The sequence below is a fragment of the Notamacropus eugenii genome, chromosome 1, assembly GCF_028372415.1.
Source record: "Notamacropus eugenii isolate mMacEug1 chromosome 1, mMacEug1.pri_v2, whole genome shotgun sequence".
NCBI lineage: Eukaryota > Metazoa > Chordata > Mammalia > Diprotodontia > Macropodidae > Notamacropus > Notamacropus eugenii.
Window position 1 is genome coordinate 444,467,979 of NC_092872.1, and position 72,089 is coordinate 444,540,067.

The 72,089-nt window shown below is 38.3% G+C and overlaps 3 protein-coding genes and 1 long non-coding RNA gene across 4 annotated transcripts; 3 read left to right on the top strand and 1 right to left on the bottom strand.

Annotated features, from left to right (window-relative positions):
* Nucleotides 1–6,781: 6,781 nt before the first annotated feature.
* Nucleotides 6,782–13,858, bottom strand: LOC140519133 (uncharacterized). The gene is made up of 3 exons (XR_011972103.1): nt 13,714–13,858; nt 9,643–9,678; nt 6,782–6,924 (listed from the first exon to the last, which is right to left on the bottom strand). It is a non-coding gene; the product is annotated as an uncharacterized lncRNA (long non-coding RNA).
* Nucleotides 7,474–8,418, top strand: LOC140519132 (olfactory receptor 1G1-like). The gene has a single exon (XM_072631869.1). The coding sequence runs from the start codon at nt 7,474–7,476 to the stop codon at nt 8,416–8,418; it is 945 nt and encodes a 314-aa protein (XP_072487970.1).
* Nucleotides 13,859–39,155: 25,297 nt separating the features above from the next.
* OR5C1 (olfactory receptor family 5 subfamily C member 1) lies at nt 39,156–40,141 on the top strand. The gene has a single exon (XM_072631868.1). The coding sequence runs from the start codon at nt 39,179–39,181 to the stop codon at nt 40,139–40,141; it is 963 nt and encodes a 320-aa protein (XP_072487969.1). The 5' UTR covers nt 39,156–39,178.
* An 11,416-nt stretch (nt 40,142–51,557) lies between these two features.
* On the top strand, nt 51,558–52,569 carry OR1K1 (olfactory receptor family 1 subfamily K member 1). Its single transcript, XM_072631862.1, has one exon. It carries the CDS (start codon nt 51,577–51,579, stop codon nt 52,567–52,569), a length of 993 nt encoding a protein of 330 aa, XP_072487963.1. The 5' UTR covers nt 51,558–51,576.
* Nucleotides 52,570–72,089: the final 19,520 nt, after the last annotated feature.

Consider the following 72,089-nt stretch of genomic DNA (forward strand, 5'->3'; position numbering starts at 1 on the left):
GACCAAGTGGAATTTATAACAGAAATGCAGGGCTGGTTCAATTTTAGGAAAACTATTAACATAATTGACCATGCCAACAATAAAACTAACAGAAATCATGATTATCTCAATAAATGCAGAAAAAGCTTTTGGCAAAATACAACACCCACTGCTATTAAAAATGCTAGAGACTATAGGAATAAATGGAGCCATCCTTAAAATGATAAGTAGCATCTATCTGAAACCATCAGCAAGCATTATATCTAATGGGTATAAGCTAGAAGTGTTTCCAATAAGATCACAGGCGAAATAAGGGTGTCCATTATCACCATTTTTATTCAATATTGTACTAGAAAAAGCAATTGAAGGAATTAGAATAGGCAAAGGAGAAACATAACTATCACTTTTTGCAGATGATACGATGGTATACTTAGAGAATCCTAGAGAATCAAGTAAAAAACTACTTGAAATAATAAACAAATTTAGCAAAGTTGCAGGATATTAAATAAACCCACATAAATCATCAGCATTTCTATACATTACTAACAAAGTCCAACAGCAAAAGATAAAAAGAGAAATTCCATTTAAAGTTACTATAGACATTATAAAATATTTGGGAGTCTACCTGCCAAAACAAACCTAGGAACTATATGAAAATAATCATAAAACATTCTTACACAAATAAAGTTAGATTTAAAAAATGGAAAAACAGCAGTTGCTCATGAGTAGGCTGAGCTAAGATAACAAAAATGACAGTTCTATGTAAATTAGTTTTCTTATTCAGTGCCATGCCAATCAAACTACCAAAAAATTATTTTATAGAGCTAGAAAAAATAATAACAAAATTCATCTGAAAGAAAAAAGATCCAGAATATCAAGGGAATTAATGAAAAGATATGCAAGGGAAGGTGGCCTAGCTATACCAGATCTTAAATTATATTATAAAGCAGCAATCATCAAAACTACTTGGTACTTGCTAAGAAATAGAGTGGTGGATCAGTGGAGTAGGTTATAAGACACAATAGCCAATTACTATAGTAATCTACTCTTTGATAAACTCAGAGATTTCAGTTTCTGGGATAAGAATTCACTATTTAACAAAAACTGCTAGGGAAACTAGAAAATAGTATGACAGAAATTAGGTATAAACCAATGTCTTACACCATATACCAAGATAAGGTCAAAATGAGTACACAATTTAGATATAAAGGCTGATGCTATAAGCACACTAGGAGAGTAAGGAATAGTTTACCTGTCAGATTTATGGAGAAGGGAAAAATTTGTGACCAAACAAGATATACAGAACATTATGAAATGCAAAATGGATGATTTTGATTACATTAAATTAAAAAAGATTTGCACAAATAAAACCAATGTAACCAAGATTAGGAGGGAAGTAGAAAGCTGGGAAACAATTTTCACAACTAGTATCTCTTATAAAGTCCTTGTTTCTAAACTATATGGAGATAAATTCTCAAATTTATGAAAATACAGGTCATTGTCCAATAGATAAATGGTCAGAAAATATGAACAGGCAGTTTTCAGACGAATAAACTATCTATAGTCATATGAAAAAATATTCTAAATCACTATTGATGAGAGAAATGCAAATTAAAACAACTCTGAGGTACCACCTCACACCTATCAGATTGACTAATGTGACAAAACAGGAAAATGATAAATGTTGGAGAAGAATGTAGGAAAACTGGAACACTAATGCTCTTTTTGTAGTGGCCAAGAACTAGAAATTGAGGGGATGCCCATCAATTGGGGAATGGCTGAACAAGTTGTGGCATATGAATGAATACTATTGTGCTATGAGAAAAGATGAAGAGGTGGACTTCAGAGAATCCTGGGAAGACTTATATGAATTGATGCTGAGTGAAATAAGAAGAACCAGGAGAAAATTGTACACAGTAACAGCAACATTTTGCAATGACTAACTTGAATAAACTTAACTATTCTTAGCAATACAAGAATCTAAGACAATTCCAAAAGACTCATGATGGAAAATGCTATCTACATACAGAGAAAGAACTATGGAATCTGAATGCAGATTGAAGCATGCTATGTGCTCTCTTTTTGTTTGTGTGTTTGTTTTGTTTCTTCTTTCTTGTGGTTCCTCCCATGGGTTCTAATCCTTTATTGTACCATAACTAATGTAAAAATATGTTTAATCTGAATGTATATGTAGAGTCTATATCAGATTGTATGCCATCTTGATGAGGGGGGAGGGGAAATGAAGGGAAGAAAATTTAAAACTCAAAATCTTATGGAAGTGAATATTGAAAACTAAAGATAAATAAATTATTTTTAAAGTGTTATTATTATTCTTAGATAAGGAAATAGACTGAACAAGGTTAAGTGATTATCCCTAAGGTGTCATAGGTAATAATAGACAGAGGGAGGAGATGAATGCATGATCTCTGATCCAAAGCTAGAGTTTTTTTCCACTGTACTGCACTAATAATATCAGGGACCTTCTAATTCTAAATCCTATGATCTATTTTCTATATGCAGAAACTGAGGCCCAGAGTGGGAAAAATGGCTTACCCAAGATCACAACTAATAATGAGGGAAGTGGGAATCTGTCACCCCAGATCTTCTGTCTCCAAGTTCACTGCTCTTGTCTTCACACTCTGCACATGCAGAAACATTGGAAAAGGAGAGTTTCCAAAGAAATTGTGTCAAATTCTCTAGTAAAGACTCAAGGGACCAAAAGAGAAAAAAAAATGGAGAATTAATGTGGTTGGCATAAACAGAGAAGGCTTTTCCTAGGGAGAATTTTACAAGGTCTTGGCTTCAAGAGCTAAATCAGGAGATCTCTAAGTAAACAAAGTATCCCAAACTCCTAACAGACAATATTCAACTCCAGGTAATGTTCTACCATGTTCTTAGAAAGTCAACAATCCCATTAGTTTATGTCAGCGACAGAATTTTTTCCACATATGGTTGTAATATGTACAAAGAGAGCTAGAAAAGTTTAAACATAGTCCAAAGAATTGAAAACAGAATGTTTAGTAGACCACACTCCTTATGAAGCAATCTTCCTTTGTACAGACTTAGTCATAATTAAATGAAGAAGTGCAGTGGTGCAGTGAAATCAGGACCTGGGTTCAAATCCCACCTCTGACACTTATTACATATGTGACCTCAAGCAAGTCACCTAACCTCCCTGGATTTCAGTATCCTCATCTATAAAATCCAGACAACTTCAAGGGACACTTCCAGATCTATATGTTGATCCTAGAGGCCTATTAGAATTTCCATCTCTGAAGGTCTTCAAGTGAAAGCTAAATGATGAATTACAAGGAATGGTTTAGAAGAAGGGTTCTTGGTAGGTATGGGTTAGACAAGATGACCTCTCAGACCCCTTCTAGATCTGAGAATCTATAATTCTATGGAACTAAGAACTGGAATAAGGAAAATAATGGCTAAAGATGATACAGTGAATAGGAACTAGGAAATGAACCCATTTTTTCTAATTGTCTAAGGCCTTGATATGCATGTGGCATTGGACAAGAAGGATTAGGGTCAGGGGGGAGAAAGTGAAAAGGAAGAACGTATTTAATGATATTGTGGTCCTGAGAACTATGTGGAATAGTCAGTGTCAGAAGCATGGATGGAAAAGATATTTCCCACAGAAAGTTTGATGAGCTTGACTGCTTCTTACTGATCAAGGTCATTGATTGGACAGCTGAAGTTCTGTTCCAAATATTCTTAAAGAATCATTAAAAAGTTAAACAACTCTCTCATCAGGCAGTATTAGAAGCCTAAAGATATTTTCCCCAAAGTTATTGTGTGGAAAGGAAGGTGGAAGCAATTTCTACATATAGATGAGTTTCTACATTACAGTCAGGCTTTCCAGAGATGTCAGAAGTGAGGAAGTGTAAAGGGGTAAAATTTGATGGAAAAATCTATATTTTCAGCATCAAGCACAGTATTTTAAATGTAGTAGGAACTCAGTAAATACTGGTCATAAAGTTTTAGAGACTGAAACAAGCTCAGAAATCAATTATTCCAACCTTCTATCCCATACCTCTATCCCATAAGGATCCCAGGAATCCTTAGTATCCCACAAGTGGACAATTATGTAACACTTCGTGGTTTCCAATGTGTTTTACATAATTTCTCTATATATTTGATCCTCTGAAAATGTAAACTATCCCCAGCACTTCAACAAATGAATGTTTCTTGATTTACTGGTTGGTTGAAGTTGGCAGTGTAAGCAAGTAAGTAAGAATAGTATTATCCTCATTTAACAAAAAAGAAAATAACTTTTAAGTTAAGGTACTTGTTTCAAATTCACACTAGTAGGCAGCCACTAGGGGCCAGTGAATAAAGCACTGTGCCTGGGGTCAAGAATATCTATCTGAGTTCAAATTTAGCTTCAGAAGTCACCCAACCCTGTTTGTCTCAGTTTCCTCATCTATAAAATGACCTGGAGAAGAAAATGGCAAATTGATTCAGTATCTCTGCCAAGAAAATCCCAAATAGAGTCACAAACAGTTAGACACAACTGAAATGACTAAATAAAAAATACACAGGTAGGGCCAGGATTTGAATTTGAATCTTTTGACTCTACATTCACTATTCTTTCCAATATCATAGCAAATTCAATGAACACCTAATGAATGGTCATTCAATCTCTGCTTAAATCTTTCTGTGGACAGGCTGTTCACTACCACAGAAAGCACACGACACTATTGTCCAGATAACTCTAATTGCTATAGAGTGATTCCTTATTTTCAGCCAAAAATCTAATCATCTGTAATTTTACCCACCCTTAAATCTGCTCTTTCTGCTGCGTAAGAAAATTATAATCCCTCTTATGTCTGATAATACTTCAGATATTTGAAGGCATATGTCATTTCTAAATCTTCTTTTTCTCTTTCTGATGATCCTTGTTAACCTTTTAACTGCTTGATGGATGTCCTTGGGAGGGATCTCTTCCCCTGTGAAGAATGCATATGTTGTCATAGAATCCCAGAATTGGAGGAGAACTCAGAAGATCCTCCATAGCTCCACTAACAAATGGTCATATGTTCTCTACCTGAAGACTCCTCAGTCATGGAGAATTCACTGTCTCCTAAAGCAGCCTTTTTCACTTTTAGACAACATTTCACTAAATGTTGAGGGAAGAAATCTTTCTTATATAGAACCAAAAATCTATCTCTCTGGAAATATCTTCCATTACTCTTATTCTCTTCAGTTTGTTTCTAGAAATCAACAGAGTTTGGCTGCAACTCCTTTCCCTCCTCCTAGGACTGGTCTTTCCAAAGGGTGTGAAGTCCCACATACCTCAAGAACTTTGGGCCCCTGTGCTGAGAGGCATAGATTGAAGGTCAGATAATTACTTTGTTTGGCCTCTAATGAGGAAGCTGGGGAATGTGTCTCAGTGGCCTCCTAATTAACTGAATCAACAAAATATGGAAAGCCCAAAGTTGCTCCTGGATCCAGGTGCTTACTCCCCAATTTCCCTAGCACTGCCCTCTCTGTCTTCTCTGCTATATGGAAGGCTGACCTCTCATCTTCTATCACCTCCCTGCTGTGAATTTTCCATTCTCCACAGGAAACATGAAGAGACAGCACTTTGTGTCCTCAGTGAGGTTGTACTGAGATAACTTAGAAAAGTGAGGTAAGGACTGATGGAGGTGGGATGGGTGAGACTCACTCAGATATTCACAAAGTGTCCATCTCTCCTTTCTCCCTTAATGTCAATTACATCCCAGCTGTTATGATTATTGCTGAGTAGACTTTAACTCTACAATCCACATGCTACTTCAAGGGCCAGTTCTGAACAGTTAAATATTAATATTAATAATAGCCCAAATACCTCCCCAGTCTGGTGATGCCCAAGGAATAGGAACAAGGATCCAATTCACCCACTAAACCTAGTCTCACCTGTTATCTTATCTCAGGCTCATGCTTCACCAATATCTAATAACAGAATGATCTCACTCCAACCAAGGAGAATCCTTGACTGTGGGTCTTTCCCTCACCACCTCTGGTCTGTCAGAGAGGTTGAGAGGGTATTTATGAATGAGTGAATGAAATAAAAAAAATTTATTAAATGAGTACTATGTGCTTATCCTCTTTCCCCACCAGATCACCCAATCACAAAAGAAGATTAGATGTATGACTCAGTCTTCTAATGTCATGTTCAATCTCTCTAAAGTTTATCTCCAAAGCCCCATTTAGCTTTGAAGTAACCTTTACTTCTAAATGTCTATACCAGAATGGTGCAGACTCTCACAGGTGCTGCCAAGCTGAAATGGACTTGTGAGGCCAGGGTAGGGTATACTGAATATTTTCTCTCTAAGAGCCACCTTAGTTAAGATCAGAGATGATTGTCACCTGGTTAACTTAAAGATGCTTTCTTTCCTGCCATAACAGTTCTCAAAAGCCATCTACTAAGTCACAAAGGAGGTGTGATCTTCACCAATGGAGGGACGACTCACACCAGGGAAATCACAAATAGTTTCCAGAGTTAAAGTAAGTGTGAATCTTTCAGGTTATAAACTACATAGTCTTGAAGTATGTCACAAGTAGGGTAAAGAAAGCTGAGACTCAAGAGGACAGTATGGAGAGGCCATATGGCAGCCTAAATAGAGATCCTCAGAGTAGCAAGTTTCAGTCCCTGACAAACATTGATGGTGCAAACTTAGGCAAGTTAAATAACATCTCAGTGCTCCAAGAAACTACTGAAGATCTGGACTTTCAGAATAGTATATGATCTATGATGGTAAAGGAATTTTCCTCACTAGCAAGTAACTTATAGCAGTGAGGTCACAGGTCCAGATTTTGTTTGAAAAAGAAATATTTTATAAAGGAAAAAATAGTGGACTTAAAATCAATGGGTTAACATTCGAGTTTTGGCTTTAACACAAACAACTTATGTGATTGGGAGTATGTCTATGTTATTCAGGGCCTCAGTTTCTCCATCTGTAAAAAAAAGAGAGAGAGAAAAAATTAATATTGGCGTGGTGTTATGAGAAAAACATAAAGTACTGTGGACATTTTGTTTGGTATGGACCTATGAGTCCATTGGTATAAGGAGTTCCCAGTCAGGAGAATCCCACTGCTAATATAGAGCAACAACTATTCAGAAACTTGTAATCTTAGAAAGATGCCTAGAAAATAGAGAGGTTAATATATTTTCCCAAGATCATACAGTTAGTATGTATCACAATTAGAATTTGAATCTGTCTTTCTGAGTCTGAGATAAGCTGTCTATCCACTTCATCATATTCCTCTATATGATGGAAAAATTGTTTTTTGTATTCTTGTTATCATTATCATCATCATCAGATTTCACATTACCCTAGGAACCTTACACTTGTCCAAAAATTTAATCCCACCAAGTACACAAATGGGCACTATGACCCATTTTTACAGTGACCACTCCAAAGACCAGATGGTAGACAGAAGTTGTACCACTATCTGCTGGTTTCTCTGTTTTAGCCAGAATCCCCTCCAATCAGTCTTTTTCAGATGATGAGAAGGGGAAACACAACCATCGTCTCTGAATTCCTTCTTCTGGGACTCTCTGAACAGCCAGATCATCAATTGATCCTCTTTGGACTGTTCCTGGTCATGTACCTAGTCACCATGTTTGGGAATCTGCTCATCATACTGGCCATTGCCTCCAATTCCCACCTTCACTCCCCTATGTATTTCTTCCTGGCCAATCTCTCCTTCGTTGATACCTGTTTTACCTCCACCACAGTCCCCAAGATGCTAATGAACATCTGGACCCAGCATCAGACCATCTCCTATGATGGGTGCCTCACCCAGATGTATTTTTTCATGACCTTTGCTCTTCTGGATGACTTCCTCCTTGCTGCCATGGCTTATGACCGCTATGTGGCCATTTGCCTCCCTCTCCACTACACCACAGTCATGAGCCCTGCTCGCTGTGCCCTGCTGGTGACTGTGTCCTGGCTCTGCTCCCATCTCATTGCCCTCTCACTCACTCTCCTCATGGCTCAATTCTCCTTCTGTGGATCCCATGTGATCCCCCACTTCTTCTGTGACCTTCTACCCCTTCTCAAACTTTCCTGTTCAGATACTAACATCTTTCAAGTGGTGATGTTCATTGATGCTGCCCTGGCTGGTTTGGTCCCATTCACTTGCATTTTGTTTTCCTATATCCATATTATCTCCACAATCTTCAGGGTCCCTTCTGCTGATGGGAAGCACAAAGTCTTCTCCACGTGCGGCTCCCATCTCTCAGTGGTCATTCTCTTCTATGGGACTGTCATTCTGGTGTATTTACAGCCTTCATCTTCTTACTCAGCAGAGACAGGGACCATTGCATCTGTCATGTATACAGTGGTAACACCAATGCTAAATCCCTTCATCTACAGCCTGAGGAACAGAGACATAAAGGGGGCTCTGAGGAGGCTGCTCAGCAAAGGAATGATTTCCTCTTGGTGAACTACCACAGTCTTTAGCAGAAACCCAGGTACCAATAGAAGAGCACTCTAATGATTCATGTTAATAAAAGTGTCTTGGTTTGACAGTCATGTGGCCCATTTTTTGTGGAATGTCTTTCAGAAATTTCCTATATGTACCTTCCTTAATGACACAAACATCAGATAACTGAAGTATCACAAGATAGCAACCTCAGAGTATCTCAGAAGGGTATCTCAGAAGAATCTATTTTCTTCTCTGGTATCTCAGATCTACTTTCTTGTCTGGGACAAACCACTTTTCTTCCCCAAAAAGCCATGATCCAATCTGAGGGTAAGTGAGGAATCTCTGCATGTTAAGGAGACAGAATCCATAATTGTGCTGATAAGCTGATTGACAGCAGTCTGACACCTTGGAAGAGGTTAGGGACCATACCAGAAGATGGAAAAGAGATTTCCATTGAATTCAGTCTATAAATGAATACTCTTTCAGAAACAAGAAGTCATTCAATACAGACAAGAAAGTATTGTAACCCATGGGTTAAACGTGACAGGAAAGCCAGCAAGAGACAGGTTGGTAGCAAATAGAGTGTGACATGAAAATATAATAGTCTCTTCCTTGAGAGAAGCTTATTTACAGTAAAAGGTGAATTGGACACAAAGGCCAGACCACCCAAGATAAGGCAGCAGTGTGACGAGGAGGGTAAGGTAGAGAGACAGAAACAGAGACAAAGGAAAAAAGATGGAGTGAGAGGTACTCAAAACACAGTTTTCTCACTTGAGAGTTTGGCTAAAACCCAACCCTGTATCTGAACGAATTGGAGAAGATGGAGGCTGCATAAAGTAGGGCAGTGATTGGTGCCAAATTTCAAGGTCAGAACATTTCTGTGGAAGATCTCTCTCCTTCCACAATCTCTTTTCCTTCCATTGAGAGCTGGGGCCTAGGCTAAGAGTACTCTAAGTCTGGGAACATGGCTAGTGGTCTAAATTCATGTATGTAGCCAGCCTGGTGCAAAGGACTAAAGATCTAGAGCATAATTCTTAACCTCTTTTTTGTCATGGCACTCTATGGCTATCTCATAAAGCCTTTGGACCCCTTCTTAGAATAACATCATCAAATTATAAAATAAAATACAGAAGATTAAAGGAAATTGATTATATTGAAATATGGTGATCAAAAAACATTTTTTTAAGTTCAGGAGGTTCTGGTTAAGAGTCTCCAGGCTGAGGAAAACTTCTAGGTACTTACAGGATGTTCCTTTGTAGAAACTGGAAGTTGTTTATCCTGGAAGAAAAAAATGACACGTGGAATACATGAATACTCTCTCCAGATATCTGCAGGACTTTCAGGTGAAAGAAAGATCAGAACTAGTTATAGGAGGGAGATGCAAAGGTGCTCTTTAGCTCAATATAAGGTAAAATCTGCTTCAGGTAGGTGTTGGACAAGATCATTTCATGTTTCATAGCAAATTTCCACTAGTCTATAAAACCTTGATAGTAGAAGGGCCTTATTTCTTATACTCTACAAATTTTAAAAGAAAAATCCTCCTTATCTATGAGTGCCCTCAGGAAACAAAATGGTACACTGGAAAGAGGTCTGGCCTTGGAGTCCTGGGTTCAAATCCAACTTCTGATTCTGTATATCAGTGCAACCTTAGGCAAGTCATTTCAGGTCCCTTGTCTTCAATTTGCTCAGCTATAAAATAAAAGTTGGAATAGATAGCCTCTAAGGTCTTGTCAGGCTCTAGATCTTTGACTTTACTATTCTTCTCCTCCTATTTCCAGTTTTTTCCACCTCCATGAATCCTGGTTCCTACCCTCTGAACCCCAGAGTGCTAGGAAGTCCATTCACTGATGTGTAGTAGATAATGAGTCCTGCTCAGAGATGTTGTAGAAGGAATTACTGCTTCAAGGAGAAGCTGGACAAGATGTTCAGAGGTCCCTTTCCTTATGCTGATTTCTTTCGGGTGTTTCGGTAGAGTTTTATGATTGGGATCCTGACTGTGTACTGAATATGGCCAGAAATTAACTATTAACTGCTTTCACAGGCAGGACCTTGGCTCCCTGTGTCCCTCTATGCCTCACTGGGACCATAACTCAGGCTCTTTCCACAACAGGACATTGCTATGTCATATAAAGGACCAGGACTATTTCCTAGGTCTGTGCTTTGGGGACGATCTCTTGTTATGTACACTTCTGGGAAGTGACTCAAAAGGCTGGAGGGTGGGAGGTACTGTGGAAAGGAAGAAGAAAGATATATTGCTAGCAAGACAGTCCATAAGTCGGCAAGTCAAAGAAATGAGCTTGTGTAAACAGTAGGACAGGCAATTAGGTGGTGCAGTAAATAGAGTGCTGGACGAAGGCCAGGAAAATTCCTTTTTGTGAGTTCAAATCTGGCCTCAGACACTAGCTCTGTGACACAGGGAAAGCCACTCAACCCTCTTTACCTGAATTCCTCAATCTGTAAGATGAGATAGAGAAAGGAAGGGCCAACCACTCCAATATCTTTGCGAAGAAAACCCCAAATAGGGTCATGAAAAATTGAACTTGACTAAAAAAAAGATGGAAACAACAGAAACAGTGGAAACTCCATCAACTATAACCATATCTGGTACATCCCTTTTGATATTGTCCAGAGCTGCTCTTGCTCTGGAGGAATATTTTACTGCTTAGACTACAACCTACTTAAAACAAATATTAAATGCTTTCTATGTGCAGGACCCTGTGGATATCACTGAGGATCTACTGGAGACAAAAGATGAAATATTAATGATTCACATTTATAAAGCACTTTGTAATTTACAAAACACTTCCTTCACATAAACACTTTGAGGTAAGCATGACAGGTTATCATTGCTCCATCATTAATTGTTTGTTTAGTGTTTACTAGGTGAATTCTCTTGCCCAGGGTCACACGCCTAGTGTTAAATCTGATACTCAAAGTCAGGTCTTCTAACTCCAAGAACAGTCCTCATTCCAATACAACATGTTGTATTATGACACAGTTCTTGACCTCAGAGAACTTAAAGTCTAAAAGGATAAACAAGATATTTATACAAATAGACAATACAAGAGAGAATAATCTATATAAAAGAGAAACTGAGATTAAAAACTAGGGGGAAATCTGAGGTGAGAGATATCACTTTTAATAGGAGACAGGTAAGAGGGTGAGTGGGGGAGGTTTTAACTGAGGAGGTAACATCAGAGTTGGACCTTGAGAGAAGGAATGGATTTCAATAAGAAGAAATTGGAAGAAGCAGCACACATCGGACAAAATTAGTGCTTCGCAGTTCTAAAATAATATAATGTTATGACCCCAAATGGACTAAAGTACAAAAACAGGAAAGGGCAAAATAAGAATAGCCCATTTGATTCTAATGTAGAGCATCTAAAAGGGAGTAGTATAATTTAGGATGATAATAATAATAATAGTATTTAAGAAGTACTTCAAAGTTTGAAAAGAATTTTGCATGTGCTACATTACTTGAATCTCACAATGACACTGTGAGAAGAGTGCCAATTATCCTCATTTTACAGAGGAGGAAACTGAGACTGGCAGAAGCTACATACTTTCCCAAAGTCACATACAGCTATTAAATGTCTGGGGCAAAATCTGAACTTAGGTCTTTCTGACTCCAAGTTTTCTCCTCTATTTTCTATGTCTGAAAGTAGATTAAAAGAGAAGGTTGTGACAAGTTCTAGAGGGTCTTGAATGACAAGAAATTTATTAATTGTCATTAGGCAATGGGGAAACAATAAAAGTCTTTTGAGCGGAGAAGTAGCAGAATCAGGACACTATATTAGCGAAATAATTCGAGCAGCTAATAATTGTGTATAATTCCATATACATAATAATTCCTTCACATAGTTTGTGTAGAAGGACACATAGGAGAGGGAAAAGACTGGAGTCAGGAAGATGCCTACATCTCACCAGTTATAGGAGACACATTAAGGTGAAAACAGTTTTTTGGGCAAACAAAAGATTGGGCAATAGCAAACAAAACAAAGACAGTAAACATTTTAATTTTAAGTTATAATGTAATATTTCTCCTCTGGCCCTCTTTTCTACCATTCATATATGTCTCCTTTTTATTCTCCTTCTTACACCAAGTTACAAGACTATCTCCTATCTCCACACTTCTGATAAGGGTTTAAGTCTGATTCCTTTCTAATGCCTATGTAAGTTTAAGGAACAGGGAATAAACTAGTGATTCCATTGCTATAGGGTATTTGCACATGAGTAAATTCCTTCTACCAATGCCAGTTAGCACTTTCTTTACAACTTGTACTCTTAGAAAGTTTCCTAGAGTACTCAGAGGGTAAGTTAATTTACACAGGATCATACAGTCAGTCATATCAGAGGTGGGACTGGAGCACAGGTCTCACTATCTCTGATGTTAATTTTCCATCAGTTGCACCACACGGTGGCAGCAACTGAAATAGCAATGGCAAACATTGCAATGGTGGTGATGGTGGCAATGGTGGTGGTGGTGGTTATAATCATAGTCAGCATAAACCTAATTAAGTCATGCAGATATATTCACAGAAAGAGGGGTTTATGATAACAATTCAGAATCAGGTCATCCATAACAGTAATTACAGATTGGTTATTATGTAAAGAAATGGTAGAAACTGTGTAACTAGGGGCTACAAAAATTTATCACCCACTAAAAACCTAGCAAGACATATCCTGCAGGATAAAACTATTCATCAGAAGCTCACTGTCTTCAATAAATGGCAAAAGTTCATACCACCAAGGTCCTGGAAGAGTCAAAGAAAGTTTCAAGGAAAAATGCAGCAACTTTCAACAGAGCCGGTCCGAGTTGCAAAACATTTGCAAACTATTGGAGATATGAACTTATCTATACAAAATATCTAAAGGTGTCTGAGTTCCATTATTCCCTTCCCACCAAATAAGGAAGATGATACTTTTATAATGGTTTGTTAAAGAGTTGATGATCCTAAATTCATTCAGATATATTTAAAGTCTTTTTCTTGCACAGTAATAGTAAGCAGATACAACTTTAAAAAGAAAACAATATATCAGGAAGACAGACTCACAAGAACTGGGAATATTTGGAATGTTACAAAATGCTAAGTAGGCTGCTAATACTGCATTTAAATAATAAATCTACCTCCACAGAAATCCAAACCATATCAACTGAATTCTAATTTTGCCATGCATTTTTGCTAAAAGTATAAATAAATCCCAATACCTGCTGAAGCTAGGTTTTAAAAAAAAATTACACTTTTCTTTCATTGTGAGCACTGGAACTTCTTGCATGAGGCAGAATCTCTTGTGACTATAAATTTGACTTACTTGTTGCCTATGATCTCACTTTGGTTCTGTCAAAAGTATCTGTCAGTGGTTCTTAACATTTGTGTATCAGGAACCCCTTTGGCAGTCTGGTGAAGCCTCTGGATACATTATTAGAATAACGCTTTTAATTCATAAAATAAAATACCTGGAGTTGCAAAGGAAATGGATTATATTGAAAACAGTTATCAAAATATTTTTCTTAAAAACAATCCCATGGATTTCCTGTTGAGAATCTCTAACCTATGTTTACAAATCATCAGCAATCCACTGTACAAACAGAAACATGCCAACAACCTCCATCTGGGAATGCTGAATAATTGGTCCATATTTAAACCAGGTCAAGATGGATGTAGATTGCTGGGAAAGTCAGGTAACAGTCCTGCCAAGGTAGTGATTGCATCTTTCAGATCAAATTCCTTTACTCTTTTGTTTCTTTCCTTTAAATGAAAGGATTTTTTTTATTTAAAGACCACAACCCCAACTATTATACCTCTTGAATAATGTAAAATTATGACACATAGATCAACTGTGCAAGAATTATCTCTGACCTTTACTCATGATCAGACAGAATTGAGAGTCGTCTCAACATATCTATACAACGTCAGTCTATAACTTTTAGACCCAGACATAAGACAATAATTTCCCTGCTTTAGGGTAAAATCTTCTGACAACTAAAGGAGACACCTAAATGTCTTATAAAAAGTGCAATGTCACTATGCAATCTTAAATACAGAGTGATGAGTATACAGGTGTGCAATAATTTTCTTGTAAGTATCCTATGGGTGGACCTGGCCAATCCCAGTGTAACTTGCTTTATGAGCTGAGTATATTAGATAGGTTATGTAATGTACCTTTTCTGCCTTAGTCCACTGCTTTATTTGCTTACATTCCTAAGGATCTATGTCCTCTAACAATTCTTGAGGATGTTACTGTTTTTCAAAAATCAGACCCCAGAAGCTGATAAAAATGCTTGGAGAATACTGATTATGTCTTGTATACCCAGTTCCCTATGGCACATGACTGTACCCAAGTTTCTACTTCCATGACTTATCTTATGCATGATGTCATCATGATATCATGCATATATCAAGGTTGGTGGGGAAGGAGACAGAAGGAGGAAGAGGATGACTGAAAAAGAAAAGATTGTTGAGTCCAGATTTTCCTTTGTGGCACAGCAATGCTATATGAGCTGCCCTATTTGACAAGCTTTAATATGGGAAAGCCTATAGAAGTGAAAAGGGCAACTCAACCACTCTTGGGGACCTTTTATAACTATACATATTAAATTTGTCAAATGCCTGAATGTTACTTCTCTGGATACATATTGATTGTTATTGGTGTATATTGAGGTCAGATAGAAAGCTATTACTAATTTAAAACAAATCCTGTCACAGTTAGTGGCAAACCTAGATTTGGTATATCTTTGCCTATCAATACTGACAGATGCACCCATTTTACAGGACAAATTTAAAGAAATCTGCACAGCAGTGCATATGGACCAGCATTTTCACCACCTATTTTACCCGACATCTACAGGCAGTAGAATGATAAAATGAAAATTTTAAAATAATATCGCTAAAATATATGCTGAAACAAAACTTCAGATAGTTTTCCCATAATCCTCATAAGCAGAAGGTCTACCACCAACAGGAAAACTGGACCTACTCCATATGAAATTCTGATGGACAACTAAATCTCAGAACTACCACTGGGAAATAATACTGTCCTGATTTATTGTGAGATACTAATTAAGTGTGCTTAAGATTTTTCTATACATACACAAGTTGCTTTGCCCAAAGAACCAAAAGAACTCTGTGATCCTGTCCAATACAGTGATTGGTTCTTTGGAAAAGTTCATTAATGGAAGACTTCCTCGAATGACACTCTAGAGGACCATATAAGATTCTCCATAGCATCACAACATTAGTAAATAAACAAGGTCTTTCCATGTAGATCTGTGCTTTGCAGCTGGTGCACTGGACTTGGAGTTTGGAAGCTCTAAGTGCATATCCTGCCTTAGACACTTGCTAGTTGTGGGACCCTGAGCAAGTCACTTAAACTCCCTCAACCTCAGTTTCCTCACCTGTAAATGGGAATAATAATAGTACTTATCTTACAGAGTTGTAAAACTCAAATGAGCTAATATTTGTAAAGCACTTTGCAAATCTAAAGCACTAAAATGTTAGTTATTACTGTTTATTATTATTAGTAATTATTAGGACATTGGTTCCATCCTCTGGAATGACTGACTTTACTACTGCCTATCTTTCTCAGAAAGCCTAAGTCAAATGCTGGTTTAAATTCTATGACGGAAAGATTCCCAATCAGTGAAGAGGATTTATCAAACCAGAACATAAAAGATGCAAACAACCCCATTAAGCTGTCTGAGAAAGAAACAAAAACCCCTTGAGTCCCAAACTGGGGGTTCTTAGCGATGCTTTGACCACTGGTCACAGGGCTGACTTGCCTGGCTCACCCTTTCTTGGCCCCTTCCTCTAGATAATACCAGGGATGGCAAAACAAGCTTTAGGATGTTGGGCTGACAACACCTTTGACACCTTCATTCACCAAATTGCCAAATACCTAAATTTGACTAACTTCTAGGGCTGAGGACATGAGTCTGCTCATAGGGAAGGAGATATCCTCAATATCACATAGAGTAGATGACTTATTATCTAGTTAGCAAAGAGAGGTATGCACCTTAATAGGATAGCAGAGCTATGTCTATATCCTTAACTTCCCTGGCAACTTTATACATAACAACAGCTGTATACAAATGAAGTTTAAAAAGCTAAAGGATGATCCCAAGCAAAGAGAGGATCTTTTAGCTAATTAGGTAACTGAATGGACTTCAGGAAAATTAGAGGGAATGCTTTGGGTGGTATGTCTGCATCCCTTACCTCTGTCATATCCTTATCCTCAGAGTTATGCTTGGTCATTGCTTAGCTCTGCAACAACAGCTACCTATTGGGCATTTCAAGCTAATTGTCTTGAAGGCATTTCACACTTGTCAGGTCCAAAACAGAATTCATTATCTTTCCTCCCAAATCCACTTCCTTCCAAACATCTCTATTGCAGTTGTGGATAAAAACATAACCAGCTTTACAACCTCAGTATCCTCCTTGACTCTCCACTCTCACTTAGCTCATTTATTGTTTCTATCTGGACATCTCTAGCATTTGTCCCTTTCTCTCCATTATGCAGCTACAACCTTAGTCTTGGTCCTCATCACCATTCACCTGGCTTACTGCATCCTCTCTAATCCATCTTCCATACGATCACCAGTGATTTTCCTAAACCAACTGGCCAGGTCACTCTTTTACTCAATAAATTTCAGTGGCTCCCTAGGATTAAATATAGACTCCTCTGGTTGGCATTCAAAGCCCTTCACAACCTGACTCCTTCTACTTCTAAAATCTTATATTTTATTTCAGTCAACAAATTCTGTGGCACTGCCACACTAGTTTATTTGCTGCTCTTCATGCAAATATTATATCTCTTGAAGCATTTATTTTTACTAGCTGTGCCTCATGCCTAGAATGCCCTCCTTCCTCACCTCCACCACTTAGAATCACTTGTTTCTGCAAGACTCAAACCAAGTGCCACATTCCAAAATAGACCTTTCATGGTACCCCCTTCTAGTGCCTTCACCTCTAAAGTTACCTTGTGTCTACTTTGTATGTATTTTGTTTATACCCAGATCTGTACAGGTTATCTTCCCCAATAAAATGTAAGACTGCAACAGCCAGGGACTCATTTCACTTTTTATTGTATCCTCATGCTTAACCCAATGTCTAATACATAATAAGGCTTAATAAATGTTTGGAAAATTGATTGCTTTATACATTAAGACCTAGCTGATTCTTTTATGAAACCTCCTCTAAGCCGCATCACTACAACTAATGATTGGGACAGATTTTCATGTGGAAGAAATTAACTTTGTTCTCTTAAACCCAAGTAAGAAAAACTAGGAACTATGGATAGAATTTGCAAAAAGGCAGATTTCATCTCAATATAATGTGAAACCACAACAATTAATTCTCTATATTTGGAATGCACTGCATCATGAATCTGTCATGGGATCTCCATCATCAGAGACTAGTTGACCACTTGCCAGAAACATTTTATAGAGTATTTGTATTTAGGAACAGCTTAGACAAAATCACCTCTGGAGTCCCTTTTAAACTTCAAGATTCTGAGATCTTGTAATTCAATATCTTCTGAGCTCTGTTCCAGCTCTGAGACTATCTGACAATATGTACTTCTAATCAGGCCAAGATTGTCACCTAGAAAATCAGCTAAGCAATGTACAAGTAAACAAATAATAGTTTTTTAAAAGCAATAGAGATTGCAAGTCATGTAATCAACAACATATAGGACCAAACTTTTTCTCTGATCCTCCTGAACATTCAAAATTCCACAAAATAAAAATTGTGAGCAAGAAGTAAAAATAATTGCAGCTGTCTCCACAAGCCAAAACATCAGAAAGTCTAACAAGGTAAAAATTTGATGAATTAATACCAGGAAAGCCTAATCTTTAATCTCTGGTGTATTCATTTAATACCCTTTCCCATATCAGTCCCCATACCCAGGCAGGGTAGCACAACCTAACCTATGGGCTTGTGCTCCAGGACTCATTCAGCAATTTTCCTGCCTCTGCTGTAATTTCTGCCAGCACATTCTGCCCCAATTTTCATCCCACCATTCTGTAGCCACAAGCAGCAGAACTTAACTCTGCCCACTCATACCTTCTAAAGAGAGAAATTAGAGAAATCAGAAGTATAACTAGGGGGTACAACTCAGCCATAAAACTAAAGAGGGAACTGGGGCAAGGTTGCAACATGTGTTGGGATCAAGGGTTCCCAAATCTTAAGGAAAGGGGACTAGAATCCAATGGGGACAGTGATGTCTCCCCAGAAATCATCTAGGGCAAGAACTGAGGCTGGTGAAAAATAAATTTCCCAGTGTGAGAGGAGGCTGAGACAACTTTGAGTTCTAGCCTTCAAAAGATAACCATCAAAGGGAAATGAGTCAGAAAATGAGTGATAGGATAAACTAACTGGGAATAATCTAATAGAATAATCTAACTGAAATTATCTAAGATCTCAAAAGCAAGATAATGTAATTTAAAACCTTCAGTACAAGCAGATAAATGAACAAGGAAGTTATTAAAAACAGAAGGTAAGATGGCCTCTAAATGAGTCTACATCTAAATGAGTCCAAACATCTCTGAATAAATATTGAAAGACAACAAAAAATTAATTAATACTTCATGAGTAGGAGGACCCTATAGATCCTTAAGACAGCATGGAAACAGAATAAGATATTCCCTGATGTTTCAAAAGAGAAATAAGAATAGAGAGGGTGGAATTTAGAGCTTTCATAGCTGAAATAGTTAGCAGAATAGAAAACCTTGAATCCATTCTGGGAAGTCTCTCTACAAAAGTAAAAGAGAGATAACTATTTGGAAGAAAAATATATAGAAGTAAAAGTAAATCTGGAAGAAGACAAGCAAAAAAAGCACATAAAATGAAAATTATGGAAAAAATTATGGAAGAAATCATTGGAAAGGTAAATAGCAGCTTGGCACAAGAGGTACGAAACCTTGCTCAAGCAACAAATTACCTGAAAATTAAAACGGATCAAAGCCAATGACTCCATAATTCAACAAGAAATATTAAAACAAAGTCAAAAGATTGAAAAATAACCTCACCACCAAATATCTCATAATAATCTTAAAAGAATAGGGGAAAAGGAAATTTGAATATTCCCAAAATGAGATTGAATCTACCCAAAATAATTAGAGCTTACATCATTAGCAGAAATGGTCTGACTTGACTCACCCCATAATCTAATTCCAGGAGAGAAACCTTTATTTTAACATTTATTTAAAGCAACATCAAAGTAATTTCTAACAGTGGTTTTGTTGAGAAATTTGGATGAATACACTTTTGAATGAATGTTATAAAATGATATCTTCCAGCTCCATAAATCAAAATGAACCATCACCATGTCATTTTCCTTTCTGTATTTGTTGGCTTTCTTAAGCCAAAATGTTTAGGAGAGAGATCTCAAAACCTGCAATTAAGTGGCAAAGAAACCAACTGCATTTTTAAAGGGACTTACTGGCAAGTGGTTTTGGTTATCTAGAGTACAAAGGAAGAAAATGTACATGTCACTTTTGTTTATGCCTTTTCCTCTCTTGAGCCTGAAATTACAAGGAAGTGAAATTGTGTTGGCTCTCAAGATGCAGACGGGGAGTATGCTTTCCACTGTCTGGTGAACCACAGTGATCACTAATCTATGATTCCAAAAGGAAAAAAAAACAGCCTTGCATCAATTGTAAGGTGCTACATGATAGTGATTGTTTTTTCTTGGCAGTGACCTTTTAAAATTGAAACACATAGTGTAATGGTTATCTTTAACTAGGAATCACAAAAAAGTACAGTAGAGTGCATAAATAATCATTACTTATCATGTATATTGTACTTTAAAATGACATTAGTTTTAAACTAAACAGAAGGTTTTCATCTTGAAAGAATGCTTTTTATCTCAATATGTTCATGGGAGCCTTTCAAACGATCTGAATATTTATTACTTGTAGAAAAATGCATTTCTTTTTCCTGACCCTGTTTTTATATAGTAATAAAAGCTATTTTTGATTCTTTTTTTTAAAAGTCTGAAAAATAAAATAAAATGTAAGGTATCTCAATAAAAGAATATATATCTCTGACAAGCAAAATGTATGGAGGTCAAATACAGGATGCATAGAGACAACATAAGGATAGGTATTCCAGAAAAATATGATAAGCCAAAAACAAAATGAAACAAACCTGAATCTAAGTATCAATTTTTTTAAAAGGTGGATGTTCAATAAAAGAGCCACTTGAAGCGTTCATGTTTAAAGTGCCTAGATTATTTTCTTTGAAAAACCCCAACAACAGAAACACAAGAAAGGCAAACAAACACAATAACCAAGGAAGGCAGAAGTAAGGGAATAAATGAACCAAAAACAAAAGGGGAAAAAAACCTGGAAAAAGAAAGACACCCATGGAATTAAAAGCATCATTATTGGCATTGTCATCATCTTCATCAACAACAACAACATAACAATAAGGGGGTCATTAAGAAATTTCTTTCTAAAAGTACACAAGGAAACAAGGGCGAAAGTAGAAATAAAAAAGGAAAGAAATAATGGTAGACAAATTGGTCTAAAATACCATGGGTGAAACTCTGACAAAAAGTGAATCAATATTTTGTAGGACTAAACTACAGAATGGAAGAGCATATAAGAGGACAGAGAGGAAGAAAAGAGAGAAATGCGTGATGTATCCTAATCAAATCAATAGTAAATAATGAAGGGGAAAAGACTCCTATAGTCTCTTGGGAAGAAAAACTAAAGAAAAATGAGTGAAGTGGCAAATATAGAGGATTTAAAAAGGGAGAGACAAAGATAAAATCTCAATCAAGTGATGGGAGGGGATCTCACTGAACAATAATCGCATGGAGAGATGTGTGTATACATGCATGCATACATAAATATATGTGTGTATGGTACATATATATCAGTGAGAGAGATGGTGACTTTGTAATGAATATAATCAGCAAAGATTTAGTAAACAGCAACTTCTGAGAAAATGTTATGCCTCCATAGGCAGCATCTTGCCTCAGAAGAAGGGAGATCAGAGCTCCTAGAGACAACCAACATGTTGAAGTGTAGGAAGGTATGGGTCTAGAGAACAGATTTCATGGCAAATTGGAAAGAGAATTATCTCAATCTTCTGCAGGAATGAATGCTTCTAAGAGGGAGGTACAATAGAAATCCAAGGAGGAAGATCAAGAAGGCAATAACATGGAAATTTTCAGTAAAAGGAACTCTAGTACTTTTAGAAGTTTTAATGCCATGAGACAAAGAGACCAAAGAGGGAATAAATAAATACAAGGACCATGAATCAAGGAATAAAAGTTTGGAATTGATATAAAGGACAAAGAGTTAATAAAGACTATGAGGGAAATATACCCTTTTTGGGGAAAAGTACAGAAAATTATAAAAAGCCAAAAAGAAGCTTAAGGGGAGGGAAGGAAAAGGGATTTTATTTGACTGCTTAACTCAGAGAATCAAAAAGGGAAAGAATTGAATAAGAGGAAGAAAGAAAAAGGAATGAATAAGTAAAAAGTTCATAAATAGGGAAAGAAATTTCAAAAAAGGGGGAAGTGGGGCTTAAGGATGCAGGGAGTTGTGCCTGTGGAAATATGTTTACCTTAAAGTAGATTAAGCAAAATTAACTCAAGAGACAAAGTACTATCTTTGCAGAGAAAGAGGACCCAAGCCCTGTCAGAAAAAAGAAATCAGAGTCAAATGGAGGAAATTATAAGCCTAACTCTGATAACTAAATATAATGGATTAAACAATCCAATAAAAAAGAGACCATCTTGTTACATAAGAAAACAAAACCCTACAATCTGTTGCTTAAAAGAAACACACCAAAAGAGGAAAGACATTCCTGAAATAAATATAATAGGTAGAAACAAAGTTGATTTTGCATTAGATGAATCCAGAAAAAAAGAAGTTGCAATCATGCTATTAGCCAAAGCAAAAATAAACATTTCAAAGGTAAAAATGGATAAATAAGGAAATTATATTATGCTAAAAGGAATCACAGAAATCAAATCAATGCCTTGTTGAAATTAATAAAGGAAAAATCAACTGAATTATAAGAGGACATAGAAAGTAGTATAATAAAAGGAAGAGATTTTAATTTCCTCTCTTTCAATTCAAGACAGATTTGGCAGAAAGATAAAAAAAAATAAAGAATTTTTTAAATTGTTGGAGAAACTATAATTAAAAGACTGTAGTTTCTTGTAAATGGTAGTACTAAAGAATATATATATTTATCAGTACCATATGACACTTGCAAAAATTGATGGTGTATTAGAACACAAATATATGCAAATAAATAAAAAAAGGCAGAAGTGGTAAATATATCCTTCACAGACTATAACACAATAAAAATAGTCATCCATTCAAGGAGCATAAAGACACAGACCCAAATGAAAATTGAACAATGAAATTCTAAATAATAAATGGGCCAAAGAACAAATCATAGATAAAATTATTAATTATGTGGGGGGAAATGATAATTATTAAAAAACATACCAAAATTTCTGGGCTAAGTTAAACCAATCATCAGTAGAATAAAGCATTTGGTATTGGTCTAAAAAACAAAGAAGTCATTCAATGAAGCAGTCTTGATAAGGAAGAATCAGAAATAATAGAATTCAATAACTCTGTGTTGCTTAAACCCCAAAACAAAAAATACTTTGGAGAAAATTCCCTATTTAATGAGAAATACCTAGAAGATGGAAATTAATCCTGCAGAAATTAGGTTTAGATCAGTCAATAACAATATATTAAGTGCTCAGCACTGTGTTGATCTCTCAGGATACAAAAAGAGACAAAAGACAGTCCCTGCTCACAAGGGGTTTAATAGAGGAGACAAGCAAGCAAATATGTACAGACAAGCTATATACAGAACAAGTAGGAATTGATTAAGAAAGGGAAGACATTAGAATCAAGAGGGGTAGTGAAAGGCTTCTTGTAATAAGTGGGACTTTATCTGAGATTTAAAGGAAGCCAAGGAAGCCAGTAGGCAGAGACAAGGAGCAAAAGCATTCCAGGTGTGGGGGACAGCTAGAGAAAAAACCCAGAGCCAAGAGAGAGTGTCTCTTGTTCATGGGACTGCAAAGACAACTATGTCACTAAATCAAAAAACACATGGTGGAGAGTAAGGTGTGAGAACAGAAAAGTAGGAGGGGGCAATAGCATCTCACACTATATTCTACAATTAATTCAAAATGGATATGTGACCTTAATTTTAACACATATTCCACAGTAAATTCAAAATGAATATGTGTCTTTAATATTAAAGATTATGCCATAAAAATAGAATAAAAGTAGATTATATCCCTTTCACAACTGTGGAGAAAATACACACACACACATACACACATATCCTTAACCAGACAATGAATAGAGGAACCTATAAAAGATAAAACAGATAATTTCAATTACATGAAAGTGAAAAGCTTCTACACAAACAAATTAATGTTTATCTTATTTTTGGGAAATGATCTGTAATATTAAAATCAGTTAAATGGGTATTTTTTTGTAAAGTTTAGGTAATTTTTCTTCAAATAACTAAATTTTAAAATTTTATTTATTTTTTTAGTTTTCACCATTCATTTCCATAAGATTTTGAGTTCCAAATTTTCTCCCCATCTCTCTCTCCCCCACCCCAAGGCACCATGCATTCTGATTATCCCTTCCCCCAATCTACCCTCCCTTCTATCATACCCCTCCCTTCCCTTATCCCTATCTCTTCTATTTTCTTGTAGGGCAAGATAGATTTAAATACCCCATTACCTGTATTTCTTATTTCTTAGTTGCATGTAAAAACAATTTTCAATATTCGTTTTTAAAACTATGAGTTCCAACTTCTTTCTTTTCCTCCCTTCCCACCCACCCCACTTAGAAGGCAAGTAATCCAATATAGGCTATACATGTGTTGCAAAAGACTTACATAATAGTTATGTTGTGAAAGACTATATTCCCTGTATCCTACCCTGCCCCCCATTTATTCTATTCTCTCTTTTGACCTTGTCCCTCCCCAAAAGTGTTTACTTCTAATTACTCCCTCCTCTCATTTTCCCTCCTTTCTATCATCCCTCCACACCCCACTTATCCCCTTCTCCCCTACTTTCCTGGAGTGTAAGATAGATTTTCATACCAAATTGAGTGTGTATGTTATTCCCTTCTTAAGCCAAATGTGATGAGAGTAAGCTTCACTTTTTCCCTCTCACCTCCTCCCTTTTCTCTTCCATTGAAAAATCTTTTTCTTGCCACTTTTATGAGAGACAATTTGCCCCTTTTATGAGAGACAATTTGCCCCTTTCTATTTCTACCTTTCTCCCTTCAATATATTCCTCTCTCACCCCTTAATTTTATTTTTTAGATATCATCCCTTCCTATTCAACTCACCCTGTGCCCTCTGTCTATATGTATATAATCCCTCCAACTATCCATATGCTGAAAAAAGTCTCAAGAGTTACAAAGATTATCTTTCCATGTAGGAATATAAACAGTTCAACTTTAGTAAGTCCCTTATGATTTCTCTTTCCTGTTTACCTTTTCATTCTTCTCTTGATTCTTATGTTTGAAAGTCAAATTGTCTATTCAGCTCTGGTCTTTTCATCAAGAATGCTTGAAAGTCCTTTATTTGATTGAATGACCATTTTTTCCCTTGACATATTATACTCAGTTTTTCTGGGTAGGTGATTCTTGGTTTTAATCCTAGCTCCTTTGACTTCTGGAATATCATATTCCATGCCCTTCAATCCCTTAATGTAGAAGCTGCTAGATCTTATGTTATCTTGATTGTATTTCCACAATATTCTAATTGTTTCTTTCTGACTGCTTGCAATATTTTCTCCTTGACCTGGGAACTCTGAAATTTGGCCACAATATTCCTAGGAGTTTTTCTTTTTGGATCTCTTTCAGAAGGTGATCAGTGGATTCCTTCCATTTTTATTTTACCCTCTGGTTCTAGAATATCAGGACAGTTTTCCTTGATAACTTCATGAAAGATAATGTCTAGGCTCTTTTTTTGATCATGGCTTTTAGGTAGTCCCATAATATTTAAATTCTCTCTCCTGGATCTATTTTCCAGGTCAGTTGTTTTTCCAATGAGATATTTCACATTTTCTGCTATTTTTTCATTCCTTTGGTTTTGTTTTATAATTTCTTGATTTTTCATAAAGTCATTAGCTTCCATCTGCTCCATTCTGATCTTTAAGGAATTATTTTCTTCAGCGAGCTTTTGGATCTCCTTTTTCATCTGATCAATTCTGCTTTTTAGGGCATTCTTCTCCTCATTGACTTTCTGGACATCTTTTGCCATTTGGGTCAGCCTATTTTTTAAAGTGTTATTTTCTTCAGCGTTTTTTGGGTCTCCTTTAGCAAGCAGTTAACTCATTTTTCATGATTTACTTGCATCACTCTCATTTCTCTTCCCAATTTTTGCTCTTCTTCTCTTTATTGATTTTCAAAATCCTTTTTGAGCTCTTCCATGGCCTGAGACCAATTCATATGCTTCTTAGAATGTTGTATGGAGGAGATTTGACTTTGTTTTCTTCTGTTTGCATGTTTTGGTCTTCCTTGTCACTAAAGTAAGATTTTATAGTCTGATTCTTTTTCTGGTTTTTGCTCATTTCCCCAGTCATTTACTTGACTTCTGAACTTTTTGTCAAGGTAGTTCTCTGCTTCCAGTGCGGGTGGGAGAGTGTACTGTCAGCTGCTGGATCCCTCCACAATCTGTGGGCCTAGAGGTCCAGAAATGGTGGCTGCTGCTGCTGTAGCTGCTGCAGGTTTCTCTGCCTCCTTCCCCCTCTGCTGCTCTGGGGCTGGGGACAGACCACTCCATCCTCCTACACTGGTCCCACAGGGTTTTCCCACTGATCTTCCAATTTATCCTCAGTGTTTTAGTGTCATGAAGTCTGGAAATCACCACAGGTGTGAGAGATTCAGTCTCCCGAAGGCCTGCTGTGGTCCCCTCTGTGCACTTGTGGCCCACATTGGACTATACCCTGCTCCCTGCATGGCACAACAGACACTTCCCAGTGACCTTCCTGGCAGTCTTGGGCTGGAGATTTGTTTCACTCCATCATTCTATGGATTCCACAGCTCCAGAATTTGTTTAGAGACATTTTTTACACATATTTGGCTGGGCTTGGGGGCAGCGCTCTAGAAAGTCCACACTGTTACTCTGCCATCTTACTATACCCACCCACCAATAACTAAATTTTAAGTGGTTATTATGGAGGAGATAAAAGTAATGGATTCATCTTTTCCTGTACCCTAGAAATTAGAACCGGGAGTAATAAGTAGAAGCTGAAGAAAGGCAGATTTTGGTGCAATATAAAAAAAAATATCCTACCAGCTATATTGGAGCTATCTACTCATCATGGGCTACACTGAGAGGTAGTATTTTTTCCACCACTGTAGGTAGGTCGTCAAGTGGAGAATAAAGGACGACTAGTTAAAGGTGTTGTAATGAAGATTCACATTCATTTGCTTATTAGACTAGAGATCCTTTCCAACTCTAAAATTCTGTTTTTCTGTAAAATCACATATGCTTGAGGATGGAAAGGTTATGTCAGTTTTTTTTTCAATGAATTTAGGCATCTAAGTGAAAAATGACAGTAAGATACCTTGACCTACCCCTATCCTATCCTTCTTCTATCACTTTAACTCTGCTGTCTCAAATCTGCCATGTTATTTGACAGTTTTCTTTGAGGGGAGAAAGGGAAGAGTTCAGAAGGAAATGTAGGTAATCTAAATCAAAGGATATCAATAAAAATTTCAAAACAAAATGAGCTTTCTCTAAGATGACCATGTGGAATGGGTAGTACAAGTATTATCATCCCCACTTTACAAATGAGATAACTGAGACTCAAAGAGATATGATTTATATTCATATAGCTATGAAATGTTGACACTATAATTCCAAACTGAGTCTCCTTATCCCACCTTCAATCCTCTTTCCACTATCCCTATATGTCCTAAAGTCAGAAGATCTGATATTTTAATGGCCACTCTGCCATTTATTAGTTATGTGACCTTGAGCAAGTCACATACGTTTGTCTTAGTTTTCCAATCTATAAAATAGAAATAATACAACTCTATTGGATTGATTAGGGGACTTCCCTAATCAACATTTGAGGTTAAAGAGATGAAGCTGTGCTTGGAACTTTGTATCTCCATGTGAAAGCTATTATATTAATTTTTCAGTTACATTTTATTTGACTTCTAGTGTTAAGTTACACAATAAGTGCAGCTGGAATGGATTCTAAAACTACACAACTGGATGGATGCTATAAGAAAACATAGAATGTCTATGATTATGACATAGATATATGATATGATTTGACATATTCAGATATTCCCATATCTATAATAAATAGGCTAGATAAAGAAAACATACCAAATCTTGATGAACTATGTATAACACAGCTTTAAAACAATATACATTGAAAAGAATAGACTCAAGCTTTGCCTTATTTACAGTCTTTTTGTTTCCATTTTTGAGAAAGATCTAACCTGGATAAGAAACCATCGTGGTACAACAAATTCTCTTGGAAAAATCCTTATCATACGGGAAATTATGTTTGCTCTACCCGTTTAATATGTTCCCTTGACTTTCAGTTGGGTTTTGTCTGATTCCCTCTTATAGTTGGTTTGTTCTCAGTGTTCCTAGGACTGCAATACTACAGCAAATACAATAGGACTTTTTAGCTATCATGACAAAAAACAAAGCAATAGAAAAGAAGTTGTTTGACAGAATATTATTGATTAAAATTGTTAGAGCAAAACAAAGTAACTAGATTGGTATAACTAAATGGGCCCAAACTTACATAATCAACTGGGTCAAATTTTGTTTCACAGCTATAAGAAATCTCAGAGGTCATATTCAACCCCCTCATTTTACATATGAGGAAACTAAGGCCAAAGAAGTATAAGTGACTCACCCAAGATCACACAACTAGCAAATATTCAGGGGCAGAGTCAAACTCAGGTCTTTCTTACTCCAAGTCCAGCAGACCATCCACTATATAATTCATTCTAGAGGATGAATCAGTTGGCTTGAACAAATCTAAAAAAATGTTGAGAGAGGAATAAAGATGCAGAGATGGCCCTTTTCTATTGTAATGAGATCTGAAGAGAACTGAGGATAGGTCAGAGACCAGTAACCTGTGAATGGACTTTTGTCCTTAGGAGACACCTACATTTATACATGTTCTCAACCACAGTACCCCATAAGAGAGGAAGTACATGGTCAAGTATTGGGAATTATTGAATCCCAACCTCCTGGATAGAGGTGAAGGTGGATTTCATAGACAATATTGTGTTCTTGGGGCATTGAGGAATTCAGTCATTTTAGAGAGTAGGAGAAAGTATTCATTTAGCAATGCTGGTATCAGAGTTGTTTCCCTAGGAATCCGGAATTTGAGAGCTCCAGGACCCAGCCTTCTAAAGAGAGGGGTGTTTTCAACAATGTCAGACTCTTAGAAAAAAGAGGATCTTAGAATCTAAGTTTCTAATGAGAGAAGGAGAATTTCTGATGCAGCACCAGTTGCATGGAGAGAAGATCATACAAATGGCCCCTGGAGCCACAAAAGAGTTCTGGAGTCACTCTGGAGCTACAAAATGTAAGGATTAATACAAACAAGCAAACTTCCTGAATTTTGTCCTTCCCTACTGTCAGGGCCTGTTTCAGATGACACAGGTCCAATAGGAAGATATTTTTCTCTCTAGCAACTGCCAGTTAATTTTCCTTCATGACGGGGAATCTAAGCTACCAGTGTGGTATCCCTAAGACTGTATGTATTTCTATATATGTTCCTGTCTCTGGGATGAATAAAGGCCTGTCAATGCCTGAAATGTCAAGGATTGTACTAACTAGGAAATCCAAGTTCATTTTTCTTCCAGGGTAGTTTTGGGCATTTAGAGTAGTACTATAAGACTAGAGTTCTCCCTGTAAGCATCCCTGAGGTAAAAGCAGGACTCACCAGAATGTCAGGGGGGATTACCTCTTTAATGACTCCAAGATTTTTTTCCTTTCCAAGGGGAGTCCAAATCACAGGATTGCACTATGACTCTGGAGGAACAGTATAAAGTCCCAAGGGTGAAGTGGAACTCATCAAAAAAGAGAATTGTATAAATTGTCTATAGATTAATGTGAGTTTATTATGTGTTTTCTATGGTGTGAAATAAAGGATATTCTGTACCCTATATGCATCATGACCTTGAGTCCTTTCATGGGAACTGGAAACCTAAATATGATGAAGAGAGTTAGCTACAAACTGCATTATATTTAGGTTCCCAGTTCCCATGAAAGAACTCAAGGTCATGTTGCATATGGGGTACAAACCAGACTCTGAGATTTGATTGACAAGAGGAAACTTGTAGGTGGTGTAGGGCAAAATGAGCAAAACATATATTTTGGGGAGCACTCCTAAGATTTAACCCAGTCTCTGTAAGTCCCTAGAGATATTGGGTGCCAGTCCACAGTTTATTCAACAATGCACAAATATAACAAATGCTAATTAAATTTTTACTTTGTAAAGAGTATTACACTAGGCCCCATAGTAAAAATAAAGTTTAAATAAGGCATAGTCCCTGCCCCTATAGAGTTCACAATCTAGTAGAAGGGCAAGTTGTATATAATAATCTTGCAGTTTCATGTATAATCATATTTTTTCTATTCTGCTACATTGTAGAAATGCGTGTTTTATTTCTTAAGTTCAGAATAAAATTAAAAAATTTTTTTTAATTTAGAAAGAAAGGATACCACACAAGTAACTACAAAAATATTATTATATAATAAGCACATTAGAGAATGCAAAGTAAAGGGATATGTAAGAACCAAATAAAATTCTATGTGAAAGTAGATACTCAAAGCTTACAAAATGACTAAACAAGTAATGGAATATTACTATGCTGTAAGAAATGATGAATACGATGGATACAGAGAAGGATGGTCTGATGCAAAGTGAAGTAAATAGTTAGGAAAACAATATACATAGTTACTACAACACTGAAAATGGAAAGAACAGTCACCACACTGAAACAATGCTCCAAAATTATAAAGAACAGGCTTAACCCCAAAGATAGGGAAGCAATTTCCTTCTTGTTTCCACCCTTTGAAGAAGTATGGGGACCATGGAACATATATACATTGTTGGGGGTGTAAGCTCAGTTCCATGTGGACAGTCTCGGGCGGGTAAAGGTGAGAACTTCTAAACCTTAGAGTTCTCATGAGGCCCCCCAGGGAACAGCAGGGAATTGAAGTGTGAGACCGAGCTATCTCGTGCATTTCCGCCTCTTCCCGTGAGAAAAGTGCTGGGAGAGAGCATCCCTGCCCTCGAGATTGGCCCAGATCTGAGCACACCTATTGTTATCTAACAGGCACGGTATTCAGGTGCAAACTATGCGGCAGGAGAGCTTAAGTAGGGTCAGGAAAGCCTGAAGGCGCTCTTAGCGCTGAGGGGCCCTTAGAGGACAGAAGGCCCCTCTTCCTTCTCTCCTCTCTTCACTCTTCCCTCTCCCCTCTCTCCCCACTTCCACTTCTGCTTTCATTCTCTTACTGTAAGATCTTTGCCTCCTTGGGAGATTTCTCTCTCTCTCCTAAGGAAGAGTTCCCCCTGCACATGTAACCAAGACCCTGAATAAAGCCTAACCCTTGTTCGACTCTGGAAAGTCTCTTCTCTCATACGTTTATCCGGTTTGGCCAGCCGAAGACCTGCGATAGGTAAGGTAAGACTCGGGTAGCCCTCAGGCCTCTAGGCCTGGCAATACATGTATATGTGTCTGTGTGTGTATGTATGTATGTATGTATGTTGATCAGTTTTCAGTGATTTTTTTCTCTTTCTTTTTTCTCTTCTTCTAAAAATTTGTTATAAGAGAAGATTCTCTGGGAAGAAAAGGGAAAGACACAAGGGGAAATCTAGATGATGTTAAAAATGAAGTGTATCAATAAAAATCTATTGTCACTTGAAGGAAAAGGAGACATAAAACCAGAAGTCAGATTGCTATCAACTGAGTCAAATCAGAGGAGGCTTCCTGGAGGAGGTAATATCCAAGGTAAGTTTTAAGGGATACAAAGATTCAATAGAGGTGCTATGAGGAACAATTTTTGTCATGTGTGAAGATCCACAGAAATCAGAGCTATGGTTATTATTTGCATTCAAACTTTTCCTGCCTCCCCTAGCCTTGAGATGTGAGCCATCAGCAGCATTCCCCTGTCAGCCACAGACCCAGAAGCCCAGGAGGATATGAGGAGACAGCACATCTCCACAGGCTCTAGGGAAGAGGAGGGATTGGGTAACGGGGGGGAAGGGGGGGGGCAGGGTACAGCATTGAAGTACCTGTTCTTGGCAGCCCTGGAAAGGACATAAGATGATGGTTCATTCCTGCTTTGGTGGAAGGGGGAGATAATTTCCTGCCAATTCCCACACACTGTCTCTGCATTAAATTCTAACCTAAAGAAGACATTTTAGGATTCATTCTTATCCTAGGTATGTCTTTTATTAGGATCTGAACTCTTTGTCTCTTATTCTGTACCTTTGTAACATTAAAAAAAACCAACCCAAATGTTTTCTTGGATGTCTCTTTGGTAAGAATAAAATGTCCTCTCCTCTGCCTCTGAGTTTAGATGGGTTGAATAAACTGTATGTATGTGGTATCAAGAACTGGAGCTCAATGTTGAGAGTGGTGAGTGGTGGTGAATAAGTAAGATGGAGAGATGCAGAAGGTAAAATGAACCACAGATATATGGATATAAGTATCAGGGTTGGAGACAGAGGATAAAAGTAAAAGATTGAGAAGGGAATAAATGAAAAAAAATTCTGTCATTTCTGAATGATGCAAATTACAGTAGAAAAAGTACTTGACTTCGGAGTCAAAAGACCTGAGTTTAAGTACTAGTTCTTATACTCAGTAACTATATGACCTTGGGAAAGTCAATTCTCCTCTCTAAGCTTTATTCTCATATGTAGGAAGGATATTGATAGGTGAGAATATGACCAAAGGAGAGCTATCAGCATGGGCGGATAGACTCAAAATTACACTATATTAAAGATCACTTGAAGGAAAAGGAGGCATAAAACCAGAAAAAGGGGAGGGGGCAGGGACAAGGAACATGATCATTCTGTTCAAACATGTGAAAGAGTGTCAAAGAGAACAGGAATTAGATAAATTCAATTTGCCATCCTTGGACCTGAGCTATGGGCTAGAATTCAGAATTTAGTGAAAATAGCAGATAGGAAGTCTTTGGCTTGATGTGAGGGGGGAACATCCTTAATGATGAAAACTGTAATAAAAAGAGTGAAACAGACTACAAGTTTCCTTTCACTGAAAGTTTTCAAATGGATGTTAAAACAACCTCTTGACAAGGATACTGCAAGAAAAGATTCCTGATTAGTTGAAGACTGGTCTAGGTCTTTGGACTGAGTCCAGGCTCTACAGAACAAATATTTTTTATTAAGGGCATTTGTTCTGTGAAGTTTGGATTAAGTCAAAGGGTCACACTCGAAGACCTAAAGGGCTCCATGTGTCCTTGAGGTTGCAGGTTTCCGATCCCTGTGAATCTAAATGAACTCTGAAGATCCTGCCCCACCATTATCTAGCGATTAGTTTCCACCTCAGTAAATGAGGTGTTTGTTCTAGATGGTTTAGATTTTATTTGGTTATTTTCAAGTTTACAAAGCATTTTTTATGCATTATCTCTTTTAATTCTCATCGCAACATTTACAGAGTTATGCATTATAGAAGATGTAGATAGGTAGGTAGGCAAGCAGATAGATTAGATTAGATAAGTACCACCATTTTTCAAATGAAGAGACTGAGCTTTAGAGACATTAAGTAATTTTCTCAAGGTCATATGTCTAAGAAGTGGCAAAACTAGAACTTGAACTCAGAGTTCCTAACTCCAAACCCAATGCTCTGCCCATTATTATTCATTGCACAATGATGACCCCTAAGGTTCCTTCCAAATTGAAGATTCTAGCATTCACCCTTTGATCACAAAGCACTGAAGTCTTGTTCTCCATCTTTCAGATGAAGAAATGGAGAGGGCCACAAAATCTTTCTGCTCCTCGATGTGTCAAGGTGAGTGACACTTGCCTTCTGAATGTGGAAACTGAGGCACAGAACTCTCAGGGAGGAAATACGGACTGAGTCAAGTTTCCTCTCTCTTTTTTCCCTAACTGATATAGAGAGAGAACTAAACTTGGAGTCACAGGCCCTGAGTTTATGGTACATTACTACCTATATCATTTAACCCCTCTGAGACTCAGTTCCCTCATCTGTAAAATCACTATTGGACTAGATGATCTCTAAGGTTCACTCCAGCTCTGTTGCTATGATCCTACAACCTATAGATTTGGTCTCCAAGATCACAGTTTGCCAGCTCCTAATCTAGTAGATAGATAAGCTACAATAAAATATAGAACCTTACATGATAAATTAATTATAGAGGTTCCAAGTGTTATTTGAGATCAAGGAGGATGGAGCTTTACTAACCAAGAGGGTATTGGAAAGCTTCCTGAATAGGTATTGCCACAGAATTATCTCATGTTGAATTATCTGTATGCTGAATATACATACTCAATGACATTCATATATCATTGCATATTATGTGGTGCAAAAAATGTATAGCATTAATGTAGAGCAAATGTATATGCAATTTAAAAATGGAGATCATAATTTTATCTTCACTTGATGGAGAGTGAACGGAATGTGGCAATAACAAGTGATTTGAAAATACAACTATTTTTTCCATTACAAGCCACAGTAAATATTTTGATTAACCACAAACTCTACCTGTTAAATTCTGGCTTTGTGGGGTTTTTTTTCTATGTTACTTACATTGCTATTTGGTTGCATCATGTATATTAATGTTATGAGTTTGCATTATGACTCCTGTAAAGAATGAAATTCTAATGCAATAAATATATTATCTTTTTTATTAAAAAAAAGTTTCCTGAAGATATGCCATTTCAACTGGGCAAAGAATGGGAGGGAAATAATTTCAGGCACAAAGACCAGTGTGAGTAAAGGCAATGAGACAAGAGAGTTCCAGGTATATTCAGGGACACAACATTGGTGAAGTTTGGCTAGAGAACAGACTGAGTGGAAGGGAACAATATGAAGTTAGACTGGAAAGATTAGGATGATATGAGATTTGCTAGGCAGAGGATTCTGAACTTTACTTAGCAGGCAGAAGGGAGTCACCAGCGAGTTATGAGCAGAGGACTGACATGCAGATCAAAGTTAATTATTTTGAGAAAGGCTATCATCATGCTTCATTACATTACTTTCACAGATTAGAAGCAGGCCCCAAGATTCTGCCATTTGGGAATTCATCCAAACCCATATTGAATCTAATTCTATTTCTAATCTGTCCAAATGTATGAGGAATGAGTTCCATCTCACACCTTGACTTTTGTCCCAAACACTTTGAAAGATTGCTGGCGATCTTTAAAATCTTCAATACAATGATAATATTTTTTTTCAGTCTTTGAGACAGTATGGTTAATTGGATTGGGAATCAGGGGACCTGGATTCAAATCCAAGCTCTTCCATTTACAAGCTATATGACCTGGATCCAATCTCTACACAGCTAGGTAGCATAGTAGATGGAGCACTGAGCCTGGAATGAGGAAGATCTGAGTTTATATGTGACCTTAAACTAGCTGTGTGTACCTGGACTAGTCATTTCACCTCAGTTTTCTCAACTATAAAATGGAGTTTTCACAACACCTATCTCCCACTATTGTAGTGAAGATCAAATGGGATGTGTGTAAAGTGTTTAACAGAGAGCCTGGCACATAGTAGGTACTTAATAAATGCTTTCTCTTTCCCTCTCTGCCCCTCAGTTTCTGCATCTCTAAAATAAAATCATTGGACTAGAAGATCTCTAGAGTTTCAGTTGTAAATTCTATCATCTCAGATCCCTTACCCACTTTGCAGCAGATATTATTGACCACCCCCCAAATACCACCACCACTTCTATCTTAAAACTCTTAAATTTGTGGTTTGGTGACATTCCACTTGCCTAATTCCCCTCCTATCTCTCTACTTCTTCAAAGCCTAGTTTTGGTCCTACCTACCTCCAAAAAGTCTTCTCTCCCTCAAGTACTGTCTTGGTAGTTATGGGAACAAAGAAGAGATGTAAACAAAGGATAGTGAATGTCTTTTGCTTCTCTTTGTGTCTCTAGCACTTATCAAAATAGCTGGCACATAGTAGGTATTTAATATATGTTCATTGACTGATTGACCAAAGAGATGGCTGCTAAGCTAAGCCTTGAAGGAAGATTAAAGATAAAAAAAACCCAGAGATCAGTTGTTTGTGAAGGCTTGAATGAATGAATAAACAGAGATGGGAGGTGATGTACATTAAATTCAAGGAAAAGACAGTAGAGCTTTTTGGTTGCAATGAATAGTATGAGAAAGGAAATAATGATAAAAAGGCAGGAAAGGTTTCTAGAAGCAAGATTATGAAGGCCTTAAGTGAGAAGCTAAGAAGTTTGAATTTTATTCTTAGGTGAGACCAGCCTAGGATCCTAGGATTATAAATTTAGAGCCATAAGAGATCTCACTCCACCCTCCTCATTTTATATATAAGGAAACCAAGGCTTAAAGTCATTTAAGTGACGTCTTAAGTGACACAAATGATAGAACTGGGACTTGAACCAAAGTCCTGAGACTAAATCCAACACTATTTTCATTACACTATGTGATCTTATTAATAAGGAGCCAATGGAACCTTTTGAACAGGAGACTAATGTGGGTCAAACCTGAGTCTTGGGAAGATTATTTTGGCAACTGTGTAAAGGATGGAAAAGAGAGGGGAGAGACTGGGAGACAGAGAGATAAAGATGCTATTACAATAATCTGGATGAGTGATAAGAATCTGAACTAGTATAGTAACAATGTAAGTGGAGAAAGTGGGATAGAGGCAAGTGAGATTGTATAGGTATAATTAATAGACCTTGGCAACCAATTGAATATTGAGAGGAGGAATAAGTTGAGGAAATGAGAAGAATCCAATAGGATCTTAGTGTAGTTTTAAATTTTAATAACTTTAGAAGTCTAAATGCTACAATCATACCAAAAATCATTTGAAAGTTATATTTTGTACCAAGTTTCTTGAATTTTGAATAGTAACATTTTAATTTTAACAAGATGGGGCACCCTATCATTATATATTATGTTGTGATAATTTCTGTATGACACTTTTTTAGACCAGTGGATTGGTAGAAGTTTTCTTCCTTGGCTACCTCAGTCACTTGACCTGTCTCTATTATACTTTTACTTGTGGGGTCAAGTCAAAGCTGTTATGTATGCATCAAGTCCTCATTCTTTGCATGATCTTAAGGCTAGAATTATAAATGAAATCCTTACTGAACAACAGCAGCTGGAAGTTTTTACAAAGTTCAGAAATTGACTAGAGTGAGGTAAAGCACAAGACAGTGTTTATGCTGAATTTTATTAAGAGAGACATCAATGGATATTTTAAAGTTAAATGATGAAACTTCAAGTATTTTGGAAGCTTATAGCATTTATACTTCTAAAGTTGTTAAAATTTTAAATTGCTTTAAGACCTTGGGGTCACTTCATATATATTTAGGAGTTTTCTATGTAGGGGTAGTAATAATTGAGATTATATGAGAGAATGGGGTCATCAAGGGAGACAGAGAAGAGAAAAGAGATGAAGCTTTGTGAAACATCAGTTCTTGGGAAGAAAGAGGAAGATGACTATCCAGAAAAAGAGACTGAGAAGTAGTCATGATGAGGACCAAATGAGAGCAGTTGCATGAATGCCAGGGTAGAAGAGGAAATCTAGGAAAGGATGTGATTTTTCAGCACTGTTAAAAGCTACAGAAAGGTCACAGAGATTAAGGACTGCAAAAACTAAATTTAGAAAATGACATCATATTTTAATAAAGGGTTTTGAAAGGCGGATTGCAAGGGACTAAAGAAGTGGAGTTCAGCCATGAAAAAGAAAGAGAAATATGAGGTAACTTGAGGGGATGGCATGGTCAATGGAAAGTTGCTGTTGTTGATGATGATGATGATGATGATGATGTTTTAAAGGACAGGGGTAATGGAAAACTTAAGCATATTTGGAGACAACAAGAAAGAAGTGGATGGATAAAAGAAGTTTGGTGAGAAAAGGAACACACTCCTGAAGATGAAGGGAAGGGATACAATGAGACCAAGGGCACGAGTGGAGAGTTTTACCTTTATAAGTAGGACTCACACTTACGTAGTGCTTTTAGATTTGCCAAGTGTATTCCTCACAATGACTCTATGAAGTAGACAAACATTAATGGCGACATTTTACAAATGAGCTAACTGAATCCCTGAGAGGTTATATGACTTGCTCGTAGAATGTATGGAACAGAAGGTGAAGAGGGGTTTTGAGGTGTGGAGATGAGACAATAGAGTTCATCATGGGTGGCATCAACTGGAAATGGAGCTGGAGTCTTCTATTCAATTAAATAATCCAATAAATAATTATTAAATATCTACTATGGCTCTATGCTTCCCACTAGGAATAGATAGATGAAAAATGGCATGAACCTTGCTCTTAAGGAGCTTACATTCTAATGGGGGATACTTTATATACATGAATAAGTATGGTACAAAGGAAAATGTGTGCTGAAGTGTATTACATTAATCAGTTCCAAATATTCTTTGAGCAAGTCATATAGCCTCTCACAGATTCAGTTTGCTCATTTGTAAAAGATCACCATTAATGTTTGCCTACTTCATAGTCATTGTAAAGAATACATTTGGCAAATTTAAAAGCACCATCTAAGTGTGAGCCATCAGTTCAGTAAGCTCACTTAAGACTGGCACTGTTCTTTGTTGTCTCCCTCAGTATCTAACAAAAGTCATGTGGCAAGTATTTTGTTCTATAAATACTTGAATGAATGACTATTAATGACCACATCTTAATCTGTTCATTCAACTGCCTGAGGCCTTCTTCAGTCCCCTTTTGCTTGACTTTTCCTGACCTAGATGAGCTCCCACAATTTGAAATTCTTTTTTATATACTTTCTTTTCCAGATAATTTTTCAAAATATTAAATAACATCTTGTTCTGAGTATAGGCTTTCCTCAAATACAGCTCACACTCCCTAAAATGAGGTCTTTGGGAAAGCAAGGATGAATTTTCAATTTCATTGATGGAAGGCACTCTTGGATAAAGAAATTTCCTCTACCAATTCAGGTTAGCACCTTCTTTGTAGCCTAGAGAGCTGCCCGGAACACTATGAGATTAAGGGGCTTGCCCTGGGGTCTTGCTATTGAGTCTTCCTTCAGTCATGTCTGACTTTTCATAACCCCATTTGGGATTTTCTTGGCAAAGATACTGGAATGGTTTACCATTTTCTTCCCCAGCTCATTTTTTAAAAAAACTGAGAAAACTGAGGCTCAAGTGACTTGTTCAGGATCATACGGCTAGTTAGTATCTGAGGTCAGATTTAAACTCAGGAAGATTAGTTTTTCTGACTCCAGACCCAGTGCTCTATCCACTGTGCCACCTGACTGCCCTGGGGTGGCTCAGCCAATATATGTCAGAAGCAGTACTTGAATGTATGTCTTCCTGTCTCCAAGACCAACACTCAGGCTCTATCCCATCCCACAAAGGAAGGAAGGCAGTAAGTCAGGGGAAGAGTCTCATTCTCAAGTTACTAGGCCACTGCGCAGAATATTACCAGGAAGACTTTCCCCCAAGACCCATGGGACTTTCTACCCACATTGGTGAGAGAGGGTGAAGATTGTGATGTACTCACTCACCTTCTGTTTATTTTGCCTCTTCTCCCAGTTGCCATTCTACAGGATGACCCTGGAGAATATCACTTGGATTGATGGAGCCCCAGCTGAATTTATCCTCCTGGGTATCACTGACTGCTGGGACCTACGTGTAGCACTCTTCCTGGTATTCCTACCCATCTACCTTCTGAGCTTGCTGGGAAACATGGGCATGGTATTGTTGATAAATGTGGATGCCAAGCTCCACACCCCTATGTATTTCTTCCTGGCCAATCTCTCACTTCTAGATGTCTGCTACTCCTCAGCCATTGGCCCGAAGATGCTCATAGATCTGCTACGGTCACATGCCACTATCTCCTACGTTGCCTGTGCCATCCAGATGTTTGTCTTTGCAGGGCTGGCAGACGCTGAGTGCTGTCTCCTGGCAGCCATGGCTTATGACCGCTATGTGGCTATTGGGAACCCACTCCTCTACACCACAGCCATGTCTCGACGCCTATGTCTCATGCTCTTGGCCACTTCAGGATTGGGTGGTGCATTGAGTGCCTTTGTTCACACAGCTTTCACTTTCCGCCTGCACTTCTGCCACTCCCGTGAAGTTAACAGTTTCTTCTGCGACATCCCCCCACTCCTGGCCATTTCCTGTGATGACACTTCATTCAATGAGCTGCTGCTTTTTGCTGTCTGTGGTTTCATCCAGACAGCTACACTGTTAGCCATTGCTGTGTCCTATGCGTTCATCCTTGTTGCTGTGATTCGCATGAATTCTGCTGAGGGAAGGAGGCGAGCGGCCTCCACCTGTGGCTCCCACCTTACTGCTGTGGCCATGCTATATGGCACACTCATCTTCATGTACCTAAGACCTAGCTCTAGTTATGTCCTTGACACTGACAAGATGGTATCTGTCTTCTACACACTCGTTATCCCTGCCTTCAACCCACTTATCTACAGTCTCCGCAACAAGGAGGTTAAGGAGGCCCTTCGAAGGACCCGGGACCGATTCTACTTCCCATCCCAACAGCAGCAATGAAGGACTAGAAGACTGGGTTGGGGGTGGAGTGTCACAAAGAAATGGGAGAAGGGTTCCCTCACTCAACCATTACCATATTTTTTTTGTTTGTTTCTTTTGTTAAAGGTAATACTATATTTAGCACAGGTATGACATGTGAAAAGACAACATTCCAAAAAACATATAAGTTTCTGAAATAATTACAAAAGGATGAATTTTTAAAAAGAACAAAGATCTGGCTATATGCTCACTTTAAGAAACTTACTGATGAAATTCTATAGGGAATCAAAGATACAATCTTTCTAAATGAGAATTAATGATGGATATTTCCCAATGATTGTCATAATTTTACAAATTAACATCAACATTAGAAATTATTGTTCCAATAAGATATATATAGCACATATCTTACCCAACATTTTAAATTATACATTCACATACATTCTAATGCGTTACCTTCAAATGCATTAAAGACACTACTGACCCATGGTGAACACAATGAAGACTAAGAAATATGTGTTTAATATGATTCTAAAATAATGTGATACTAGTATTTTATGGGTTGGTCTTTGTTAAGTAATTGCATAAAAACTAATAAATATAATTGAGGAAAAATGCTGATTCCAGAAATTTTTAACTGTGTAGAATTTTAGAAATATTAATTTAGTTCTTTAAAATCTTGAGTTCATTTCGATTGGTATATAAAATTGGGACATTGTAAGAGAACTGTCACAATCTTCCTTTAGTGTGTTATTAGTTTAAAAATCAGCAGCTGATATTATCAAAGTACATTTTCCCCCTAAATTAGCTATTTAAAATGTGAATGATAAATTATGAATTTTCTGTTATGTAATGTAAAAAAAATTACTACTACTATTACTGCTGCTATACATGGGTATAACTAGCCATTTTTAAACTACAGAAACAAAGTAATGATTCTACTTCTATTCAGTTAGTGAAACTTAAGGTATCAATATGAAAACATTCAATGAACTGATAATAAACTTTATTGATCTGTATGTAAACTCTAGAATTCACTTGTATTTCTCTATATATAGTAGGCTTTTTAGAACATGATTATGTGACATTCACTTGAAAACCTAGTAGTTAGGGAAATCAGTATTGATCTTGTCATAAATTTCAAAAAAAATTGTGGGAAAAGGAAAAAAAAATACACCCACTGCAAAAACACTGTTCAACTGATTTTTCTGAAACAAACAATTGAGTAAAATGTCTACTGAAAAAAATATTTTTAAGAAAAAAAGATGTTTGAAAGAAAAATTCTTCAAAAAAGCACTCAATTTTTAAAGTAAGGTAATTCATTTCAAACTAAGAGCATATGTCAGTATAAATCTTTTTTATAACTATTGTAATTGCAGATTTTCAACTAACTTTCTCTATAGTAGGTAGAGCTGTTCATGTTCAAGTTGATTGGAAATATTGTAACAACAATTTAAGCTTCATTTTAAAAATTTGGATTTTGGAAAGATAGTCCAAAACAGATGATTTTTTTCTTGAAAAAATTAAATTTGACATGTGAAATTTACTTCGAAATACCATACTGTCAAAATAATTAGATACCTAGAAATTAAATTTTCTTCAACTCATAGAGAGCATACAACAATTGTGTGTTAACTAAAATGGAGTAACATGGCAATTTGGATAATAGTCCAAGGTAACACAGTTACTGCTTTTTAAAATACCAAACCAAGCATGGTAAGTAAACATCCTTCTACCTGTATACATAGTTTTATAAAATAGTCACTAGTAACTGACTATTACTAGTCATGAGTATTTATTTTGCACCTTTGTTTTAAATTCTACTGAAGTATATTACAGTACACAGCAAGTCATTCCAGAAACCACCTTCCTCCTCTCGAAAACTTCATTCTGTCACTTTTAAGAGCTAGTAAGTGAATTTGACATGACTCTGGGCTCCTAAGTTGTAGATTTCTCTCGGTTTACTTCATTAATTATCTTCACAAGGCAGGTACTGTCCGTAAGATCTCCATAATGCAATTTCATATTTCCTTCAATATGAGCCTGAGTGTTCTTATAGAGATGCTCAGTCCGCCCTGTGTTGAAGGAACTTGATTGACGTACAATTCCATGGACTTTTCCAGCAGGAATTCAGCCAAATACAAGCCATCCTGGCCGGTGATGCCGGTGATGAGAGCCACCTTCCTGGACTTGTCCATCTCGCCATCCCTAGCCCCTCGGTCTCTGGGGCAGCTTCCCCGATCCTGTGCCATGTTTCCGAGGGTTGGCGTGGAGGGCGAGCAGGGACAGAAGGGGCAGAAAGTGTGTGCCTGCCGGGAGGTGTGAGCAGCCTCCATTACCATATTTTTAAATGGCTAAGGAGCCAGGGAGGGTAAAGAACCCTTGTTCCCCTAGAGATAGAGATATGTGCCTGTGGGTTGTCTTGGGATTAAGTTTAGGTCTTGGGTGGAATTATAGAGCTTTGGAACTGAAAAGAATCTTAAAAGAACAGAGAACCTTCAAACTCAGAGAGACCTTAGGACACGGAACTGGAAGGGACCATAAAAAAAAAAAAACAGTCCAACCACTCAATTCAAAAGTTTATTGATATTTTGTTTTTATACCACTTTCATTTCCAAATACATCCCTCCCCATCCTCCACCCAGAGAGCCACTACTAAAATAAAATAAAATGAAGTAGCTGGGTAGAACTATGCAACACATCAACTAAGTCCAAAAGTATACGCAATGTTCCACAAGCATAGGGAAGTGGATTCTCATCTCACTTCTTTGGGGCCAATATTGATCATCAAAATGATATACAGTGTCCAATTTTGTCACTGCTGTTCTTTCAGTTTAAATTGTTGTAGCTATTGAGTGTAATTTTCCTGGTTCTTATGACTTCACTTTGCATCAATTCAGAAATCTTTTCATGCTTTCCTGTATTCTTTACATTGATCATTTCTTATAGTACAAGAATATTCCATTACATTCATTACTACAACTTATTTAGCCATTCTCTAAAAGATAGGTATCTACTTTGTTTCTAGTTTTTTGCTATTATAAATAATGCTGCTATGATATTTGGGTATGGGGCTTTCTTTTTGTCTTTAACCTCCTTGGGGGTACTTGCCTAGCTGCAGGATCTCAGTAAAATGGACATTTTTGTTACTATATTGCATAGTTGCAATTTTTTTCAGAATTCAACCCTCATTTTAAAGCTAGATAGTGACTATGCTTGAAACCTAGTTCTTCTAACTCATAGTTCAATATTTTTCCTCTAGGAGATAATTAAAATGTAACACTGAGCTCTTTTCCACTTCCCCACCCAGACCCCTTGCATTACCCTAGGGGAGTTTACCATTCATTAGGTTCAATATGGTGTTTGGGGTCATTAACTCTCCAGTGCCTGGCACCTAGCAGGTACTTAATAAATGCTTATTTACTGACTTATTCAATCCATACTTGTACTTTCCCCTCACCCCCACCTTATGTAGCCCATTTTACAGATGAGGAACTGAGGCAAAGCATCCAAGGTCACATTTGAACTCAGAAAGATGAGGCTTCCTGATTTCAAGGCCAGTGCTCTATCCACCACACCACCTAGCAGCTCTGTACACAGTTTGGCAATTCCATAATCAATAGCCTTATAACCTTTACCAGCTCAAGAAAACAAAGTAAATGCTTAAACATGAAAAGGTAAATAAAATCTTGAGATACACATAAGCTTTCTCTGGGGAACAGATACCCATCCTCCTAGAAAAAAACGGAAAAGAGGGGAAAAGAGGAATCGTTGTCTCATTTTGCAGCCCAAGCTGATTTCACCAAGGCAGCATCTAGCCAATGGTAGCCTGCCTATGAGTGATTCATCCATCACCACTCCAGAGCCCAGGAGCTAGAGACTTTCCATATACTTCTCCATGGGGCCCTTTTGCTTTGTGTTTCCAAATCTTCAGCTCCCATGGTTTCTCTCTCTTTTACCTACCAATACAAAGGCAGGAGGGGCAGTTTACGAGTTAAAATCAGCTCCTTTCTCTTCTCCCAAGGTCAGAGCAGAAGGAAGGGGGGAGGTTGAGGAGAAGGAGGCTGAGAGATTTTTGCCCAAACCATCAGGCATCCCTTTCTATGACCTTAATCTTCTTGAAGTCTACAGTAGGAGTGGTTGATCATACAGTGCTACATTTGTAACAAGAAGGATGTTTTCCAAATGGAGTATTAAGACTAGGCAGATCTCAGAGACTGAGTTTAAACTCCTCCATAGAATCATTGACTTAGAGTTGGAAAGATCACAGATCCAGAGTTGGAAGAGACCTTCTAATAGTCAATACTTAATAGATGCTAATTCCCATGTTTTATAGATGAAGAAAATAACGTCCAAGAATGTAAAGTGACTTGCCCAAGGTCACAAAGTTACTTAGGAGACCCAGGATTTGGAACTAGTTCCTCTCATTCCAAATCTAACATTATTTCCATGGTATTACACTGCCTTCCTTCTTTTTATATTTAAGGCAACTGGAACCTAGAGAAGAGAGATATAGTCACTTGCCCAAGGGTACATGTACAATTAATAGGAGGATAAAAACCTGGACCCTGGTCTCCAGATTCATAGTCTAGAACTCTTCTCTCCTGTATGGGCTGCCAGCGTTAATTCTCAGCATTTCCCATTTTCCCCCACCCCCACTTGTGTTTCATTAGGAGCCTCTTGGCCTGGGTTCTCCTCAGAGTAATTTGCTCAGGCTAGCAGGGAACAGGAAGCTTTTATTCACTCCATTCTCAGAAATACATGGGCTGCTGAGGCAGAAGCTACATTCTTATCTTGGCTTATCATGATAGTTTACCATCAGAGAAACTGGTCCCTGTTCCTGGAGGAGTTACTATCCTCACCCCACTGCCTGACTCCATGATTCTCCTGGCCTCTCCAAGCTCCATACAGGCCCTAAGTCTGGTTCTACAGAGGAAAATATTAATGAGCCCCCCAGAGTCCAAATCCCAAATCTCAAATGCACTCTGTCTCATGGCTTGGGGACCAGGGCAGGGGGAGGAGGGAAAGGTCTGTCTCTGATTAAGTCCTGGACTGGGTTTGAGTAATAAATATTGCCAAGTGGATACACCCTTCTACCTCATCCCCTCCAATTATAACTCAGCTGTATCCAGGGAAGAGTCCTGAGACTCTACAGGGGCAGGGAACTAGACCCCAATGAAGTCAACTGGGACTGGTGGTATGTGCGTATGTCTATTTGTTCCTTTGTGCACGTGAGCGATGGTGGGTGTTTGGGACAGACTATGATAGTCTGGTAAATAGTCTCTGTAACTGTGTGGGAGGACATGGTTGTAAGTATATGTAATTTTTGGAATCCTGTTGGATGGAGACCTTAGAATAAAGGTCTCAAACTGAAAGGATCTTACAACATAAAATGTTAAAGCTGGAAAGAATTTTTAAAATATCTAGTCCAACACCTCCTCAATTATACAGCAGGAGAAATGGAAGCCTCCAGACCAATGACTTGCCCAATTGCCTTGGGTCTGTAGGTATTTATGCATTTTTGTATAATAACTATGTGTGTGAGGTAATTGCTGTGTATTGTATTCAGTTGTGAGGGTGTGATTGTGTGTCACTGTGTGCTGCATGACCCTCTGTGCCTCTTCATGAGTTGACTGTCTGTAGCTATTTAACAGTCTGCTGGGGCCAATTTAAAGAATCATTTGAAGCAAGCTAGTTAGTTTTTCTCTGAAGTTTGTTTGTAGAGATATTCATCAGTTAGGTTTGTGAGGTTGTGGTCAATTTGTTCTCTTTCTCCTATAGCATCTAGCCTAGCCTATCTCCCAAGCATTGATAGCCTGATCCTGTCCCTGGGCCATTGAGGTCTTAGTTAGGTGGGTGAAGGAAGTGGGATCTGAGAAGAAATATCATGTAGGGGAGAAGAGATGCCCACAAGTAAAAAAGACAATGCCAGGGAGACTGGAGGAAGAGATAAAAGAGTTAGCATGTTCTACATGGACCTGTCAAAGGGCTGTTGGGCTGAAGGAAATGATCAAGGGGTGTGCCCCTTTCAACGCACCAAAGCCTTCTTCCAGGGCATACCTTTCACCCTCCCTAAACTTCCTTCTGCCACTGAGTAGCCACTCTCACTAAATGTCTGAAATGGGATCAAGAAGAGATGGAGAAATTGGAGACTCTTATGGCTGTTTTCCAGGTGAGGATGTCTGTGCAAGCTCTGTACGTAAGCTTTCCATTGGGCTATGTGAGTAAATGTCCCCAGAAGATTTGATTTATTGTTGTCGTTATCATCCTTGATGTTTCACATACAGAGAGAGCTCTCCAGCTTACAAAGGCTTTAGCATTCATTATTTCATTTTGGTTTTCAGGTAACTCTATAAGAGGGAGAGGCAAGAGAGCCAGAGATTATTATCTTCATTTTACAGATAAAGAAACTGAGGTCCAGAGAGCTGATATGAATTGCCCACAGTCTTTACAAAGGGAACCAGAGAGAAAGCCAGGACTTATTCTCATGTCTTTTGATTCCCAGTACTTCTGGGGCTTTCCATCATCCCACTCAGAAACCCTTAGAGGCTGTCTCTCTGTCATCTTTAGAATCAAAGACAAACTCCTCTGACTGGTATTTAAAGTCCTTCACAACCTGACCCTAACCTACCTCTCCATGCTTTTTTCAAAGGAGTCTTCTTCACACACTCTATATTTTAGCTAAACATCCTCACACAGGACATTCCATTTCCTCTGTCTGGTTCTCCCCTATTTGAAAGAAAATCCCTCCTCACCTCTGCTTTAGAATCTCTAACTTCCTTCAAGCTTAAACAGGAACTTCGACAGAAATGATTTTTTTCCTTTGTATTTCCAGTACTAAAACAGTGCCTGGTAGATAGTAGGTATTTAATAAGTGTTGAAGGAATATATAAACAAGTAATGATAACAACAATAATTAATATGTATATAGTGTTTTAAAATGTATTGATATTCATTAGTTCCCTTGGCCCTCACAGCAACACAGTGGAGGAGTGAAGATGGGGGGTTATCCTCATTCTACAGAGGAAAACCATGGCCCAATGAGGTTAAATTAATTGCTCAAGGATTAGATAGGTAGCAGAGCCAGGGTTTAAAACCAGATCTTTTGACTCCAATTCCCATGATATTTCCACTACATTTATGAATTTGCTTTTAAGTGGAACTTGAAGGATGAAGGCAGGAATATAAATCAAAAATGTTTCCAGTTGTCTAAGGTATGAAAAGAAGTTGTACGTAGGCAAAATTACTGGAAAGAAGACCAGCAGAACAATCAGGGAAATACAAACAGTGGGAATTCAGCATCTAGGGGCACATGAATTGTCAAAAAGCAGAAACAGAAGGTAGTGAGTCATCCGTCCATGACAGATGACCACGCAGCACTCACAGAAGCAGTCACAGAATATCAGAGCTGGAAGACAGAACGTTAAAGCATACAATGTTAAAACTGAAAAGGACATTAGAACTTAGAACATGGAATTTTTATAGCTGAAAAAGAGTATAGAACTTAGAAAATTAGAGAATGTGAGAGCAGAGAAGGATCGTAGAACATAGAACATTGGTACCAGCAGCGAACTTAGAGTGTAGAAGATTAGGCACAGCTGGTGGTACAGTGGATCGAGCACCAGTCCTGGAGTCAGGAGGACCAGACTTCAAATCCAACTTTAGATAATAACTTTCTGTGTGACCTTGGGCAAATCACCTAACCCTGACTGCTTTAAAAAATAATAGTGATAATGTAGAAGGTTCTAACAAAGAACACAGGGTATTAGATCTGGAATGTTACCTCATTGTACTTCCTTTTACATATTCTTCATTTCAGTCAAACTGGCCTGCTGTCTGTGCCTTGTGCTTAATATTCCATCTCCTATACGTCTAGAATGTGTAATATCCTCCCCTCTATCTAGAAGAAGCCTTGGCTCCCCTCAAAAGTATAGTTTAGGTCCTGCATCCTACATGGTCTTTCCTGACCTGCTAGTCACTACCATTCTCCCATTTTTGAAATTACTGTCTATGTACTCTACATTTATCTATTTGTTTACAAATTGCATTCCCACTCCACCCCCAACCTAAACAGAATATTAGCTCACTGAGAGCAAGAACTGTTTCCTTTGTGTCTTTTGTCCCCAGTGCCTTGCACATATCAGGTATTTAATAAATGAAATGAACATTAGAACATGGAGTATTAGAATTAAAATAGGTTTTAGAAAAGAGAACATGGAATGTTACAAAAGGCATGGTTCTGGAAGGATTATAATTATAGGTTGAGATCTGGAAGAGCCTTTAAGGGTTATCTAATCCAACCCCCCAATTTCTAGAAGAGGAAAGTGAGGCCCTCAGAGGGAAAGTGATATGCCCAGTGTCACACAGGGAGTAAGATGCAGTCAGGATTTAAATTTAGTTCCTTTGATTCCAAATCCAGTACTCTTTCGAATGACCTTCGAAGATTAGAGCATACAATGACAGGGCTGGAAGAGGCCTTATATAAGTCTGTTAGTCTATCACCCTCAGTCTGAAAATACTCACTAGTTGCAAACATTCACTTTTTTTCTATGGACCTACTTCCCCTTTCTGGCTTTGCTCTGTATTTCTGCACCATAATTCAACCAGTCTCCCATGTTTGAAAGTTAAAAGGCTACTTTAATTCTTCCCTATCACCTCTTACCTACAATTCATTTCTAAGTTCCATTGATTCCACCTTTACAAATCACTTACATCTATTCTATCTTCTCTATTTCGCCTGCTACCCAATCACTATAGATTCTCAGTGCCATCTTCAGTGATTATTACGATAGCCTCCTAATAAGTCTTCCTGACCCTTCTTCTCTGCTTAGTCCATTCACAACACTGCTATAATATACTTTCTCAAATTTAGGTCTAGTTATATCATTCCTTTGCTCAAAAACCCCCAGTGATTATTCCCCTGCCTAACATCCAAGGCTCTGAGTGGGGGGATGAGGGGGAAGAAAGAAAGAGACAAAGGACAGAGAGAGAGAGAGAGAGAACTCTTTGTTAACCCATTTGCGGTTTTCTTAGCAAACATGCTACAATAGTTTGCCATTTCCTTCTTCAGATCATTTTATGGATGAGGAAACTGAGGCAAATGGGTTCAAGTGACTTGCCCAGGATCACACAGCTAGTAAGTGTCTGAAGCCACATTTGAACTCAGGAAAATGAGTCTTTCTCTTTCCAGGACTGGCTCTCCAGTCACTGTACCACCTAGCTATTGAAGACCTACTCATTCTTTCCCCCAGAGGTTACCAAAGTGGGCAATACCACCCTTGGGGCACACCGGAATGATCTCGGGGGGGTGGTAGTACCCTCAGGTGCAATTTGGGGGCATTTAATACAAATAAGGAGGTGGTGGAAGCATAAGAAAAGGAGAGAAGAAAATTTTGAAAAACCATTCACACATGTGTCATCTTTTGTGTAACAGAGTTAAAGTTACGTTATTTTCCAAATAAACACACAAAATTCAAGTTATAACCAATCAGTTCTCAAGTCTGCCAACGGGTCTTAACAAGCAAGTATTGGCAGGCAAGTGTGTCATGCACTATGGGGAAGTCCAGCATGAATTGGCAGGAATATGTGTGTAATAACTTTTTATAGTATGATACTACACAGTTACATGATGCAATATTATGTCATCAAAATTTCAATGCAAGAAAAAACCCACAAATTTATAGTAAATTATTAAATTTAAGATGTATCATTTAAAAATAATCTGTATTTTTGTGAAATGACACAAATTTTAAAAAACATTAAAGGGTTAAAGAAAGTATATTTCCGGGGGGGGCGGGCACTGAGTAATTTTTTTAAAACAGGGTGGTAGGCCAAATAAATTTGGGACCCTCTGTTTTAAAACCACCTCCTCCTAATAAGCTCTCTGCGATCTCTCCTTGATAAGTACCAGCCTTCCCTTCAGCTCTCACATAGCAGTGTTTATACTTGCTCATTTCATTTAAATGTTGTATTGATGGCTTTTCTTTTTATATCATTGTCATTTCCCAGTGACTACTCCCCATACCTAACACAAGAGAACACTCCTTTGTAACAAAGTACAGACAAACAGAATAAACCAACACAATGCCCAGATCTGATAGAGCATACTTATTTCAGCACCTGCATAGCCTACCATCTCTCTACCAAGAAAAAATATGTTTCATCATTAGTCCTCTGGAGTCAAGATTGGTTATTGGATCAATAGAAGTTCTGTTATCCATTTGTGTTGTTTTTCCTTTATATTAGTGTGGGCATTCTATACATTTTAATATTTTATATATTTCTTTCTTATTTTCCATATTTTTTGGTTAATTCACTCTGCATCAGTTCATTCAAGTCTCCCTAGGTTTCTCTGAATTCTTCACATTTGTAGTTTCTTATGACACAAACCTATTCTACTATATTCAGTGTATTTAGTCATCCTCATTCACTGGGCAGATACTTTGTTTCTAATGTTGGAGTATTATAAAAAAGTTGCTAGAAATGCTTTGCTATATTGGTGAAGCGTAGCAGGTTAAGAGCAAAGAATATAGTGTGTTGGTTGAAAGAAATGTTATCCCATGGTACTTCCTTTCAAATACTCCTCATTTCAGTAAAACTAACCTACCAGCTATTTCTTACACATGACTTCCTATCTCTCACCTCTATAACTTTGCATCAGGAATGTATGATATGCTTTCTCTCTCTTTGATTTCCTGGGAATAACTGCTAAACCCTGAGTCAAACAGTTCTGTTTTTTTTTTAGAAGAGTTTCAAATTGTTTTCCAGAATAGTTAGATCACTTTACAGGTCCACTAACAAGGTGTTAGTATGCCTATCTTCCTTCAGTCCCTCCAATACTGACCATCCTTCTTTCCAGATTGTGTGTAAAGTGAAAATTCAGAGTTGTTTTAATTTACATTTCTTTTATTAGTGATTTAAAACAATTTTCATATGGCTGTTAAGAGTTTCTAATTCATGAACTCTTGTGTTATCATGAATTATAGTTACTGGTGTTAGTATTTTATCTTTCTACTACTTCTACTATCACTACTACTAATAATAATAATAGCTAATATTTCCACAGTGCTTCTGATGTACTAGATACTGTTAAGTGCTTTACAGTTATTACCTCATTCAGTCCTCAAAACAACTCAGAGAGATGTGTTATTATTATCCTCATTTTAAGGATGTGGAAACTGAGTCAAACAGAGGCTGTGGCTTGCCCAAGGTCACAAAGGTAGTCTCTAAAAGTGGATTTGAACTCAAGTCTTCTTTACTTTAGGCCCAGCTTTCTATTCACTATATCACATAGCTGCCTTACTAGACTGTAAACTCAATGAGGGAAAAAATCTGTATGTTATCTCAACTTTGGCTCTCCCCTAGAACAAAAAAACAGTCCTCTCCCCAGTGTGGTGCTTAATAAGTATTTGTTAAATAAATTTTTCAGATGAGGAAACTGAGCACAGAAAGGGAAAATGATTTACTCAAATTCCCTTGAGTGGAGGAGTAATCAGAACATGGATAAGACCAACAGGTCCTCTGAAGGGACCCCATTTATCCTTCTGGGCTTGTCCACAAGCCCCGGGCAACTACGGCCTCTCTTTGCCCTCTTCCTGGTCCTGTACATAGCAGGTGTGGTGGGGAATGGCCTCATTGTGGCAGCCACCCGGGCCAGTCCAACCCTCCATGCCCCCATGTATTTCCTGCTGGCCCACCTCTCATTTGCCGACCTCTGCTTCACCTCTGTCACCGTGCCCAAGATGCTGGCCAACCTGTTGGCCCATGACCGCTCCATCTCACGGGCAGGCTGCCTAACTCAAATGTATTTCTTCTTTGCTTTGGGTGTGACTGACAGCTGCCTACTGGCTGCCATGGCCTACGATCGCTATGTAGCCATCCGGCACCCACTGCACTATGCAGTCCGAATGTCCCGGGCTGTGTGTACAGGACTCGTGGCAGCTGCCTGGATTGTCTCTCATACCCACTCGTTGCTGCACATCCTGCTCATGGCCCGCCTGTCCTTCTGTGCCTCCCGGAGTGTGCCCCACTTCTTTTGTGACCACCAGCCCCTGCTGCGACTTGCCTGTTCTGACACTCGCCACATTCAATTGCTTATCTTCACCGAGGGGGCTGCTGTGGTGGTCACACCCTTCCTACTTATCTTGGCCTCATATGGTGCCATTGCTGTTGCTGTATCACGCCTGCCCTCGGTGTCTGGACGGTTACGGGCTGTGTCCACCTGCGGCTCCCACCTGGCCGTGGTGGGTCTCTTCTATGGCACTGTCATTGCAGTCTATTTCCAGCCCACAGCACGATATGAGGCTGAGCGGGGCCGTGTGGCCACTGTCATGTATACAGTAGTGACCCCCATGCTCAACCCAGTCATTTACAGCCTCAGGAACCGTGATGTTCAGGGGGCACTCCGGGCTCTCTTTACTGGACGAAGGATCTCAACTGAGCCCACCTAAGGACTGGACTTGCTTCTCTGAGAAACAGAGAAGGCCAGTAACCAACTGGGTCAGAGGGTACTGGAGTTGGAAGAGATATCTAGTCCAACATGCTACAGAGGAGAAAAATGAGACCCAAGAAATGGGTAATAGCTTCACCAAAGTCACACAACTAGTAAGTGGCAAAGGTGGGATTTGATCTTAAATCCTCTGACTTCTAATCCAGTGTTTTTGCCACTCTCAGACATAGACACACATATACAGAGATGTCACCTCAACCATAAAATCACAGAATATAAGAACTAGAAGGGACCTTTGAGCTCAACTTTAGGTTCTACTCTCTTACTATTTGAGGAGAAACCTGATGCCCAGGGCAGTTAAGTCACCTGTCAAAGGTCACACAGATAGCAGAACTAGAAATCAAATCCAGATCTTACACTCTGATTCAGTGCCCCTCCTTCTTCCCCTTTGTCTTCTCTGACCCTTCCAGAGCTTTTCTTGAACACTATACTGTGTTCTAAGGCACTGTACTAAGGTAGGAAAGGTGTATTTCCAGATTACAACCCCACCTATAGCCTCTGGTTTACTTCAGTTCATAAGATGGCAGAATTGGACCTGAAAGGGAAGAGGGAGGAATAAGTATTTATATAATACTTAATATGTGCCAGGTACTGTGCTAAGAGCTATATAAATATGATTTCTTTTGATCCCCACAAGAACCCTGCAATATAGGCGTCATTATCATCCCCATGTTACAGTCAAGAAAACGGAGACAAACAGAGGTTAAGTGACTGCCCCAGTGCCACACAGCTAATAAGTGTCTAAGACGGAATTTAAACTCATGTCTTTCCACTGTGCCACCTGGCTGCAGAGGTCACCATGTCCAGTGTCTTCATTTTATAGATGAGGAAACTGAAATCCATAGACTTTCAGTGACATGATCAGGGTCCCCCAATAAGAGTCTTAAGGACAAAAGATTTAAGCACAAATTTTCCAAACTCCAAGTCTGATGCCCTATTCACTACACCACACTGCCTATCATTTATACTTCCTTTCAATCACACCTTCATTAAGTATCTACTGTGTGCAGAATACTGTATTCAGGACTGGGGAAGATACAAAATTAAAATAAGACACAGACTCTGCCTTCCTGGAACTTATAGCCCAGGATGGAGATACGACATGTACATAAAGAACCTGGTCTTTCATAGGCTCGATTACCCAGGTATTCACAGTACAATGACTCGAACTTCTAGTTTCCACAATGTTATCAGTGGATACAGACCATCTCCTGACACAGGCCATAAACTCTTCAGTCTCTCTTTCTGAGCAATTATGCCTAAAAATAATCATCACCTGGGAGTCAGCTCGCCATGATGTTGGCTGGTGTCCCAACTCACACAATCTTTTATCAGGCCTGTCCTTGAAATGTTGTCACATTAGCAGGTCATGATAAACCTTCAAGAGACTATAGCCCCCTCTTTATTGCCACAAGGCACAGAATGGGAATTTTAGTGTATTCATACAAAATAATATCTAATAAGCACACAAGACAAATGTGAGCAGTGTGTTATGTGAAATCTGAGGGGTCAAAGGCCTTTACTAACAGGAGAGATCAGGGAAGGCTTCCTGCAGGAGGCTGCATTGAAACTGGATTTCAAAGGATAGATAGGAATTCAACAGACCAGGGAAAGGGGATGGAGAAGAGAGATTTGCAAACACAGAAAACAACATAAGCAAAGGCATAGAGGTGGGAAAGCATTGGGGTATATATAGGAGATAGCAATTAATCCAGTCTAGCTGCTGCACTGAGTACAGGAAGGGGAATAGTGTAAGATACGGCTGGAATGAGAGGACTCCAAGTTATAGAACCTTGAGTGTATGCCTCACAAGTATGAACTAGACTCTTGGCCACAGGGAACCTTTAAAGGATTTCCAGCAAAAGAATTATATAGCATGATCTGTAAATAAGGAAGATTATTCAAACTTAACTGGAAAAGCGACACCTTTCCTTTAAGTCACTCAAAAGAGAAATTGATTTTTTTTTCACAAAAGCTTTAGAAGCACTTAAGGGAAAGGAGATAAAATATAAGCGAATGCGCACACCTATTGAATTGCAGAAAATAGGAATTGAATCTAGAAGATCCCTAATAGAGCCATGGAGGCCAACCCACTTCCTGAGCTTACAATCCCCTCTCCCACTGCCCTGACATCTAAGTCTGGCCCCCACCTGTCTTTGTGAGAGGTCACAGAAGCACAGCCAGACTTAGCCTCTCCCAGACATGCCATCAACCCAACTCTTCCCAGGATTTAAAGGTAGAGGAGACCTTAGAGACCAACTGGTCAACTCTTTCACTGTAATGAGGAAACTGAGTATTAGAGGGAGGTAGTGATTTACCCAAAGTCACATAAGTCAGGTGGTATGAGCAGAGAGCCAGGACAAGAATTCAGGTCATAGGATCATAGGTCTAGATTTGGGAGGAGTATCAGAGACAATTAAGTCCAACTTCACACAACTTTCCCCTTCCTTGCTCCCCACCCCCATTTATGGCCATCTCCTCATTTTATAGATGAGGAAATAGACCTAGATGTTAAGTGCCCAAGGTCACACAGATTTAAAGGTGGGATTTGAATCCATTGACTCTTCCCACTATATCACACTATCCTTTTCCTGTTGTGTTCGTTCTTAGTTTCTAAAAAGATCATGACATCAGAGAAATGATGACATGACTTGCACTTGACTTTGTTTTGAGTGAGGGAGGGCTGTGCAGATCACCAGCCTTACTTTCTCCTCCTGAGTCATCTGGATCCAGTGACCAGATATTCATCAGGATGACTGGAGATGGCCTAGGATGCAATGGGACACCTTGCCCTTTTTAGGCTAAGCCTTTCGATGTACTCATTTAGAGAGAGGTTATGCCCATTGAGTGAATAGGCCTCTTGAAGGAGTAGTCAGGGAATGGTCCTTTTAATGAGCTAAAGAAAAATATAACTAAATCAAACTGGAAGGGAAAGAGAAACTGTTACTATTGATAATCACTCTAAGCTACCCAGTAAGTGCCAAACTGATGGCCACCTAACCTCTCCAACTCTTCCCTCTAACTTCTCAATGGGACGTGAGCAAAACTCCCTCCATCAAAGTGGGTCTTTTTTCAGTCTTCCCATCACCCTTGCTTATCCCATCTATGTGGCTGCCACTCTTGTTCCTGAATACCGTTGCACTTCCTTAGATCTCACTCCTTCAGCTTAGGATGGGGCTTTTTATGCCTTCCAAGGTGACAATTTTCTCATTTGAAAAACCAAGTTGTACTGATGGGAGGAGCCAAATCAGTTACTCCAACTAACTTATGTGAATTTGAGTGTATTTGAGTAAATTTGAATGTAAATAGCAATTGTTTCTATTTTGGCCAGAAACCCTAAAGGTCTTTCCCTCCCCCAAATCAATTTTTTTAAATTTTTATTTATTTATTTTTTGACTGATAAAGAGGCCATCCTGTGCCTCAATTCTTATTAATCCTTAATTGCTGAATGGCTGCTGCCTCAGGCAGACTGAGACCTACTAAAGACCTAAGCTTGAAAAGGTCATGGTCTCCCATGGCATCCTGGACCTTCCAGTCATCTTGATCTACATCTTGCCACTAGACCCAGATGACTCTGGAGGAAAGAGCGAGTCTGATGACTTTGCACAGCTCTGCCTCACTTAAATCCAATTAACTTGCAAGTCATAGTGTCACTTCCCTGATGTCATGGTCCTTTTCAAGAACGAGAGATAGACAACTCAACATGTAAATTTGAGTGGGAGTCTCATGGAGATACCATCCCTGCTTTTGGTGGAATGAACTTGAAGGGAATGTCAGGTGACATAGAAAAGGGGGTTTCTATGGTAGGTCAGTGGGGGAACCACTGGGGAGCAGGGAGGGCTTCATTGTGCCCTTTACTTCATAACCCTTAGGCAGTCACTTATTCCACGTATTCCTAATGAACTGAAGCATATTGTTTTTTTTAGTATTTTCTACATTTGTTCTCTATTCTTAATTTTCAAAGCAGGCAAGTCTGATCTTTTATTCCAGCTAACCTGAGCATGTCTCTCAGTGTGGTACAGTGGGAGAGCACTAGATATGGAATCAGAGGATCTGAGCTGGAATAAAAGCTCTGATCCATATCTCCTGTGAGAGCTTGGGCATATCACTCTGTCTGAGTCCTGATTCCTCACCTGTAAAATAAGAGAGTTAGATTACATGATCCCTTCGTGCCTTAAATCTATGATCATATGACATCACCAAAATCAACTTCTCCTTGTCTCATCTCCAGGAAGGACACAGCAGGTGATGAGTTCACCAGCTGACCTTTCTAACCCTGGCCATAATATCTATCACTAAATAATCATATAATTATCATAAAATTGCTATTGCTTTTTAGAAATGGACAGTTCCTTAGAAAATATAATATTAGAGCTGGCTGGGACTTCATTACATCAAAATGTGAGAATGGAAAGGAACTTGGAGCATAGGATATGATAATGACAACATATTTCAATAGCACTTTAAGATGTAAAGTATGCTTTGCTGACCAAAATCTTACGAAATAGGAAGTGTAAGTACTATTACCCCCATTTTATAGATGAAGAAATTGAGGCTGTGAACCTTTCCAGGATTCTCTGAAACTGTCACCTTCATAATTTCTTACAGTACAATAGTATTCTCTTACATTCAGAAATCATAATTTGTTCAGCTGTTCCCTAATTACTGAGCACATTTTTAGTTTTCAATTCTTTGCCACTACAAAAAAAATACTCCTATAAATATTTTTGTAATATAAGATCTTCTCCTCTTTCTTTGATCTCTTTGGGATATAGGCCTTATGATTGTATTACCGGATCAAAGACTACATATAATTTAGTGACTTTGGGGCCATAGCTCCAAACTGCTTTCCAGAATGGCTGGTCCAATTCAAAGTTTAAGCAAAGACTGAAGGGGACAGATTTGGAGCTTAGTAGGTATCAGTGGGTCTAGACTTATGGGCAGGGGATTACAAACTCCTTGACACCAAGAACTATTCTACTTTGTCCAACTATTTTACTTTACCAACTGAGTACCTTGCACAAGGTATGTGCTTAGCAAACTTTGTTGAGGCAGATTAGGAACCTGGGAAGTGGCTATGGAGTAAGATACTTCAAAAAAGTTTCCAGAACAAATCACTTCCATCACACCATGGCTAGTACCATCTGGCCACTATTTTGATCTATCACAGATTTATACCTTCAGGGTTCTAGGTTTGGGGGTTGGGATTTTTTGTTGGGGGAGGACTGGAGAAGAATTTCATTGATATAGGCAACATTCAGAAAAGATTGGCATTAGTTCAGCAAAAGTAGGATGTTTCCAGTGACAATAATAGGTTAAGTGACTTGCTCAGTATCACATAGACCGTAAGTATCCAAGTTAGGACTTACATCTAGATACTTTATGACTGTAAGGGTGTCTCACCATGCCTGTCTTCAGATATCTGATTCTGGACTAATCCAGGTTATTCCATCTGTAGGACTTCAGTAGTCCTAAGTTACTGGGCCATTTTGTTGTTTGGTGTTATTCCACAGCCAGATTTCCTTTGGGTCTAAGTTATTGCCTCTCAAGTCTTAAATGGAATTTTTGTATCAGATTGAAGAGGCAGGAAAGTTTTTCTCAGGTGGAGAGGGGTAATTCAGGGTAAAGATATAATCCCTGTAACATCAGTGAAAATAAGGGAGGAGCTTACTTCTGTGGACTATCTGCTACCTTCATATTTTAACAAATCATTTTTGCTAGTTAGGCCATAGTTGCCAGTTCAAAATTTTCAACAAGGATTGGTGCATAGAAGACTGTTACCTCTCCTCACTCAACCATCTTTCCTTCCTCTACCTCTATCCTCTATTTCTTCTTCTATCCTCTATCTCTTCCATCATACAGGTGTGATCCCAGCCACTAATTCTTCTTTGAACTTATGGTATGTACTTCCAGGCAGAGGACTGCAAAGAGCCAAGATCCTCTAGAAAATATGAAGGGCAGAGAGTTGGGTGTTTATGCTAGCAGAGGTGCCAAGCAGGCTGAACAGATGAATGCTTGTGTGGTCTCACCCTAACCATGAATGTAGGGAGTGTGACAGCGAAATGAATCATATATCAGTCCAAGGGAAAGGGAAACAGATTTTTACCTCTGCTGCCCAAATGTCTGTACATATTACCCATATGATACCTTTTAGGGAGACCCAGACATAAAGGAGAAAGCCCAGGATCCTCTAGAGTTGAGAAAAAGTAGAGGTTTCTGGTGAAGCCATATACCACACAGATCAGATATCTTTAACTACCCCACCTAGAAATCTGCAGGTCATCTGCTTCTTACATCCCTACCCATAGTGACTTCCTTCTTCCTTCCAATTTTGGATTTGGAATATATGCCTTCAAAATTTTGCTTCTCTGAATGTGACAGCACATGAGATAAAGTCCTGATGATTCTAGTTTTAGGCTCTATTATCATAGGATAATTCATTTGCACTTCCTTCCACAAATATCAGTCCTAACTGCCTAAGTTCTTGTCTGCCATAGGTCTCAATCTCCTTTATTCTGGATTATTCCAGATAATTTTAGATCAAGGACTCCAAAAATTCTATATTGTGGTATAAACTACTGTGTGATTCTAATTTATATCAGGCTTAGATTCATCATTGTTCTAGGCTCCCAACTTCATAGTTCTAAGTTATTCTATAGCTAAACTTCCTACTGTCCTACGTATTTCCCCCAGTGATTCCAGACATTTTGGTCCACCCCCATGGATCTAGGCCAATATAGGCCTAGGCTTTCTGTGATTCTAGACTATTACTTCCAATCCCACAAGTCTAGATTTGCAAGGAATAGGTCTCCTCTGATTCTAGATTATAGAATACTGGGCCAAATCTAATGATTAATTTTCATAGGAGAAAATTTAAATTCTTATACTTTAATATAAAAAAAATCAACTTCACAAGTACAAGATGGTGTTAATAAAACTGGACAGCAAGTTCAGCAGAAGTCAACAGCGAGATACTGTAACCAAGGAACTGAATGCAGATTTAGGCTTCACTTAGTGTACTAGTGTCCATGATGAGGAAGGTGTTTTAAGGAAAATTAATATTATGCTATATTGTTTCATAAGCAGTTTTATTCTGTATCCTATCCTATTCCTCATTTTGTCAAACCCCATTTCTCAGCCTAACTCAAAGTAAGACTTCTCACAGTCCAAAATGGCATGGTAGAGGAATGTAATCAATCCTAGCTCCTGGGGCATTCACTCACTAACCAGTTTAAAGTGGGACACTTGCTTCTATTTACTTATAAACAGAAGAACCAGCTTGGGCTGAGTCCCTCCCCAGGGGAGGACTCCCCTGTCCTTGCTTTTCCTCTTCAAAGTTAGGGGTGATCTCTTCAAGGGGAAGGGGGTGGGGGTTGTTGGGGCAAGTGATCCTGATTGGAGTGGTTCTATTTTTCTTGTAAAAATTACTAGAGGCATCTGAGTCTCAAAGCAATTTTTGTTGGGTCTTTTCAGTTATGTCCAACCCTCTGTGATCCTATTTGGGGTTTTCTTGACAAAGACACTAGAGTGGCTTGCCACACTTCCTTCTCTAACTCATTTCACCAATTAGGAACTGAGGCAAACAGGATTAAGTGACTTGCTAAGGGTCACACAGCTTGTAGTAAGTGTCTAAGGCTGGGTTTGAACTCAGGTCTTTCTGACTCCAGGACTAGCATTCTATCCAATGTGCCACCCAGCTGCAGTTAGCAGACCCTAATTGTCAGAGAAGAGTGTCATCAGTCACACTTGAAAGTCAGCACACTTTCCCAAACGGAAACTAATCTGCCTGACTGACCCCCCTCTTTGGGGGTCTCAATAAATGTGATCTTTTCAGTCCCATTGTGATCACTGACTCATGGAGGCAGGGACAGTCTGACCCATTTTATTAACAGTTATATGGGTCATTGTTAATAGACTATTACCTTTCCAGGAAAACTTGACTCAGTTTACTTTTGTTACATTTTTACTTGCCACAGTTTTGAGGGGCTTGTGCAAGATTCAGAATGCAGGCCAGGTCTCCCAGACTCCTTAGGAGAACCCCTTCCCTTCTTTGAGTCCTGATGTAAATTTTCCACCTGATAAAAGGATTTTCTTCCAGGGAATTATAGCTGTGAACTGACTCTTCTCCCAAATTCCAAAATCTTCTCAAGAAGGTAAGTACCCCATTAGGTATAATTTTGTCAGGTTGCCTCAGTATCATTTTACTTGCCACAGTTTCCACTGTACTATGGTCCTAGTCAAGCCACTCCTTCAATATTGAGTTCAGTTCCAGGGATCAAATTTTAGGAAAGTCTTTCACAAATTGGAAAATATAAGTATCAGAGCCACCAGAATGGTGAAGGTCCTTGAATTCATGTCACAAGAAAATTGGTTGAAGGAACTAGAAATATTTTGCCTATAGAAGAGGAAGTTTAGTGTGAATATAATAGTTGTCTTCAAGTATGTGAAAAGCTGCCAAGTGTAAGAAAAATTATTCTTGTTCATCCTTACCTCAGCGATTGGGGGGAGGGGGTTGTACTGGTGGAATGTAACAAAGGGAAACTTAGAACTGAGATAAGGAAAGACTTCCTGACAATTAAGACTGGAAAGAGAAGTAACAAGTTTGCCCTCACTAGAGATTCTTAAAGGCTTAGTGTCCATTTGGGAGAATTATAGATCAGGTATGAGTTGGACACTTAGACAACCTCTAAGGTCTCTGCATTCTAGATTATAGGTTGTTCCAGGTCTAGGATACTCATAGTTCCACATTATTTCCACATCCTACAGGAAATCTTCCCAAGTGGGGTAGATAAGAATATCTGATTGGCCTGAACGGTCAATAAATAATAGTAAATAAAAATTTATTAAGTACTTACTATGTGCCAGGCAGTGTGCTAAGCACTAGGAATACAAATACAGAAAGAAAGATAGTTCCAGCCCTCAAAACGCTTACAATATAATGGGGTAAGACTAAATACAAAAGAAAGTGAAAAAGTATGGGGGTGCAGGGTGAAGGGAAGAGAAGGAACCCAACTCTGGATGATAGTGAAGTCATCCAAAAAGTTCCAAAGCAGTGAAGCCAGGTGAGAAATAAGGAGGTGCCTGACCTGAGCTCTTCCCTTAAATGAAGGTCTGGAATTCATGGCCCCACCCTCTAATCAGACAGACAAAGGGTAGTGATGAGATGAAGTATTTAAGGCTAGGAGGATCTTACAGGATCATGAGGTTATCACAATAATGATCTTCCAGGTGCAAGATGGAGAAGTCAGTCAGAAAAGTTCCAAAGTAGTGTACTCAAGTAAGAATCAATCTGTATAATTGGTAACTTTTTCTACATCCTCAAGTTAGCTTTTGTTTACATATCTCTCCTCATGTTCTATCCCCCAGAAGAATGAAACTTCTTGAGGGTAGGAACTGGCTTTCATTTTTGATTTTGTATCCCAGTACCTAGTTCATTGCCTTAAACGTTCTGGGTATTTAGGAAATACATGCTGAGCTTAAATACTATTATAAACTATCCACGTACTCAAGTTATAGTTAATTCTAGTCTTGAGCACACTGTGGTTCTAGGCCACCAATGGTTACCATTCATATTCTGTGGCTCTTAATTGTGTAAAGTCTAGACCTCCTGTTATAGTGGTTTATCACTCCTTATTGCCCTTATTCCTTTGTTTTAAGTTATTCTAGGTCCAGACCTGCTATGGTTCCAGGTTATCCTATGTCTTGCTTTATAAATACTGTTCTGAGTAATTACAAGCCTGACTTCATTCCTATCTTAACCATTCTGGTTTGTTCGATGTCCAAGCCTCTCATAGTTCTATTTTATTACTTACCCTATCCTTATGGTTCTACTTATTCAAGGTCTAGGATTTCCATGGTTCTAGGTTATTCCACATCTAAGCTCCCAATGGTTTTTGGTTTTGCTTGCTTTCCCCTTAGTCAACGGCAATTATTCCCAGAGACCAAGGGCTCCTTGAAGATGAGATCATATCTTCTTATCAGATTTCCCACCCCAACTATATATTTATTATCCTTCTCCTTTTCCTTTTACATTTGGCCTTGAAAAAGATTATGTGGAGGGAGTAGAGCCAAGATGGTAGAGGAAAGGCAACTTACCTGAGCTCTCTCCCAAACCCCTCCCAACATCTTTAAATAATGCTATAAACCAATTCCTGGAGTAACAGAACCCATAAAACGATGGGGTGAAATAATTTTCCAGCCAAAGACAACTTATAAGGTCAACAGGAAAGGTCTGTTGCACTTGTGTGAGAGTGGAACACAGTCTAACTTGGGCCATTCCAGCTCAGACCCAGCCCCTGCAAATAAGGGGCAGGTCTTGGGAGTCATTGAATCAGCTGCAACAGCAGCTGCTTCCAGAATTCTCAGTGTACAGATGGTAATGGGATTGACCAACTGATTAGAAGGAGATTACAGAGCTTTGTTTGCTAGCACTGAGTCAGGACTCTATGGCTTTGCCCATACTCAGATCCAGGTCACAGTCCTGAGTGGCAGTCCTAGGGCCAGGGGGATTAATAACACATCAACGCTTGCAGCCACAGTGGAGAGGGAAGCTGCAACACAGTTCCATGGCAGAAAATTGTGCTTGTGATGGCTCACAGACTACAGCACAGACCAGGAGGGTAGTAAACATGCCTCTCCTTAAATCATATCACCTTGGAAGAACTGAAAATGTACAGCTCCCTAGAAGTATCTCTGAAAATCGCTACACAAAACCCCTGAAGTTTGGGATTGTGTACCCTCCACAGGAAGCAGAGCCTCACTTTAACAAAGAGTTAAAAGTCAAGAAATGTGCTGGGATAATGAGCAAACAACAGAAAAAAAATTATGACCGTAGAAAGTTCCTATGGTGGCAAGGAAGATCAAAACACACACTCAGAAGAAAATAACAAAGTCAAAGCTCCTATATCCAAAGCCTTCAAGAAAAATATGAATTGGTCTCATACCATGAAAGAGCTCAAAAAGGATTTTGAAAATCCAGTAAAAGAAGTAGAGGAAAAATGGGAAGAGGAATGAGAGTGATGCAAGAAAATCATTAGAAAGAAATTAACAGTTTGGTAAAGGAGGCCCAAAAATAAAGCTGAAGAAAATAACAACTTAAAAACCAGAATAAGCCAAATGGTTAAAAAAAAAAAAAAGATACAAAAAGCCAAAAAGCAGAATTAGCCAAAAAGGCACAAAAATTCACTGAAGAAAAAAACTCCTCAAAAAATAGAATTGGCCAAATGAAAAAGGATGCACAAAACATCACAGAAGATAATTCCTTAAAAATTAGAATTGAGCAAATGGAAGCTAATGACTTTATGAGAAATCAAGAAACAATAAAACAAAACCAAAAGAATGAAAAAATAGAAGGCAATGTGAAATATCTCACTGGAAAAAACAAATGACCTGGAAAAAAGATCCAGGAGTGAGAATATAAATTTTTTTGGACTTCCTGAAAGCCATGATCAAAACAAGAACCTAGATATCATATTTCAGGACAGTATCAAGGAACATGAATCTGATATCCTAGAACCAGAAGGTAAAATAGAAATTGAAAGAATCCATCAATCACCTTCTAAAAGTGATCCCAAAATGGAAACTCCCAGGAATATTATAGTCAAATTTCATAGCTCCCAGGTCAAGGACAAAATATTGCAAGCAGCCAGAAAGAAACAATTCAAGCACCATGAAGCCACAGTCAGAATAATACAAGATTTAGCAGGTTCTACATTAAAGGATGTGAGGGCTTGGAATACAATATTCCAGAAAGCAAACAAACTAGAATTACAACCAAGAATCACCTACCCAGCAAAACTGAGTATAATCCATCAAGGGGAAAAATGGACATTCAATAAAATAAAGACATTCAAGCATTCTTGATGAAAAGACCAGAGCTAAATAGACAATTTGACTTTCAAATATAAGACTCAAGAGAAGTATAAAAACTTAAACAACAAAGGGAAATCATAAGGGACTTAAGATTAAAATGTTTATATTCTTACACGGGAAGATGATACTTATAACTTATAAGACCTTTTTTATTATTAGACCAGTTAGAAGGACTATATATAGACAGGGGGCACTGATATGAATTGAATATGAAGGGATGATATCTAAAAAGTAAAATAGCAGAGTGAGAGAGGAATGTACTGGGAGAAAGGGAAAGGGAGAGGTAGAATAGGGTAAACTATCTTACATTAAAAAGGCAAGAAAAAGCTTTCACAGTGGAGGAGAAGAGGGGGGAAGGAAGGAAGACAGAGTGAACCTTACTCTCATCAGAATTGGCCCAAAGAGGGAATAACATAGACACTCAGTTGGGTATAGAAATCTATCTTACACTACAACAAAGTACAAGAAGGGAATAAGAAAAGGGGAGGAGGGTGATAGAAGAGAGGGCGAATTGGGGGAGGGGATAGTCAGAAGCAAAACACTTTTGAGGAAGGACAGGATCAAAGGAGAAGAGACAACAGAATAAAGAAGGGGAAAATAGGATGGAAGGAAATACAGTTAGCACATAACTGTGAAAAAAATATGAAGCAAGTTTCTCTGATAAAGGCCTCATTTCTCAAACATACAGAGAACTAAGTCAAATTTATAAAAATGAGAGCCATCCCCCAATTGATAAATGACCAAAGATATGAATACTTTTCAGATGAAGTAATCAAAGCTATCTATAGCCATATGAAAAAAATGTTCTAACTCACTACTGATTAGAGAAATGCAAATTAAAACAATTCTTCAGTACTACTTCATAACTATTAGATTGGCTAATTGGACAGAAAAGGAAAATGACAGATGTTGGAGGGAATGTGGGAAAAAGGAGACAGTAATGCACTGTTGATGGAACTGTGAATTGATTCAACCAATACGTAGAGAAACTGGGAACTATACCCAAAGGCCTCTGTACTCCAAAGGAGATAAAAAAAACAAAAAGAAAAGAACCTGTAAGTACAAAAATATTTATAGCAGCTCTTTTCTGGTGGCAAAGAATTAGAAATTGAGGGGATCAACTGGGGAATGAATGAACAAATTGTGGTATGTGATTATGATGGAATACCATTGTACTACAAAAAAAGATGAGCAGGAAACTCTCAGAAAAACCTGAAAAGACTTATATGAGCTGATACAAAGTGAAATGTACTATATACGAAGTTAAAGCAATATTGCAAGATGATCAGCTGTGAATGAGCTATCTATTCTCAGCAATACAATGATCTAAGACAACTCTGAAGGACTTATGATGAAAAATGCTATTCATCCCCAGAGAATGAACTGATGGTGTCTGAACACAGATTGAAGCATATTTTTTTTACTTTCTTTATTTTTCTTGAGGTTTCATTTTTGGTCTACGTTTTCTTTCATAACATGACTAATACGGAAATGTTTTGCATGACTACATGTGTATAACCTATTGAATTACATGCCTTCTAAATGAGGAAGGATGGAGAGGGAGGGAGAAAATTTGGAATTCAAAGTTTTAAAAATGAATGTTAAAAATTGTTTTTACATGTAACTGGGGAAAAATAAAATACTAAATAACCTCCCTGCCCGAAACAAAAAGATTATGTGACTATTCCCTAGCCCTTGTTCTTCAACTGGTCCAGTTCCAACTATATAGGGTCCTGTCTTCATGGGAAAGCAAGTATGATATAAAATAAATGGAGGAAAGTGTGAGCAAAATAGAAAGTAACTTAGAATCTCTGAGTAAGTTGGGCCTGGGAACTTAAAGAGTGAACAAAGACTACATGGATAAGACTAAATTAGACTATCTAAGAGTTTCTTCATGCAAATAAAGTCAATCTAAATAATTCAAAAGAATCAGTTGCTCATGGGTAGGATAAGCTAATATAAAAAAAAAATGACAATTCTACCTAAATTAAATTACTTATACAGTGCTATACCAAGCAAAATACCAAAAAAATTATTTTATACATCTAGAAAAAAAATAAAATTCATCTGGAACCACAAAAGGTCCAGAATATCAAGGAATTTAATGAAGAGAAATGCAAGGCAAGGTGACCTAGCCATACCAGATCTTAAATTGTATTATAAAGTAGCAATCTGCAAAATTACTTGGTACTGGCTAAGAAATAGAGTGGTACATCAGTGGAATAGATTATGAATTCAAGACACAACAGTAAATTACTATAGTAATCTACTATTTGATACATCCAAAGACTCTGGTTTCTGGGATAAGAACTCACTATTTAACAAAAATTGCTGGAAAAAAAACTGGAAAATAGTATGACAGAAACTAGGCATAGATCATCTTATACCCTTTACCAAGATAAAGTCAAAACAGGTATATGGTTTAGATATAAAGACTGATACTATAAGTAAACTAAGAGAAGGAGGAATAGTTTACCTGTCAGGTCCATGGAGAAGGGAAGAAGGCACTGAACAAGAGATAGAGAACACCATGAAATGCAAAATGGATTATTTTGATTACATTAAATTGAAAAGTTTTTGCACAAACAAAGCCAATGCAACCAAGATTAGGAGGGAAGCAGAAAGCTGGGAAAAAATTTTTACAACCAGTGTCTCTAATAAAGGTCTCCTTTTTAAAATGTATATAGAGAACTCAGTCAAATTTATAAGAATATAAGTCACTTCCCAATTGATAAATGGTCAAAGGATATGAACAGGCAGTTTTCAGATGAAGAAATTAACACTTTCTACAGTCATATAAAAAAATGCTCTAAATCACTATTGATTAGAGAAATGCAAACCACAACAACTCTGAGTGTTGGCTATTGGCATTGCCTAACATGACAAAACAGGAAAATGATAAATGTTGAAGAAGATGTAGGAAAATTGAAACACTATTTGTTTGGTGAAGTTGTGAACTGATCCAACCATTCTGGAGAGCAATTTGGAACTATGCCCAAAGGACTATAAAAATGTGCGAAGCCAAGATGGCTCACTAGACAGACACACTTACGCAGGGTCTCCCCACACAGCCCATAAAATATCTGCAGAGAGGGACTCTCAAAAAATTCTGGAGCAGCAGAAGTGGAGAACAACAGAGTGGAGGAGATTTCCAGCTGAGGGTGACCTGAAAGGCCCACGGGAAACATCGGTTGCACTGGACATGGAGCAGAGCCTAGCCTAGCCTTGGCTGGCGGCCACAGCACTACAAGACTCTGGGAGGAGGACACCTTGGGGGTGGAATCTCCAGTCTCAGCAGCTGGTCCTCAGATCCCTCAGCCCACAAGCACCAAAGGTCAGTGACAGGGTTTTTTCAGCTGGTCAGGAAGGGAGAAGGGCCCTCCCATAGCTCTGGCAGTAGGCAGCAGCCATAGAGGCTGCACAGCTGCCTGTAAGGACCCTTCCATTGTTGGAACATAAAAACCCCTGGGGGCACTGAAGAGCTGAGTCTAACCTCAGCCCTGTGCAGAGGCCCTGAGGCAGTTGGTCTTTGTCTCCCACTGAATGGCGACCCTGCCCCCACAGCTTGACTGAATCCCAGCCCCCAAGTGCTGGCTTGGAGGAACTGGAGGCCAGGTGGCTGTGGAGAGGAAACTCTGCTAAGATTCTGGGCACAAAAATCCCTTCCTGCATCCAGACTAGTACACACTTGATTGTGCTACCTTGGAAGAACTGGGATTTTACAGATTCCCAGAGTATACCCTACTCTTGACAAAGGACCCAAAAGTCAAGTAACTGGTTGGGAAAATGCCCAAAAAAGGGAAAAAAAATAAGACCATAGAAGGTTACTTTCTTGGTGAACAGATATCTCCTCCCATCCTTTCAGATAAGGAAGAACAATGCTTACCATTAGGGAAAGACATAAAAGTCAAGGTTTCTGTATCCCAAACATCCAAAATAAATATTAAATGGTCTCCAGCCATGGAAGAGCTCAAAAAGGATTTTGAAAATCAAGTAAGAGAGGTGGAGGAAAAACTGGGAAGAGAAATGAGAGAGATGCAAGAAAAGCATGAAAAGCAGGTCAACACCTTGCTAAAGGAGACCCAAAAAAATGCTGAAGAAAACAACACCTTGAAAAATATGCTGACTCAATTGACAAAAGAGGTTCAAAAAGTCAATGAGGAGAAGAATGCAGAATTAGCCAAATGGAAAAGGAGGTTCAAAAGCTCACTGAAGAAAATAGTTCTTTAAAAATTAGAATGGAACAGATGGAGGCTAATGACTTTATGAGAAACCAAGAAATCACAAAACAAAACCAAAAGAATGAAAAAACAGAAGATAATGTGAAATATCTCATTGGAAAAACAACTGACCTGGAAAATAGATCCAGGAGAGACAATTTAAAAATTATGGGACTACTTGAAAGCCTTGATCAAAAAAAGTGCCTAGACATCATCTTTCATGAAATTATCAAGGAAAACTGCCCTGATATTCTAGAATCAGAGGGCAAAATAAATATTGAAAGAATCCACTATCACCTCCTGAAAGAGATCCAAAAAGAGAAACTCCTAGGAACATTGTGACCAAATTCCAGAGTTCCCAGGTCAAGGAGAAAATATTGCAAGCAGCTAGAAAGAAGCAATTCAGGTATTGTGGAAATATAATCAGGATAACACAAGATCTAGCAGTTTCTACATTAAGGGATCGAAAGGCATGGAATAGGATATTCCAGAAGTCAAAGGAACTATGATTAAAACTAAGAATCACCTACCCAGCAAAAGTGAGTATGATACTTCAGGGGGGAAAATGGTCTTTCAATGAAATAGAGGACTTTCAAGCATTCTTGATGAAAAGACTAGAATTGCAAAGAAAATTTGACCTTCAAACACAAGAATCAAGAGAAGCATGAAAGGGCAAACAGCAAAGAGAAATCATAAGGGACTTACTAAACTTGAACTATTTACGTTCCTACATGGAAAGACAATGTTTGTAACTCTTGAAACTTTTTTCAGTATCTGGGTAGTTGGTGAGATTACACACACACACACACACACACAGAGAGAGACAGAGAGACAGAGCACAGGGTGAATTGAATAGGATGGGATCATATCTCAAAAAAATGAAATTAAGTGGTGAGAGAGAAATATATTGGGAGGAGAAAGGGAGAAATGGGATGGGACAGGTTATCTCTCATAAAAGAGGCAAATAAAAGACTTCTCAGTGGAGGGATAAAGAGGGGAGGTGAGAGAAAAAACATGAAGCTTACTCTCATCACATTCAACTAAAGGAAGGAATAAAATGCACACTCATTTTGGTATGAAAATCTATTTTACAATACAGGAAAGTGGGGGAGAAGGGGATAAGCAGGGTGGGGGGGATGATGGAAGGGAGGGCAGTGGGAGGAGGGAGCAATTAGAAGTCAACACTCTTGGGGAGGGACAGGATCAAAAGAGAGAATAGAAGCAATGAAGGTCAGGATAGGATGGAGGGAATTGTAGTTAGTCTTATACAACACGACTATTATGGAAGTCATTTGCAAAACTACACAGATATGGCCCATATTGAATTGCTTGCCTTCCCAAAGGGAATGGGAGGGGAGGGAGGGAAGAAGAGAAGTTGGAAGTCAAAGTTTTAGGAACAACTGTCGAGTATTGTTCTTGCAACTAGGCAATAAGAAATACAGGTAATGGGGTATAGAAAGTTATCTTGCCCTACAGGACAAAAGAGAACATGGGGATAAAGGAAGGGAGGGATGTTAGAAGAGAGGGCAGATTGGTGATAGAGGCAATTAGAATGCTCGGCGTTTTGGGGTGGGGGGAGGGGAGAAATGGGGAGAAAATTTGGAACCCAAAATTTTGTGAAAATGAATGTTAAAAGTTAAATAAATAAATTTCTAAAAATAACATAAAAATGTGCTTACCATTTGACTTAGAAATACCACTTCTAGGTCAGTATTCCAAAGAGATCATAAAAATGGGAAAAGAACCCACATGTGCAAAATTAATTATAGCAGCTCTTTTTGTGGTGGCCAAGAACTGGAAATGGAGGGGATGTCCGTCAATTGTGGAATGACTGAACAAGTTGTGGTTTTTGAATGTAATGGAATACCACTGTGCTGTAAGAAATGATGAGCATGCGAACTTCAGAAAAACCTGGACTCATATGAACTGATCCTAAGTGAAATGAGCAGAAGCAGGAGAACATTGTACACAATAACAGCCACATTGTGCAATAACTGACTTTGATAGACTCAACTCTTCTCAGCAATGCAAGGACCTAAGACAACTCCAAAAGACTTGTGATGGAAAATGCTATCCACATCCAGAGAAAGAACTATGGAGTCTGAATGCAGATGGAAGCATACTATTTGCTCTCCTTTTGTTTTGTTTTGTTTTGTTTCTTTTTTCTCTTGGTTCCTCCTATGAGTTCTTATTCTTCTTTACATCATGAATAATGTGAAAATATGTTTAATTTGAATGTACAGATGGCACACCTTCTCAGAGTGGGCAGACAGGAGGATGGGAGAGAAAATTTGGAACTCAAAATTTTTTTGGAAATGAATGCTGAAAACTAACAATAAATAAATAAATTATATTTTAAAAATAAAATCTTAGAGTTTAAATGGAGCTTAGCATTCTCACCTACATCTGAGCAGGAATGTTTACTACTATACCACTTATATGTGATCTTTCAGTTTCTAGGTGATGACACACAGTAATAGGGAACTCTCCTCTGGAGGCAACCCATATTTACTTTTGGATAGTGAAATTGTGGTCAATGCTGCCAACATCTGGAAAATCCATTTATACCCATGGAATCTAAAACCAGAGAAACTCTGGGAAGGAATAATTCATACCACTACTACCATGTTTCCCATTACATTAATCCATCTGTAGTCCATAGATTTGGAGCTGGAAGAGACTTAGAAGGCCTAATTTAGAAGATTATGGAGTCCACTCCTCTAATTTTACAGATGAGGAAACTGAGGCACAAAGTTTTTAAGTGACTTGCCTGGTGTCTAAGGTAGAATTTGAACAAGAGCTTTTCTATCTCCAAGGCCAGTACCCTAGCCACACTACACCATACTTCCCAAGGTTTAGGGATCAGTCTCTTTATGGAACACTAAGACACATTCAAAGATTCTCTACTCTAAGCCTCTTATTTATAGATGAGGAGAGGAAAGGCTAGAGAAGGAAAATGACCTACCCAAGTTGACATATCTAGTAACAGAACTAGAATCCAGACCCAGGCTCTCTGACTCTTAAATCTAGTGCTTTTTCAACTATACCATACAAGAAATAGGTGTTGACCCAATTTCAATCCATGACTTCCCAAAACACTAGCCTTTTAAAAGGAAGATCTTGTTCTTAAGGTGCCCCAGATGTTATTGAGTCAGCAAGAGCCAACCCAGAAATTAATTCTTTGATATTTTCCCTCCAATTCTGGAAGCAAGTAGACAACAAACAGTAATCCACAGCTGTCGCTCATCTGGAAGATGAAAGACAGGACTAGACTACACCCTGCTTTAAAAGCTCCAGGTTTGCCATAGCAAACTGAGCCTGAAAAATTATAGAAACTCTTTGCTGGAACTAAGATGTTTTCTTTGATTTG

Bases quoted from the DNA above. Each gene is read 5' to 3' on its own strand.
- LOC140519132 (XM_072631869.1), top strand. From the start codon at position 7,474: ATGATGAGAAGGGGAAACACAACCATCGTCTCTGAATTCCTTCTTCTG.
- OR5C1 (XM_072631868.1), top strand. From the start codon at position 39,179: ATGACCCTGGAGAATATCACTTGGATTGATGGAGCCCCAGCTGAATTT.
- OR1K1 (XM_072631862.1), top strand. From the start codon at position 51,577: ATGATTTACTCAAATTCCCTTGAGTGGAGGAGTAATCAGAACATGGAT.